This window comes from Salmo salar, chromosome ssa02 (assembly GCF_905237065.1).
Source record: "Salmo salar chromosome ssa02, Ssal_v3.1, whole genome shotgun sequence".
Lineage (NCBI taxonomy): Eukaryota > Metazoa > Chordata > Actinopteri > Salmoniformes > Salmonidae > Salmo > Salmo salar.
This window is the reverse complement of record NC_059443.1, coordinates 95,392,852-95,464,940: the sequence shown is the minus strand read 5'-3', so window position 1 is coordinate 95,464,940 and position 72,089 is coordinate 95,392,852. Positions and strand designations below refer to the sequence as shown.

At 41.1% G+C, this 72,089-nt stretch overlaps 1 protein-coding gene across 1 annotated transcript; it reads left to right on the top strand.

Moving 5' to 3' along the window:
• Positions 1 to 37,026: 37,026 nt before the first annotated feature.
• LOC123733185 (E3 ubiquitin-protein ligase RNF170) lies at positions 37,027 to 46,695 on the top strand. Its single transcript, XM_045712603.1, has 3 exons — positions 37,027 to 37,076; positions 44,885 to 45,120; positions 45,272 to 46,695. The coding sequence occupies exons 1-3, from the start codon at positions 37,039 to 37,041 to the stop codon at positions 45,421 to 45,423; spliced, it is 426 nt and encodes a 141-aa protein (XP_045568559.1). The 5' UTR covers positions 37,027 to 37,038; the 3' UTR covers positions 45,424 to 46,695.
• Positions 46,696 to 72,089: the final 25,394 nt, after the last annotated feature.

Below are 72,089 nucleotides of genomic sequence, written 5' to 3'. Positions count from 1 at the left end.
ACAACACAACTACATAACACCATTAAATACAGTTGGTTACTACAATACAACATTCACAACATGACAACACAACTACATAACACCATTAAATACAGTTGAGGGTTACTACAATACAACATTCACAACATGACAACACAACTACATAACACCATTAAATACAGTTGGAATGTAGTTAGAACTCTCAAACTGTTTCCATCAAACAGAAAACAACCAGAAAGCTGGATCAACACCTTTAGATTTCTAGATGCTGCACTTTTGCTTTTTCCTTACCCAGACAGCTGTTTAAGGTCCTACAAAGGCAGAGTGCGGTATCAGCATTTTAAGGGTCATAGGTCAGATCAGTGGTCATGGTTGATATGCATGGACTAAAAAAACAACAACTTTAAAGCCATTTTTCTCAGATTCACTGTTTGTGTAGATGCTGTTTGTCTTTGTAGGACAGTAGTTCAGGTGGCTGTTTGTGTAGATGCTGTTTGTCTTTGTAGGACAGTAGTTCAGGTGGCTGTTTGTGTAGATGCTGTTTGTCTTTGTAGGGCAGTAGTTCAGGTGGCTGTTTGTGTAGATGCTGTTTGTCTTTGTAGGACAGTAGTTCAGGTGGCTGTTTGTGTAGATGCTGTTTGTCTTTGTAGGACAGTAGTTCAGGTGGCTGTTTGTGTAGATGCTGTTTGTCTTTGTAGGACAGTAGTTCAGGTGGCTGTTTGTGTAGATGCTGTTTGTCTTTGTAGGACAGTAGTTCAGGTGGCTGTTTGTGTAGATGCTGTTTGTATTTGTAGGACAGTAGTTCAGGTGGCTGTTTGTGTAGACTGCTCCTTGTCTTTTCTAGGGCAGTAGTTCAGGTGGCTGTTTGTGTAGATGCTGTTTGTCTTTTTCTAGGGCAGTAGTTCAGGTGGCTGTTTGCGTAGATGCTGTTTGTCTTTTCTAGGGCAGTAGTTCAGGTGGCTGTTTGTGTAGATGCTGTTTGTCTTTGTAGGGCAGTAGTTCAGGTGGCTGTGTGTGTAGATGCTGTTTGTCTTTGTAGGGCAGTAGTTCAGGTGGCTGTTTGTGTGCAGATGCTTTTTGTCTTTGTAGGGCAGTAGTTCAGGTGGCTGTGTGTGTAGATGCTGTTTGTCTTTCTAGGACAGTAGTTCAGGTGGCTGTTTGTGTAGATGCTGTTTGTCTTTGTAGGACAGTAGTTCAGGTGGCTGTTTGTGTAGATGCTGTTTGTCTTTGTAGGACAGTAGTTCAGGTGGCTGTTTGTGTAGATGCTGTTTGTCTTTGTAGGGCAGTAGTTCAGGTGGCTGTTTGTGTAGATGCTGTTTGTCTTTGTAGGGCAGTAGTTCAGGTGGCTGTTTGTGTAGATGCTGTTTGTAGGACAGTAGTTCAGGTGGCTGTTTGTGTAGACTGTTGTTTGTCTTTGTAGGACAGTAGTTCGCTGTTTGTGTAGATGCTGTTTGTCTTTGTAGGACAGTAGTTCAGGTGGCTGTTTGTGTAGATGCTGTTTGTCTTTGTAGGACAGTAGTTCAGGTGGCTGTTTGTGTAGATGCTGTTTGTCTTTGTGGGGCAGTAGTTCAGGTGGCTGTTTGTGTAGATGCTGTTTGTCTTTGTAGGGCAGTAGTTGGCTTCCCTTGTACCTTAGTCTGCCTCCTGTCTCTCCTATCTCCATGGTTGCACCTTCCTCGAAAAACAATGACTCCATACTTTGCTGAAACCTGTTCTGCCAGTTCATGTCCGAATGTTCCATTGTGGTTAGCCAAAAAGATGACAAGATAGTTCACACATTCATCATTCAGGGTAACTATCAAACAGATATGTCACATTTTTCTGTTTCGTCCATAACTTGTTTCCTGCTTGTAGCAGGCCGTGTTTACAGGAATCCTTTTCTCTAACTAGAAGTGAAATGTGATTTCATGAGAATATTTTTCTGCAGTGAGAGTGTAATGCAAGTCAAACTGTCCTTGGATGAATGTCAACAATATTTATAAACAGCATTGTTAAATTTACTGTTGTAATTTAAAAATAATCAATGCTGTCATTTTCTATGTTAGCTAGCTTTTAAAATGTTTTATTGTCACAGACAGCGGATTGGTGCAGTGAAATGTGTTGTTTTCCAGGGTCAGCCATAGTAGTATGATAGATGCAGTGAAATGTGTTGTTTTACAGGGTCAACCATAGTAGTATGGCGCCCCGTGGAGCAAATTAGGTGTAAGTGCCTTCCTTAAATTAAGGGCACCGACAGATTTTACCTTGATGGCTTAAAGAACACTCTAACCACTAGTCTATCTGACCACACCCTAAAATAAGATAATGTTTAAGTGTTTAAATGTTGTCCATATTATTAGGATTATGTACACAGCTATTCTGCTGTACAGTTCCAAACTGCTGCTAAACATTTGGTCAGAGATGAGTTCAGACTGAAACCAGCCTTAGTATCTGTTATATCTGGGGACAAATTGTCCTGGTTCAATTACCTTCTGTTATACTGGGGACAAAGTGTCCTGGTTCAATTATCTTCTGTTTTATCTGGGGACAAAGTGTCCTGGTTAAATTATCTTCTGTTATATCTGGGGATAAAGTGTCCTGGTTCAATTATCTTCTGTTATATCTGGGGACAAAGTGTCCTGCTTCAATTATCTTCTGTTATATCTGGGGACAAAGTGTCCTGGTTCAATTATCTTCTGTTATATCTGGGGACAAGTGTCCTGGTTCAATTATCTTCTGTTATATCTGGGGACAAAGTGTCCTGGTTCAATTATCTTCTGTTATATCTGGGGACAAAGTGTCCTGGTTCAATTATCTTCTGTTATATCTGGGGACAAAGTGTCCTGGTTCAATTATCTTCTGTTATATCTGGGGACAAAGTGTCCTGGTTCAATTATCTTCTGTTATATCTGGGGACAAAGTGTCCTGGTTCAATTATCTTCTGTTATATCTGGGGACAAAGTGTCCTGGTTAATTACCTTCTGTTTCAGGGAAAATGGAGGGTCAAATTTGCTGTAAGTTACTGGTGTTTTCCTTGGTATTCTATCAGGCTCTGAGTTCAGGCCATCCCGACCATGACACCCTCACACACTCCATGAGACAGCCAGCGATCCCAGTTATCACCAGAATAAACATGGTACAATCCCACAGAAAAATGATGGGTTAACTAGCATTGAAATGCAAGTACCCAGATAATGGTAAGAAAGATTGAAAATAAATTATTTAAAAGCTAGAGAGAGAATATAATAGACGCTATGTGTCCAGAAAGTGATTGATGATCTATTTATGTGTCTTATGTTTATGCCCTTTCAAGGCCATCCTGTCCAGATGTCCTCATGCTATTTAGGGTGTGCTTATGTAACACGATAGTGCAGCAGTAAAGCAAATGTTTGCAATAAAAAGTAATGGCCTGATAATTGATGTGTGGTGATCTTGGGAACAGTTGGGAATTTTGTAGTGAATGGGGAGGCCTGCATTTGAACTGTTTGAATAATGTGTGTAGTGAACTTATGGAGCTGCTGTGTAGTGAGCTTGTGACCATCTGCAGAATGAAAAATACGTTTCCGGGGTAGGTCTGCCTGAGTATAAGTAAGTGTTAGACTTGTCCTGTCAACACTACAAGCGACAAGAAACCTCAAGAGAGATAAACCCCAGAAAACTCTAAAGAAGAAAGAAATAAAACATGGATTTGTTCAGTACTGACACCCCCGTGACGACCTTTACATCAGAAGTAGGACCCCGGCTAAAACATAGAGAAAGGGAGTATAAAGAGTTTAAATCATCAATATATGATGCTCCAAAAAATGGTTTTCTAAATTTGAATAGAACCCAAATATCGCCTGTAACTATGTACAAATCACAGGGCTAGCTATACAGACCAGCGGTAATTTATCCTACATGTTGGGGGGTGATTAGCTAGCTATACAGACCAGTGGTAATTTATCCTACATGTTGGGGGTGATGAGCTAGCTATACAGACCAGTGGTAATGTATCCTGCATGTTTGGGGGGTGATGAGCGAGCTATACAGACCAGTGGTAATGTATCCTGCATGTTGGGGGTGATGAGCTAGCTATACAGACCAGTGGTAATGTATCCTGCATGTTGGGGATGATGAGCTAGCTATACAGACCAGTGGTAATGTATCCTACATGTTGGGGGTGATTAGCTAGCTATACAGACCAGTGGTAATGTATCCTGCATGTTGGGGATGATGAGCTAGCTATACAGACCAGTGGTAATTTATCCTACATGTTGGGGATGATTAGCTAGCTATACAGACCAGTGGTAATGTATCCTGCATGTTGGGGTGATGAGCTAGCTATACAGACCAGTGGTAATGTATCCTACATGTTGGGGATGATTAGCTAGCTATACAGACCAGTGGTAATTTATCCTACATGTTGGGGATGATTAGCTAGCTATACAGACCAGTGGTAATTTATCCTACATGTTGGGGATGATGAGCTAGCTATACAGACCAGTGGTAATTTATTATATATATATTATTATATTATATGTATATATTTATTTATATTCATTTTTTGATATACATGCAGGGTTCAACAACATACCCTGTGGATATACATGCAGGGTTTAACAACATACCCTGTGGATATACATGCAGGGTTTAACAACATACCCTGTGGATATACATGCGGGGTTCAACAACATACCCTGTGGATATACATGCAGGGTTCAACAACATACCCTGTGGATATACATGCAGGGTTCAACAACATACCCTGTGGATCTACATGCAGGGTTCAACAACATGTTGGTGTATACTGACATCATATCCTATCAAAGTGTAGGAGACAGTAATGTACCAGTTCTGAGAACAGTTCATATAGATGGAAAGGATGGGGACGGAATCACTGTTAACTATGAGAAGTTACACGATGTACCTGTAAGCAAGAAATATTTTGAAAACATTCAGGATGAGATTAAAACGGATCAGAACCAAAATATTGCATTTACTTATGGTAAAATGATAGTAAAACTCCACTTTAGACTCCACTTTAGGTACACAATCACCATCTCTATCCACTATGTATTATACTATGTTGACCCGGTGGGTAATGGATTACCCAGTTATTTTAATTTAACCTGTTATGCTGGTATTTTCACGGCTGTAAACGACCCGATTTAATCTGTTACTACTCCTGCCCAGTAACTAGAATATGCATATAATTATTGGCTTTGGATAGAAAACACTCCAAAGTTTCTACAACTGTTTGAATGGTGTCTGTGAGTATAACAGAACTCAAATGGCAGGTCAAAACCTGAGAGATTCCTTTACAGGAAGTGGCCTGTCTGACCATTTCTGGAACTTCTTTGCCATCTCTATCTTTTACAAAGCATCTCTGCTCTAACGTGACACTTCCCACGTCTTCCATAGGCTCTCAGAGCCCGGGAAAAAACAGAATGTCGTCATCCCAGCCCCAGGCTGAAACACATTATCGCCTTTCTCAAGTGGCCGATCAAGGGACTGTGGGCTTAGGCCGAGGTTTTATAAATGTTTTAGACAGAGTAGAGCACAGTGTTTTAGTACTGGGGGTTTATAAATGTTTTAGACAGAGTTGAGCAGTGTTTCAGTAGCAGGGATTTATAAATGTTTTAGACCGAGTAGAGCACAGTGTTTTAGTACTGGGGGTTTATAAATGTTTTTAGACAGAGTAGTGCACAGTGTTTTAGTACTGGGGTTTTTTATAAATGTTTTAGACAGAGTAGAGCACAGTGTTTTAGTAGCAGGGGTTTATAAATGTTTTAGACAGAGTAGAGCACAGTGTTTTAGTACTGGGGTTTTATAAATGTTTTAGACAGAGTAGAGCACAGTGTTTTAGTACTGGGGGTTTATAAATGTTTTAGACAGAGTAGAGCACAGTGTTTTAGTACCGGGGTTTTATAAATGTTTTAGACAGAGTAGAGCACAGTGTTTTAGTAGCAGGGTTTATAAATGTTTTAGACAGAGTAGAGCACAGTGTTTTAGTACCGGGGGTTTATAAATGTTTTAGACAGAGTAGAGCACAGTGTTTTAGTACCGGGGTTTATAAATGTTTTAGAAAGAGTAGAGCACAGTGTTTTAGTACTGGGGGTTTATAAATGTTTTAGACAGAGTAGAGCACAGTGTTTTAGTACCGGGGTTTATAAATGTTTTAGACAGAGTAGAGCACAGTGTTTTAGTACCGGGGTTTTATAAATGTTTTAGACAGAGTAGAGCACAGTGTTTTAGTACTGGGGGTTTATAAATGTTTTAGACAGAGTAGAGCACAGTGTTTTAGTACCGAGGTTTTATAAATGTTTTAGACAGAGTAGAGCACAGTGTTTTTAGTAGCAGGGTTTTATAAATGTTTTAGACAGAGTAGAGCACAGTGTTTTAGTAGCGGGGTTTATAAATGTATTGGACAGAGTAGAGCACAGTGTTTTAGTACCGGGGGGTTTATAAATGTTTTAGAAAGAGTAGAGCACAGTGTTTAGTACTGGGGGTTTATAAATGTTTTAGACAGAGTAGAGCACAGTGTTTTAGTACTGGGGTTTTATAAATGTTTTAGACAGAGTAGAGCACAGTGTTTTAGTACTGGGGTTTATAAATGTTTTAGACAGAGTAGAGCACAGTGTTTTAGTACTGGGGTTTTATAAATGTTTTAGACAGAGTAGAGCACAGTGTTTTAGTACCGGGGTTTATAAATGTTTTAGAAAAGAGTAGAGCACAGTGTTTTAGTACTGGGGTTTATAAATGTTTTAGACAGAGTAGAGCACAGTGTTTTAGTACTGGGGTTTATAAATGTTTTTAGACAGAGTAGAGTACAGTGTTTTAGTACCGAGGTTTTATAAATGTTTTAGACAGAGTAGAGCACAGTGTTTTAGTAGCAGGGTTTTATACATGTTTTAGAAAGAGTAGAGCACAGTGTTTTAGTACTGGGGTTTTTATAAATGTTTTAGAAAGAGTAGAGCACAGTGTTTTAGTACTTGGGGTTTATAAATGTTTTAGACAGAGTAGTGCACAGTGTTTTAGTAGCAGGGTTTATAAATGTTTTAGACAGAGTAGAGCACAGTGTTTTAGTAGCAGGGGTTTATAAATGTTTTAGACAGAGTAGAGCACAGTGTTTTAGTACTGGGGTTTATAAATGTTTTAGACAGAGTAGAGCACAGTGTTTTAGTACTGGGGGTTTTTATAAATGTTTCAGACAGAGTAGAGCACAGTGTTTTATTACCGAGGTTATATAAATGTTAGCACAGTTGAGTCTGTCTGCTGACCACTTTTCACCCTTGAAAGTCATGGTGGATACAACAATTGGTAGATAAACCCCTGGTTGCTGATTACTCTCAAAGTCATAAAACACAAATGTCTCTGAATGTTCATCTTCATCCAATGGCTGAATGTAGCACTCATGTTCCACTTCCTGAACCACTTCAGTGTCTTTGCTTTTCAAAGCCCCTTTACAGACAGGGCAGTGTAGGATACCACATACCTTTACAGACAGGGCAGTGTAGGATACCACATACCTTTACAGACAGGGCAGTGTAGGATACCACATACCTTTACAGACAGGGCAGTGTAGGATACCACTTACCTTTACAGACAGGGCAGTGTAGGATACCACATACCTTTACAGACAGGGCAGTTTAGGATACCACATACCTTTACAGACAGGGCAGTGTAGGATACCACATACCTTTACAGACAGGGCAGTGTAGGATACCACATACCTTTACAGACAGGGCAGTGTAGGATACCACATACCTTTACAGACAGGGCAGTGTAGGATACCACATACCCTTTACAGACAGGGCAGTGTAGGATACCACATACCTTTACAGACAGGGCAGTGTGGGATACCACTACCTTTACAGACAGGGCAGTGTAGGATACCATACCTTTACAAACAGGGCAGTGTAGGATACCACATACCTTTACAAACAGGGCAGTGTGGGATACCACATACCTTTACAGACAGGGCAGTGTAGGATACCACATACCTTTACAGACAGGGCCGTGTAGGATACCACATACCTTTACAGACAGGGCAGTGTAGGATACCACATACCTTTACAGACAGGGCAGTGTAGGATACCACATACCTTTTACAGACAGGGCAGTTTAGGATACCCCATACGTGAGGTTGGGGTTGTCTATTTTAACGTTGTAATTGCGATGATATTTTGGACATTTCTTGTTAATGTCAAAACTGCTGACAGATTTACATGCCCTTGGGATGCCATGTTTCAAGTTTGTGTTTTTCGTAGCAGTAGCAGGAACGACATGTCAGATGAGAATCCTCACAAGGTGTTAGTTGTCGGTTTGCATCAGACATGTTTCATCCTGACAAACTGAACAGTTATACTGACTAGAGTGCCCCCCGTCTGGTGTAGCCTGAATGACATGTTGGACAAACACAGGGAGCTCCTTAGAAAGCTCTGATGTTGGTAATACCATACAACAAATGGTTGTTTTTTCACATAAAAGTACAGAATATGAGGATGAGGGTTGTTCTGGGATTTCAAGCGAGCTGAATTAACTCTACTATGGTATAAAACCACAATCTGGATGTTCATCAAATGTTCTAATGTGACTATGTCAGAGAAGCCACAGGCTCCTGTATACATAGACCTACAGCCTTTTGGAGGTCACTAGCCTTTTGTAAAGCTTCTAGAGCAGTACATCCAGGAAGGAGTAAATGTGATAGACCTACAGCCTTTTGGAGGTCACTAGCCTTTTGTAAAGCTTCTAGAGCAGTACATCCAGGAAGGAGTAAATGTGATAGACCTACAGCCTTTTGGAGGTCACTAGCCTTTTGTAAAGCTTCTAGAGCAGTACATCCAGGAAGGAGTAAATGTGATAGACCTACAGCCTTTTGGAGGTCACTAGCCTTTTGTAAAGCTTCTAGAGCAGTACATCCAGGAAGGAGTAAATGTGATAGACCTACAGCCTTTTGGAGGTCACTAGCCTTTGTAAAGCTTCTAGAGCAGTACATCCAGGAAGGAGTAAATGTGATAGACCTACAGCCTTTTGGAGGTCACTAGCCTTTTGTAAAGCTTCTAGAGCAGTACATCCAGGAAGGAGTAAATGTGATAGACCTACAGCCTTTTGGAGATCACTAGCCTTTTGTAAAGCTTCTAGAGCAGTACATCCAGGAAGGAGTAAATGTGGATAGACCTACAGCCTTTTGTAAAGCTTCTAGATCAGTACATCCAGGAAGGAGTAAATGTGATAGACCTACAGCCTTTTGGAGATCACTAGCCTTTTGTAAAGCTTCTAGATCAGTACATCCAGGAAGGAGTAAATGTGATAGACCTACAGCCTTTTGGAGGTCACTAGCCTTTTGTAAAGCTTCTAGATCAGTACATCCAGGAAGGAGTAAATGTGATAGACCTACAGCCTTTTGGAGGTCACTAGCCTTTGTAAAGCTTCTAGAGCAGTACATCCAGGAAGGAGTAAATGTGATAGACCTACAGCCTTTTGGAGATCACTAGCCTTTTGTAAAGCTTCTAGATCAGTACATCCAGGAAGGAGTAAATGTGATAGACATATTGCAAAACATAACTGATTACCAGGATTGTTAACGTTTATGAGATATGTCTTCATATTTTTATGATTTCTGATTGCGTGAGACTATCTAGTTTCCTTCTCTGACCCCCTCCTCCTAGGGGTCGGCAGATTATTTGTATAACAAGTTCTAAGGTCCTATCAGCTATGATGGATAAATTAGATTGAACAAGACGTGAGGTAAAACAAGTGATACTGTGTTCTGCAGACTATCACCACATATTTCAAGCTGTAAGACATCCTGAGGTTCAGCTAAATCTGTAGTCCTTTCTAAAAAGTTATCCTAGACTATCCAAAATCATCACATAAAAAACTGCAAAATCATGGCTCTGATTCATACATGTGAAATTAGAAAACTGACGAATCTCTGTATTGTTAAATTTATTGCGATGCAAAACATGGACACTTCTATCAAGACCGTCCCCCATCTGATTGATTACACAATTACCAATTCATCAAAATCAACGTGAGGTTGCTCATTGTCATCATGTATAGGAGTTATAGGTGTGTGGTTGCTCATTGTCCTCATGTATAGGAGTTATAGGAGGTGTGTGGTTGCTCATTGTCCTCATGTATAGGAGTTATAGGAGGTGTGTGGTTGCTCATTGTCCTCATGTATAGGAGGTGTGTGGTTGCTCATTGTCCTCATGTATAGGAGTTATAGGAGGTGTGTGGTTGCTCATTGTCCTCATGTATAGGAGTTATAGGAGGTGTGTGGTTGCTCATTGTCCTCATGTATAGGAGTTATAGGAGGTGTGTGGTTGCTCATTGTCTTCATGTATAGGAGTTATAGGAGGTGTGTGGTTGCTCATTGTCCTCATGTATAGGAGGTGTGTGGTTGCTCATTGTCCTCATGTATAGGAGGTGTGTGGTTGCTCATTGTCCTCATGTATAGGAGTTATAGGTATAGGTATAGGAGTGTGGGGGGGGGCTGAAGACAGTGTGCTCTCAATCATTTGGTTAATTAAGGATATAAGTTCATTGGGGATCTGTGATAATGTGTGATCATGTGTACGGGTTATTGGAGTTGGGTGTGTGTGTGTGTGTGTGTGGCTGCTGAAGGCGGGGTGCTCTCATTAATTTGGGGTTGTAGGGGCCATGTGGATGTGTGTGGGGGTGGTGTTGAAGGAGGGGTGAGCTCATTCATTTGGTTAAATAATTTGGTTAATTAAGGAGATCAGTTGTGGGGGACCTGTGATAATGTGTGTGATCATGTGTATGAGTTATAGGATGGGGGTGTTGTGTGTGGGGGGTGGTGTTGAAGGAGGGGTGAGCTCATTAATTTGGTTAATTAAGGAGATCAGTTCTGGCGTTATTCTAGAAGTATCCATGTTACATATGGCTTTTATCGTTTGTTTGGGTGTTTTTTAATCAGATTGATGCTTATCAAGCATGGTATGTTTTTATGCCAGATGGATAGGTCTTGACTGTACTGACGTCTTAGTAAAGCAACCGTTTGTTTGTGTAGCTGGACCTCTCTGTCTTTTAGAGTCCTGTAAAAGGCTGTGAGAAACCTATCTAGTAACTGGACCTCTGTCTTTAGGGAGTCCTGTAAAATGCTGTGAGAAACCGATCTAGTAACTGGACCTCTGTCTTTTAGAGTCCTGTAAAAGGCTGTGAGAAACCTATCTAGTAACTGGACCTCTCTGTCTTTTAGAGTCCTGTAAAAGGCTGTGAGAAACCTATCTAGTAACTGGACCTCTCTGTCTTTTAGAGCCCTGTGAGAATCTGTGAGAAACCTATCTTGAAGATCTGTATCCTGATCAGTGTCCTCATTGATGATATCTTCAATCAGTAGAGGCTCTACCTCAGAAATGATTGTATCAAGCTGTTTAGCTGCATCATACATCAACACGTCATCCTCATCAACACATCATCCACATCATCCTCATCATCCTCATCAACACATCATCCTCATCAACACATCATCCACATCAACATGTCATCCTCATCAACACGTCATCCTCATCAACACATCATCCACATCATCCTCATCATCCTCATCAACACATCATCCTCATCAACACATCATCCACATCATCCTCATCATCCTCATCAACACATCATCCTCATCAACACATCATCCACATCATCCTCATTATCCTCATCAACACATCATCCTCATCAACACATCATCCTCATCAACACATCATCCTCATCCTCATCAACACATCATCCTCATCAACACATCATCCTCATCATCCTCATCAACACATCATCCTCATCAACACATCATCCTCATCAACACATCATCCTCATCATACTCATCAATACATCATACTCATCAACACATCATCCTCACATCATCCTCATCAACACTTCAACCTCATCAACACATCATCCTCTATCAACACATCGTCCTCATCAACACATCGTCCTCATCAACACATCGTCCTCATCAACACATCGTCCTCATCAACACATCATCCTCATCATCCTCATATCATCCTCATCAACATATCGTCCTCATCAACACATCGCCCCTCATCAACACATCATCCTCATCATCCTCATATCATCCTCATCAACACATCGTCCTCATCAACACATCGTCCTCATCAACGCATCATCCTCATCAACACATCATCCTCATCAACACATCGTCCTCATCACGCATCATCCTCATCAACACATCATCCTCATCAACACATCGTCCTCATCAACACATCGTCCTCATCAACACATCGTCCTCATCAACACATCGTCCCTCATCAACGCATCATCATCATCAACACATCGTCCTCATCAACAGATCATCCTCATCATAGCTCAACCCTTCATCAGAACCATCATTGACCTCATCATCCTTGACATTAACACCATTGAATGTATCAACCGGTTTAGGTGTTTAACTCAGTATGTCATCAGTGTCCTCTTCCTCCTCTTCCTCTTGTTGTATTGGGTCTTCTGTGTTTGTATAGGGCTTGGAGGAGTCTGAAAGAAAAATACATACAAAATAGTGTATTAAAAATAAAATATCTATAATAATATTAAATAACCAATAATAGTGATAAACGAGAAAATGCTTTTAATTTTTTTTTTAAATTATTATATATTTTTTTTAAACAGTACGTTTTAAAATAAATTAACATTTCAATATATCCTAACTCCCTGTTTCTGTTTCTCACTGTTAGACCTTTTTAGTTAAATTACCTTTGGTTGTTTGATGCCTGTTTTTCAGAGGAGTCGATGTTGTTTCCTACCCCGTTGTCCTCTTGATGTCTAGACTCGGCAAGATTGGAGTCTGAAAGAAATAACAATATTTGAAAAATGTTATAAGATAATCTTTCAAAAAATTATAACTATAATAAAACAGGGCGTATCCATAAAGAGCTCATCAATCCAAAGGTTTTCAGACCAGTCGTACTTCTCGGTCAGAGGTGACGCCGCTCGATTTGTACTTCAACTACGGTTCTGGGAGCCTTGTAGGACTATGATATGGTGTAGGCACCTGATTAAATACTGAATGCCTAGGGTTCTGGGGAGCCTTGCAGGACTATGATATGGTGTAGGTACCTGATTAAATACTGAATGTCTAGGGTTCTGGGGAGCCTTGCAGGACTATGATATGGTGTAGGGCCTGATTAAATACTGAATGTCTAGGGTTCTGGGGAGCCTTGCAGGACTATGATATGGTGTAGGTACCTGATTAAATACTGAATGTCTAGGGTTCTGGGGAGCCTTGCAGGACTATGATATGGTGTAGGTACCTGATTAAATACTGAATGTCTAGGGTTCTGGGGAGCCTTGTAGGACTATGATATGGTGTAGGGCCTGATTAAATACTGAATGTCTAGGGTTCTGGGGAGCCTTGTAGGACTATGATATGGTGTAGGTACCTGATTAAATACTGAATGTCTAGGGTTCTGGGGGAGCTTTGCAGGACTACGATATGGTGTAGGGCCTGATTAAATACTTAATGCCTAGAGCTGATTGGAGGTGTGTATATGTGTGATAAATCTTCTATTCTTGGGCTGTTTTGAGTTTTGTCAAAGCCGGCGTACAAAACGGTAGAATATCGTCATTTTCAATACCCTCGAAGTCATTCACGGTTAGAGCCCATAATGTCTCGGGTGCTCTTGTCTGGGGCTGTCAGCTGTAAACACCAGATTAGCTTTTTATAGTGTACACAATGTGTTTAATGCTTAACGGATGAAGGTTATTAGTCATTTTATTATTGACTCACGTCTATAGTATCTTGATGGCGTGGGACTGAGTAAAGATACACCTGCAGTCTGTTATTAGTCATTATATTATTAACTCACGTCTATAGTATCTTGATGGCGTGGGACTGAGTAAAGATACACCTGCAGTCTGTTATTAGTCATTATATTATTGACTCACGTCTATAGTATCTTGATGGTGTGGGACTGAGTAAAGATACACCTGCAGTCTGTTATTAGTCATTTTATTATTGACTCACGTCTATAGTATCTTGATGGCGTGGGACTGAGTAAAGATACACCTGCAGTCTGTTATTAGTCATTATATTATTGACTCACGTCTATAGTATCTTGATGGCGTGGGACTGAGTAAAGATACACCTGCAGTCTGTTATTAGTCATTATATTATTGACTCACGTCTATAGTATCTTGATGGCGTGGGACTGAGTAAAGATACACCTGCAGTCTGTTATTAGTCATTATATTATTGACTCACGTCTATAGTATCTTGATGGCGTGGGACTGAGTAAAGATACACCTGCAGTCTGTTATTAGTCATTATATTATTGACTCACGTCTATAGTATCTTGATGGCGTGGGACTGAGTAAAGATACACCTGCAGTCTGTTATTAGTCATTTTATTATTGACTCACGTCTATAGTATCTTGATGGTGTGGGACTGAGTAAAGATACACCACTGCAGTCTGTTATTAGTCATTTTATTTTTGACTCACGTCTATAGTATCTTGATGGTGTGGGACTGAGTAAAGATACACCTGCAGTCTGTTGGTCCTCAAAATCATCGACTTCTATAATGATCACTTGATGGTTGATGATCCAAATCAATTATTGCTGGTAACACCTGGGTAAATGTAGGGTATCCTATAGATGTTTTAAATAATATTAAAATATATGTATCTATTTACAAAAATATATACCTTTTTTACTTAAAAACACATACATTTGACGTAAAACACCAAATAGTAACAATATTAATGACCTGAACATGGGATGTCATTAACTCTTAAAATGTCTTCAGAACACCAGATATAAAACGAGAGCGAGAGATTATTATGCTGACATTGTATCTACATTCAACACGCACACATCTAAAATGAAAAGTAATGTAATGTTTGGTTATGTAACTGAACATCCACTAGGAGGTACCAGTGGTGTTTGGTTATGTAACTGAACATCCACTAGCAGGTACCAGTGGTGTTTGGTTATGTAACTGAACATCCACTAGGAGGTACCAGTGGTGTTTGGTTATGTAACTGAACATCCACTAGGAGGTACCAGTGGTGTTTGGTTATGTAACTGAACATCCACTAGCAGGTACCAGTGGTGTTTGGTTATGTAACTGAACATCCACTAGGAGGTACCAGTGGTGTTTGGTTATGTAACTGAACATCCACTAGGTGGCGCCATTGGTCCACTAGGTGGCACCAGCCTCCCTGAGTTAGTGATTGCTATTTAACTGCCTGATAAATATGTTTTATCCAAAATATTTTGGGATTAACCCCTGTGTAGGCCCTAGTCCATTCTGGTTTAACACATAAATAAATCATGTATCAATAACCCCTCCTCTCATTTAATATAAATATATATGGTTATATAATACCTTATTGAAAAACATTCCTTATATAATATACAATATATACGTATTTATAAACAGACATATTTAAATATAAAAAAGCATTCATTATATTGTAATTTCAACTCACCTTCAGAACTCTCCATGGGGGGATAAAGGATTCCCTGATCATCTTTTAGCTGTTCTGTCTTCAGAGCTGCAAAGCTCCAGTGTCCTCAATGAGACAATGTAGGGACTCTCTGCTTATAGGGGAGTAAGGGGACAGGTATCATCTTTGTTTAAGAGGATGATCTGATTGATTGTAACAACCACATCATGACACTTCCTGAGAACCAATTCTGACATTTTTTTTTTTATTAGAATTTTTTCTGACCCCCATTTGTTTTGCTGAGAAGTCTTTCGGAGGTTCAGAGGTCATGAGGTCCTTGGCCGCAACAGCCTACTGCTTTCAGACAGTTGTTTCAAAGGCCTCCCCCCCCCCACACAAACACACAGAGAGAGAGAGAGAGAAAGTGACATAGGGCAACAGGAAGAGCGGTCATTCATTGAAGGGTCATTCATTGAAGATAAATACACTTGTGTTTTTTAAAACCCTTTATTATAACCCTGAAATGTTAATACATATATGCCATTTATATCCTTTAAATGTTTACATATTCTTTAATTCCTTTCTTAGAAAATAATGTTATCAGCATGTTTCTCTGTTTGTAACCGAACGACCTCCCAACACACAACCACATGTTGGGGGGTAACAGGTCATTATAACACAACCACATGTTGGGGGGTGACAGGTCATTATAACACAACCACATGTTGGGGGGTGACAGGGGTCATTATAACACAACCACATGTTGGGGGGTAACAGGTCATTATAACACAACCACATGTTGGGGGGTAACAGGTCATTATAACACAACCACATGTTGGGGGTAACAGGTCATTACAACACAACCACATGTTGGGGGTAACAGGTCATTATAACACAACCACATGTTGGGGGTAACAGGTCATTATAACACAACCACATGTTGGGGGTAACAGGTCATTATAACACAACCACATGTTGGGGGTAACAGGTCATTATAACACAACCACATGTTGGGGGGGTAACAGGTCATTACAACACAACCACATGTTGGGGGTGACAGGTCATTATAACACAACCACATGTTGGGGGTGACAGGTCATTATAACACAACCACATGTTGGGGGTAACAGGTCATTATAACACAACCACATGTTGGGGGTAACAGGTCATTACAACACAACCACATGTTGGGGGGTGACAGAGGTCATTAGCTCCCCTGACGCTACAGATCCTTGTCAACCACACAGAAAGAGAGAGACACAGAGATTGAATGAAATATCAGGCTATGTACATTACATTCTTTTCAAAGTTCTTTAAGCTCTGCTCATATTGCGTTATTGACATTGAGACAACCCATATTCATGTTTTTATAAGTAGATTCTTAGCCTCTTAGGGCTAGGGGGCAGTATTTACACGGCTGGATAAAAACGTACCCGATTTAATCTGGTTACTACTCCTACCCAGTAACTAGAATATGCATATACTTATTAGATATGGATAGAAAACACCCTAAAGTTTCTAAAACTGTTTGAATGGTGTCTGTGAGTATAACAGAACTCATATGGCTGGCAAAAACCTGAGAGATTCCTTTACAGGAAGTGGCCTGTCTGACCATTTATTGGCTTTCTTTGACATCTCTTTCCAAAACAAAGGATCTCTGCAGTAACGTGACACTTCCCACGGCTCCCATGGCTCTCAGAGCCCGGGAAAAAGCTGAATGTCGTCATTCCAGCCCCAGGCTGAAACACATTATCGCCTTTGTCAAGTGGCCGATCAGGGGACAGTGGGCTTAGGCGCGTGCACTGGTCGCCCCCGTCTTTCTTTTTTTCCCTCTATTTACCGAAACGCAGATTCCCGGTCGGAATATTATCGCTTTTTACGAGATAAATTGCATAAAATTGATTTTAAACAGCGGTTGACATGCTTCGAAGTACGGTAATGGAATATTTAGAATTTTTTTGTCACGAAATGCGCCATGCTCGTAACCCTGATTTACCATTTCGGATAGTGTCTAGAACGCACGAACAAAACGCCGCTGTTTGGATATAACGATGGATTATTTGGGAACAAACCAACATTTGTTATTGAAGTAGAAGTCCTGGGAGTGCATTCTGACGAAGAACACCAAAGGTAATAACATTTTTGTTATAGTAAATCTGATTTTGGTGAAGGCTAAACTTGCTGGGTGTCTAAATAGCTAGCCCGTGATGGCTGGGCTATGTACTTAGAATATTGCAAAATGTGCTTTCACCAAAAAGCTATTTTAAAATCGGACATATCGAGTGCATAGAGGAGTTCTGTATCTATAATTCTTAAAATAACTGTTATGCTTTTGTGAACGTTTATTGTGAGTAATTTAGTAAATTGTTAGTAAATTCCCCGGAAGTTTGCGGGGTATGCTAGTTCTGAACGTCACATGCTAATGTAAAAGCTGTTTTTTGATATAAATATGAACTTGATTGAACAAAACATGCATTTATTGTATAACATAATGTCCTAGGTGTGTCATCTGATGAAGATCATCAAAGGTTAGTGCTGCATTTAGCTGTGGTTTGGGTTTATGTGACATTATAAGCTAGCTTGAAAAATGGGTGTCTGATTATTTCTGGCTGGGTACTCTGCTGACATAATCTAATGTTTTGCTTTCGTTGTAAAGCCTTTTTGAAATCGGACAGTGTGGTTAGATTAACGAAAGTCTTGTCTTTAAATAGCTGTAAAATAGTCATATGTTTGAGAAATTGAAGGAATAGCATTTCTAAGGTATTTGAAAATCGCGCCACAGCTGGCTGTTACGTAGGTGGGACGATTTGGTGCCACCTAGCCCAGAACTCTGCAACTCAGGAACATTCACTGTCTTCTTGGTAATCAACTCCAGTGTAGATTTGGCCTTGTGTTTTAGATTATTGTCTGCTGATAGGTGAATTCATCTCCCAGCGTCTGGTAGAACGCTGGATTTTTCCTTTGCTTAGCTTTATTCCATTTCTTTTTATCCTGGAAAACTCCCCAATCATTAAGGATTATAAGCATACCCATAACATGATCCACCCACCACTATGCTTGAAAATATGGAGAGCGGTACCCGTTAAGGTTTTGTGTTGAATTTGCCCCAAACATATTTTGAATTCAGGACAATTTGAATTGCTTTGCCACAGTTTTGCAGTATTACTTCAGTGCCTTGTTGAAAACAGGATGCATGTTTTGGAATATTTGTATTATGTACAGGCTTCCTTCTTTTCACTCTGTGGAGTTACTGCAATGATGTTGATTCATCCTCAGCTTTCTCCTATCACAGCCATTACACTTTGTAACTGCTTTAATGTCACCATTGGCCTCATGGTGAAATCCCTGAGCGGTTTCCTTCCTTTCCGGCAACTGAGTTAGGAAGGACGCCTGTATCTTTGTAGTGACTGTGTGTATTGATAGAGCATCCAAAGTGTAATAACTCAACCATGCTCAAAGGGATATTCAATGTCTTTTTTCACCCTTTTTTTCATCTACCAGTAGGTGCCCTTTTATGCGAGGCATTGGAAAACCTCCCTGGTCTTTGTGATTGCATCTGTGTTCACTGCTCGACTGAGGGACCTTACAGATAATTGTATGTGTGGAGTACAGAGATGAGACAGTCATTAAAGAAGCCCCCCAATTCATGCACCAGACCCATTGAATCTCTTCCTAGTGGAGAGGCTACACAGGCAGCATGCGTAACTAAGTTAACTCAGTGTGGACCACAGTGACAATACATAGCCAGCGGTTGTTCTTTCCTTTAAATGTCTTGCACCCCCTGCAATCATCCAGCTATGTTTGTGTCACCCTCATAGGTTTGTCCTGGAAGTTGGGACAGAGGAAGGCCTAGACGCATCATCACATCACATGCCATCTGGGCTATATTTTGCCCTGTCGTTGATGACACTTCGTAGAGTCCCAGGAATTCTTCCTTTGGTTGTAGATCTGCATCTACAAAGAGTCAAAACATATTGACTCCAGATCAACTCCTGATGTATCCTGGGTGGATTCAAACATATTGACTCCAGATCAACTCCTGACATATCCTGGGTGGATTCAAACATATTGACTCCTGTTCAACTCCTGATGTATCCTGGGTGGATTCAAACATATTGATTCCTGATCAACTCCTGATGTATCCTGGGTGGATTCAAACATATTGACTCCTGATCAACTCCTGATATATCCTGTGTGGATTCAAACATATTGACTCCTGATCAACTCCTGGTATATCCTGGGTTCCATCAATGATACGTGCGAACTGGAACACTGGCATTGATGTTGTTTCCGACACAATTTCTTTGACGATTGTATTGCCCACCAGCTTCAAAATGTAGTTTTGCCTTTGGGGACTGGTGAAATCAAAGTGACCTTTCAGCCAGGTGGTCAGCTCTGCATCGCCCTCTGCCTTGTACTTTAGAAGCTGGCTGAAATTCCCACTCTCCTTATCAACGCCCGAAAAGCCTGACTTCACACCCCCAACAATCTTCATCAGATTTCTCCTCGCTTGTTGCTGCTGTCTTTCCAGCTCATGTGAAAGTTGCACATTAACAGGCTTTGGCTCCTGAATCTAAGTCATCACAGCTAGTTTGTGACACAGAGGAGCCCCTTTAAGGAGGGGTTGTAATGGAGCCCAGTATAATCTTAATACCATTACTCCTGAAAGTAGAGTCCTATTTGACAGGGTTGGACTAGGTATGACATTCACATCTCTCTCTCTCTCTCTCTCTCTCTCTCTCTCTCTCTCTCTCTCTCGTCACCATCCTCATGCTCTCTCTCTCTGCCCTGTCACCATCCTCATGCTCTCTCTCTCCCTGCCCTGTCACCATCCTCATGCTCTCTCTCTCCCTGCCCTGTCACCATCCTCATGCTCTCTCTCTCCCTGTCCTGTCACCATCCTCATGCTCTCTCTCTCCCTGTTCTGTCACCATCCTCATGCTCTCTCTCTCCCTGTCCTGTCACCATCCTCATGCTCTCTCTCTGCCCTGTCCTGTCACCATCCTCATGCTCTCTCTCCCTGTCCTGTCACCATCCTCATGCTCTCTCTCTCTCCCTGTCCTGTCACCATCCTCATGCTCTCTCTCTCCCTGTCCTGTCACCATCCTCATGCTCTCTCTCTCCCTGTCCTGTCACCATCCTCATGCTCTCTCTCTCCCTGTCCTGTCACCATCCTCATGCTCTCTCTCTCTCTCTCCCTGTCCTGTCACCATCCTCATGCTCTCTCTCTCTCCCTGTCCTGTCACCATCCTCATGCTCTCTCTCTCCCTGTCCTGTCACCATCCTCATGCTCTCTCTCTCTCCCTGTCCTGTCACCATCCTCATGCTCTCTCTCTCCCTGTCCTGTCACCATCCTCATGCTCTCTCTCTCTCCCTGTCCTGTCACCATCCTCATGCTCTCTCTCCCTGTCCTGTCACCATCATCATGCTCTCTCTATCCCTGTCCTGTCACCATCCTCATGCTCTCTCTCTCCCTGTCCTGTCACCATCCTCATGCTCTCTCTCTCCCTGCCCTGTCACCATCCTCATGCTCTCTCTCTCCCTGCCCTGTCACCATCCTCATGCTCTCTCTCTCTCTATCCCTGTCCTGTCACCATCCTCATGCTCTCTCTATCCCTGTCCTGTCACCATCCTCATGCTCTCTCTCTCCCTGCCCCGTCACCATCCTCATGCTCTCTCTCTCCCTGTCCTGTCACCATCCTCATGCTCTCTCTCTCTCTCTCCCTGCCCCGTCACCATCCTCATGCTCTCTCTCTCCCTGTCCTGTCACCATCCTCATGCTCTCTCTCTCCCTGCCCTGTCACCATCCTCATGCTCTCTCTCTCTCCTGTCCTGTCACCATCCTCGTGCTCTCTCTCTCCCTGTCCTGTCACCATCCTCATGCTCTCTCTCTTCCTGTCCTGTCACCATCCTCATGCTCTCTCTCTCCCTCTCTCTCTTTACTCTGAACGCACCAGAGTGAAAATGAAATAAATATTATCAGTAAACAAGTGGTGTTTCTTGCCCTGACGTTCAGGAATGGATTACTAACCATTTCTAATCTGAACGGCAATGATTATTATTATAGAAACATTGACTCATCTCTTGTTCTACTGTGGACTTCTATCATCTGTCCCTTGTTGCTCAGTTGGTAGAGCATGGTGTTTGCAACGCCAGGGTTGTGGGTTCGATTCCCACGGGGACCAGTACAGAGAAAAAAATTATGAAATATATGCATTCACTACTATAAGTCGCTCTGGATAAGAGCGTCTGCTAAATGACGTGAATCTGACTGGTGATTATTATAGAAACATTGACTCATCTCTTGTTCTACTGTAGACTTCTATCATCTGATTGGTTCTCATTTTCTCTCAACTGACTTTTCTTATTTTCTGAGGCTCAAAAATCTGATGAATGTCACTGCCACCCTTCCTCTTCCTCATGATGACATCACTGTAAATTAAAGCTGACTGTAATAAAACTGATGAAGGTCACTGCCACCCTTCCTCTTCCTCATGATGACATCACTGTGAATGAAAGCTGACTGTAATAAAACTGTTTTCACTTTAATCAAACAAACACTAATAATGCTATTTATCATAAGGAAGTACAGCTATACAGTATACTATACAGTACAGTTATACAGTATACTATAGAGTACAGTTATACAGTACACTATACAGTATACTATACAGTACAGTTATACAGAACAGCTATACAGTATACTATAGAGTACAGTTATACAGTACAGCTATACAGTATCCTATACAGTACAGTTATACAGAACAGCTATACAGTATACTATAGGAATATGTAATAAATTAAAGCTACTACTGTCTACATAAATTACAGATGCAGCACAACATAAATGATTGACACTTTACTCAGACTTCACCTGGGCTTTCTGACCAATAGAACGTAATAAAGACATTAACGTTAGTTGAATACGTCCGTGAGCACCATTGTTGGTCGCTGGGTGAATGTGTGGCTAATTAACGTTCCAGGTAACTTTAGTGATGGTTGATTGATTAGCACTTCGCAAATCGGTCCATTTTCACCAAAAAACTTTTGTTTCCACTCCATGCAATTACTGACACTTTTTAGCAAAATATTATTTATTTCCACAATTACAGTTCCAGCGCAAAATGACGTATTGACGTTGACGTTAAAACATCACAATCGACAGTGATATAGCCTACGTAACACTCATATTACATTCTAGTTTTACACTTTTAATACATTTGAAAGTAATGAAATAGCACAGCAAATCTTTTATTTATTTATATTATTTATATCAATATATTTGGGGATATTTTGAGCATATTTCAATATTGGATGTGTCCCCCAATATATGTTATAATTCCGGCACTGGGATACACTCTTTGTGTAGAAAGTGGATTTTATGGCATTTAAAGCCACAGTGATACATTGTACAGCACACGTGTCTCAGAAGTCCAAGAAGCTGGACATTATATCTGCAGCAGAGAAGAAGAACAACAAGACAGGCTTTATAATTTAGAGTAATATACAAGTGGCCAACCAAGATCACCTGTTCATAGCTGTTTCAACATGAATCCAGCGAGGAGATTCACCTGGTGGAGATCTATGTATTACCTGGAAGTCTAGAGAATGAAGGGCAATGGTTAAAGGCTGAAAATGGATCCATCATAATGATTCTACATGTTATAGTATGAACCTGGATCCATCATAATGATTCTACATGTTATAGTATGAACCTGGATCCATCATAATGATTCTACATGTTATAGTATGAACCTGGATCCATCATAATGATTCTACATGTTATAGTATGAACCTGGATCCATCATAATGATTCTACATGTTATAGTATGAACCTGGATCCATCATAATGATTCTACATGTTATAGTATGAACCTGGATCCATCATAATGATTCTACATGTTATAGTATGAACCTGGATCCATCATAATGATTCTACATGTTATAGTATGAACCTGGATCCATCATAATGATTCTACATGTTATAGTATGAACCTGGATCCATCATAATGATTCTCCATGTTATAGTATGAACCTGGATCCATCATAATGATTCTACATGTTATAGTATAAACCTGGATCCATCATAATGATTCTACATGTTATAGTATGAACCTGGATCCATCATAATGATTCTACATGTTATAGTATGAACCTGGATCCATCATAATGATTCTACATGTTATAGTATGAACCTGGATCCATCATAATGATTCTACATGTTATAGTATGAACCTGGATCCATCATAATGATTCTACATGTTATAGTATGAATCTGGATCCATCATAATGATTCTACATGTTATAGTATGAACCTGGATCCATCATAATGATTCTACATGTTATAGTATGAACCTGGATCCATCATAATGATTCTACATGTTATAGTATGAACCTGGATCCATCATAATGATTCTACATGTTATAGTATGAACCTGGATCCATAATAATGATTCTACATGTTATAGTATGAACCTGGATCCATCATAATGATTCTACATGTTATAGTATGAACCTGGATCCATCATAATGATTCTACATGTTATAGTATGAACCTGGATCCATCATAATGATTCTACATGTTATAGTATGAACCTGGATCCATCATAATGATTCTACATGTTATAGTATAAACCTGGATCCATCATAATGATTCTACATGTTATAGTATGAACCTGGATCCATCATAATGATTCTACATGTTATAGTATAAACCTGGATCCATCATAATGATTCTACATGTTATAGTATGAACCTGGATCCATCATAATGATTCTCCATGTTATAGTATGAACCTGGATCCATCATAATGATTCTACATGTTATAGTATGAACCTGGATCCATCATAATGATTCTCCATGTTATAGTATGAAACTGGATCCATCATAATGATTCTAAATGTTATAGTATGAACCTGGATCCATCATAATGAATCTACATGTTATAGTATGAAACTGGATCCATCATAATCATTCTACATGTTATAGTATGAAACTGGATCCATCATAATGATTCTACATGTTATAGTATGAACCTGGATCCATCATAATGATTCTACATGTTATAGTATGAAACTGGATCCATCATAATGATTCTAAATGTTATAGTATGAACCTGGATCCATCATAATGATTCTACATGTTATAGTATGAACCTGGATCCATCATAATGATTCTACATGTTATAGTATGAACCTGGATCCATCATAATGATTCTCCATGTTATAGTATGAACCTGGATCCATCATAATGATTCTACATGTTATAGTATGAACCTGGATCCATCATAATGATTCTACATGTTATAGTATGAACCTGGATCCATCATAATGATTCTACATGTTATAGTATGAACCTGGATCCATCATAATGATTCTACATGTTATAGTATGAACCTGGATCCATCATAATGATTCTACATGTTATAGTATGAACCTGGATCCATCATAATGATTCTACATGTTATAATATGAACCTGGATCCATCATAATGATTCTACATGTTATAGTATGAACCTGGATCCATCATAATGATTCTACATGTTATAGTATGAACCTGGATCCATCATAATGATTCTACATTTTATAGTATGAACCTGGATCCATAATAATGATTCTACATGTTATAGTATGAACCTGGATCCATCATAATGATTCTACATGTTATAGTATGAACCTGGATCCATCATAATGATTCTACATGTTATAGTATGCCATGGCCTTTACTGGCCAAAGGTTAAACTACTGTTATGTTTATGATATACTATGGTGTTGTGTCACTAGACTTTGACCAGATATTATTGCATCCAAAGATCAACTGTACCTAGAACATAGATACAGAGCCACTTGTTATCAGGAAGCTGCTCTCTCAGCACAACGGAAAATATCTCAATGACTTGACATGTTCTGGTTGTGAATTCAGGCTACAAGGTAAGAATCTTCCCAGTGATTATTGTAAAGTGTGTAGAGAAATTAAATGTATTGTGTTATTTTAGTATAGTGACTGACAGTAAAACACTCAGATCTAAAAGTCCATTTCACCCGGGACAGCTACGTGACAGTTCAATCATACAAAATGGCGCTAACTGGGCGTAGGCAAGTCAAATTCAATAACATAATGTTCATATATCGTATTATATGATTCATATATCGGGATTATTTTACCATTTGTAAAATTTTTTCAAGTATCATAGTTGTAAATCATCTTTCAGAATATCAGAACATTTGTTGTTTTCTAAACTACAATGAGCTCCTCTTTCCTGTGTAATTTGGTATGAAACCACTGAACATACTTTTCTTAACATTGATATTATGAACTGAATTCAGTAACAGCATAATAATATCATACCTGTTGAACAAAACAACACACTAGAATGAGAGAAATTATTAAAAGAGAAAGTTAGACATTATTATTATTATTATTAGTTCCACTACATGGAGAAAAGGTGAAAATATCAGTCACGACTACATGTTCATGTGATGCATTAAATCACCTGACTGTTTGTGTAACCGATGTGAAATGGCTAGTTAGTTAGCGGTGGTGCGCGCAAATAGCGTTTCAATCGGGTGACGTCACTCGCTCTGAGACCACAACCAACATGCTGGATCTCTGTTTAGGGGTCACTGTGTTAACCACAACCAACATGCTGGATCTCTGTTTAGTTGTCACTGTGTTAACCACAACCAACATGCTGGATCTCTGTTTAGTTGTCACTGTGTTAACCACAACCAACATGCTGGATCTCTGTTTAGTTGTTACTGTGTTAACCACAACCAACATGCTGGATCTCTGTTTAGTTGTTACTGTGTTGACCACAACCAACATGCTGGATCTCTGTTTAGTTGTCACTGTGTTAACCACAACCAACATGCTGGATCTCTGTTTAGTTGTTACTGTGTTGACCACAACCAACATGCTGGATCTCTGTTTAGTTGTCACTGTGTTGACCACAACCAACATGCTGGATCTCTGTTTAGTTGTCACTGTGTTAACCACAACCAATATGCTGGATCTCTGTTTAGTTGTCACTGTGTTAACCAACATGCTGGATCTCTGTTTAGGGGTCAGTGCTCTAAAATGAGTCTCTCTGGGAAGAGAGAGGAGGGGGGGCCCCGCCTCTAAAATGCATCTCTCTGGGGAGAGAGAGGAGGGGGACCCTACCTCTAAAATGCATCTCTCTGGGGGACATGACACCAATGCTAAGAGGTAAGATGACAATTTTATGAATAATTTATTAAGTTTATTTTGAAAATAAATAGCTATTTTAGATGAATGCACTTACTGTAAATCTCTCTGGATAAGAGCATCTGCTAAATCAGGGGTTCTCAATCCGGGGTCTGTGGAGGTACTGCAGGGGCTCCACGGCACCCTGACTGTACTCGTTGCAATGTAAGACATTTGATAGAATTTTCACATGACACGACCACTTTGCCTACTCTTAATTATTGCCTAATATAATGGAATGCATAGTTTTTTTTTTACCAATTCTGATCGTTGTTACAAGCAGAATTTTGACAATATAACCATTATATCAACACACTCTTCACACAACGTTTAACAACTACAAATATATTTGGCGTAGTAGGCATCAAGTCCCTTGTTAATAATGTTGCCTACAACGTTGCATACAATGTTCATTTTCATCGAACACAGATTACGCCCGAGATGCCTTCAATTTGCCTAATTTATAGCCATGCCCAATTTAAGATTGTTTTTTAACAACGTGATGTTGCGCTCCAAAGGGATAACTTGAAATAACATGATGTAGATAATTAAATAATCAAAAGATAAACGTGTTAATTTTACACTCTTAGAAAAGAAGGTTCCTTATAGAACCAAAAAGGCTTCTCTCACTTCCTTAATATATGGAACCACTAAAAGTTATATATATTTGGGTTCAGTGAAGAAGAACCTCTAGAGTTCTGATCATCGAAAGGTGAACGTTTTGAGGATGTGAACCCAGCAGACCTCCAGGGGTCAGATCAATTCCTCACGTTTTTTTCCAGTGCCCGGCCCGGGATATAAACCAGCCACCTTTGGACCACAGGTCCAACTCCTGCCACAGCTCCAACTCCTTAGCCGCTGGACGAAAACCTGAGTTAATCTTGGGAAATTAGCATAAATTAATCTGCCAAAATGAAGACAAAATGCTTTGGAGACATACATGGTATCACTTGTTATACATAAGTATTATACATAAATCATTGCCAAAAGCACAAGACATATATTATTTATGGTTTGACCATATAGAGATATAAAACATTATTTTTTAACTACTGCAAAGCAATTACATGTGGCTCAGGAACCACTGACTCGCTGCATTATTCTATTGTATTATCAAGACACCTGCTGTTAACTCTTAACTACTTAGGACAGCTCACGAGGTGTTCTAAATATCTGCCGACTAGGTGGGACTAGAGACTTCATGCATAGCTTTAATTTATACCCATAAGTGTAAAATGTCTTTATTCTCAGTACTTATACGACCAATTTTCTACTCTGAGACGCTTTGTGGACATGGGCCTAGATCTGAAAATATTGTTATAAAAAACGTAGAATGTTTGTTTAACATAATAATAAAAAATGAATATTACTAATTTAACCCACTGTAAACATTGGGTTTAGTTGATTGTGTTGCACTGCTCATGTCCACGTTCTGAAACTGCCCGCATCCCTGTACAGAAACAGATCTGTCCGCGTCCACGTACGGTGTGGCGCCAAGCATATTGTCCGGTTACGCGCAGAGTGGGCTGAGGTGATCTTGGGGAATAACGACAGAGTTTGTTACAGTGTTGAAACGCCGAAGTTTTATTGTTCAATTTCCTTTTTTGCTTTACGGTCAGGGACCGTATGAGTGTAGCCAGATCCTTTTCACTTGCTATCCTTGTTTCATTTTGTGGTTCACTGGATTCGTCGTCATCATCGAGATGAGGGACAGACGAACGTCCTGCTAGCTAGCCAAGCTAGTCGGTACAGCTAGGTAAGCTAGCTAGCTACTCTACCAGCAGGATCCTAGTTATCCTAGCTTGTTGGTACAGTTAGGTACAGCTAGCTAGCTACTCTACCAGCAGCATCCTAGTTATCCTAGCTAGTCGGTACAGCTAGGTAAGCTAGCTAGATACTCTACCAGCAGCATCCTAGTTATCCTATCTAGTCGGTACAGCTAGGTAAGCTAGCTAGCTACTCTACCAGCAGCATCCTAGTTATCCTAGCTAGGTAAGCTAGCTAGCTACTCTACCAGCAGCATCCTAGTTATCCTAGCTAGTCGGTACAGCTAGGTAAGCTAGCTAGCTACTCTACCAGTAGCATCCTAGTTATCCTAGCTAGTCGGGTACAGCTAGGTAAGCTAGCTAGCTACTCTACCAGCAGCATCCTAGTTATCCTAGCTAGTCGGTACAGCTTGGTAAGCTAGCTAGATACTCTACCAGCAGCATCCTAGCTAGTCGGTACAGCTAGGTAAGCTAGCTAGCTACTCTACCAGCAGCATCCTAGTTATCCTAGCTAGTCGGTACAGCTAGGTAAGCTAGCTAGATACTCTACCAGCAGCATCCTAGTTATCCTATCTAGTCGGTACAGCTAGGTAAGCTAGCTAGCTACTCTACCAGCAGCATCCTAGTTATCCTAGCTAGGTAAGCTAGCTAGCTACTCTACCAGCAGCATCCTAGTTATCCTAGCTAGTCGGTACAGCTAGGTAAGCTAGCTAGCTACTCTACCAGTAGCATCCTAGTTATCCTAGCTAGTCGGTACAGCTAGGTAAGCTAGCTAGCTACTCTACCAGCAGCATCCTAGTTATCCTAGCTAGGTAAGCTAGCTAGCTACTCTACCAGCAGCATCCTAGTTATCCTAGCTAGTCGGTACAGCTAGGTAAGCTAGCTAGCTACTCTACCAGTAGCATCCTAGTTATCCTAGCTAGTCGGTACAGCTAGGTAAGCTAGCTAGCTACTCTACCAGCAGCATCCTAGTTATCCTAGCTAGTCGGTACAGCTTGGTAAGCTAGCTAGATACTCTACCAGCAGCATCCTAGCTAGTCGGTACAGCTAGGTAAGCTAGCTAGCTACTCTACCAGCAGCATCCTAGTTATCCTAGCTAGTCGGTACAGCTAGGTAAGCTAGCTAGATACTCTACCTGCAGCATCCTAGTTATCGTAGCTAGTCTTTACAGCTAGGTAAGTTAGCTAGCTACTCTACCAGCAGCATCCTAGTTATCCAAGCTAGTCGGTACAGCTCGGTAAGCTAGCTAGCTATTCTACCAGCAGCATCCTAGTTATCCTAGCTAGTCGGTACAGCTCGGTAAGCTAGCTAGCTAGCTACTCTACCAGCAGCATCCCAGTTATCCTATCCTCCCTCTCTCGTTGACTGATGCTGGCTACCTCTGTCCGGTTCTCCTCTCTTCACTAGATGGATGGTAACTTTAATGTTTAACCCCTCTGTGTCCAGGACCAAACTTTTGAATATTATTTTCAGGGCGCCTCAAGTAGGCTGGACATATTCCATTTTTAACAATGTTTTTTTTCTGATGAAAACTAGTTAATTACATGGAGCCCAATTTCATAACATTACCTTATGTCCCTAGTAAGTAGTTCATTCCATCCACAAGAAGGCGTAGTGCTGACACAAGCTTTTTGGCGGGGCTGAGAATCTCTACTTTTCTAGGCTACCGCAGGTTAGAGCGCTGGACTTGTAACCGAAAGGAAAGGTTGGTAGATTGAATCCCTGAGCTGACAAGGAAAAAAAAATCTGTCTTTCTGCCACTGAACAAGGCAGTTAACCCACTGTTCCTAGGCCATCATTGTAAATAAGAATTTGTTCTTAACTGACTTGCCTAGTTAAATAAAGGTAAAATTATCTAATGTAAAAAACACTATTTCAAATGTTGCTACATACGACCGAATTGAGACGGTCGGTCACATTTGACTGTAAAACCTAGCAGTACTACTGATTTCTCTGACAGTGAGGCAGAGATATATTATTACTGTGTATGTAGCATTTAGAAAAAAAACATGATTATTTGTCTCTGAAATGAAACCATCAAGTGATAGATTTTAAACAAATACATGTCTGTCATTGAACAACCCCATGCCATGATTAGATTGTCATAATTACAGCCGTGTTGAAGAGACCAAACTGCAGCAGGTGAAATGTAGATACTCATCTTTTTAATATATAAGAGCAAAGTATCCACGGGAAAAAACAATAAACAACAACAAAAACAAACGACTAACAGGCTACGTACCAAAAGACTATCACTATCTAACAGTAGCCTATCACTATCTAGCAGTAGCCTATCACTATCTAACAGGAGCCTATCACTATCTAACAGGAGCCTATCACTATCTAACAGTAGCCTATCACTATCTAACAGGAGCCTATCACTATCTAACAGGAGCCTATCACTATCTAACAGGAGCCTATCACTATCTAGCAGTAGCCTATCACTATCTAGCAGTAGCCTATCACTATCTAGCAGTAGCCTATCACTATCTAGCAGTAGCCTATCACTATCTAACAGGAGCCTATCACTATCTAACAGGAGCCTATCACTATCTAACAGGAGCCTATCACTATCTAGCAGTAGCCTATCACTATCTAACAGGAGCCTATCACTATCTAACAGGAGCCTATCACTATCTAGCAGTAGCCTATCACTATCTAACAGGAGCCTATCACTATCTAGCAGTAGCCTATCACTATCTAACAGGAGCCTATCACTATCTAACAGGAGCCTATCACTATCTAGCAGTAGCCTATCACTATCTAACAGGAGCCTATCACTATCTAGCAGTAGCCTAGCACTATCTAACAGGAGCCTATCACTATCTAACAGTAACCTATCACTCGTTTTTATGTTTAACTTTAAATCAGTTAACGGTGTATCAATGAAAATCTGATACAGAGTGGAATGTACTGTTGACCAACCCATATATTTCAGCAGGGAAGTGTTCCTCACACCATCATTTCAAATGGTAGGACATGTGTCCTGTTGAAGCTAACTGGCTGATGGTAGGACATGTGTCCTGTTGAAGCTAACTGGCTGATGGTAGGACATGTGTCCTGTTGAAGCTTACTGGCTGATGGTAGGACATGTGTCCTGTTGAAGTAAACTGGCTGATGGTAGGACATGTGTCCTGTTAAAGCTAACTGGCTGATGGTAGGACATGTGTCCTGTTGAACCTTACTGGCTGATGGTAGGACATGTGTCCTGTTGAAGCTTACTGGCTGATGGTAGGACATGTGTCCTGTTGAAGCTTACTGGCTGATGGTAGGACATGTGTCCTGTTGAAGCTAACTGGCTGATGAAGTACAATAACCTAGTATGCCTATTTACAGCAGCATATTAGTAACGGTTGTTGCTGTGTTGAATGGACCAAACTGCAGACGGAATGTGGATACTCATCTTTTTAATATATACGAGCAAAGCATCCACAGGAAAAACAATAACTACTAACTACAGGCTAACAGGCTACATACAAACAAAAGACTAGCGGTGTTAGCACAACCACCCACAAACCCAAGTGACAAACATACTCCTAATTATATGACTCCCAATCAGGAACAATGATCACCAGCTGTCCCTGTTCGGGAGCCACACAGACCCACATAGAAATACAACACCCAGAACACACATACAGACATACTCTGCCACGTCCTGACCAAAACTACACAACACCCTCTGCTGGTCAGGACGTGACAGTACCCCCTAAAGGTGCATACCCCGAATGCACCTAAAAAAAGAAACCACAAAATCCCCCAAAACCACAAGAAAAACAAATACAAATACCCCCTAAACAATAAGGGAGGGAAGGGAGGGTGGCTGCCGTCAACAACGGCACTGTGCTACACCCTCCCTCCCCAACTATCCTGGAGGTGGCTCTGGTTCCGGCCTCCTGCCCTCCAGGTTGTAGGCAGACTCATTGGGGTCCGGGTTGTAGACAGGCTCAATCCGTTGTGGATCGTGGGCAGGTTCCTTCATTTCCACGCTGTAGGCAGACTCATTCAATACACAGTTAGTCACATTCAGTTCTGAGTCGCAGGTAGACTCCTTCAGTTCCGGGTCGCAGGCAGACTCCCCTCGGTTCCGGGTCGCAGGCAGACTCCCTCGGTTCCGGGTCGCAGGCAGACTCCCTCGGTTCCGGGTCGCAGGCAGACTCCCTCGGTTCCGGGTCGCAGGCAGTCTCCCTCGGTTCCGGACTAGACACTGGTGCCGGATACTCTGGACTGCACACTGGTGCCGGATACTCTGGACTGCACACTGGTGCCGGATACTCTGGACTGCACACTGGTGCCGGATACTCTGGACTGCACACTGGTGCCGGATACTCTGGACTGCACACTGGTGCCGGGCTCTTGAGGCTGGGCCGACGCACTGGAAGCCTGGTGCGTGGGGCTGGTAGAGGTGGTACCAGGCTGAAGACACGCACCCTAGGGCTAGTGCGAGGAGCGGGAACAGGCTGAATAGGACTAGGCCAACTCATGGGAAGCTTGGTCCGGGTTGCTGGTACTGGTCGTGCCAGACTGGAGGAACTCACTTCTGAGATAGCACGAGAGGCAGGAACCGGATAGACTGGGCCATGGAGGCGCACAGGTGGCCGTGACCGCACCACCTGCACAACCCATCCTGGCTGGATGGAACTAACAGCCCTGTACGAGCGGGGTGCTGGTACAGGGCGAACTGGGCTGTGCAGGGGCCTGATGGTTGCCGTGCATAGAGCGGGAGTAGGGTAGCCTGGTCCTAGGAGGCGTACCGGCGACCAGACGCGCTGCGCAGGCATCCTCCTACCAGGCTGGATGCCCACTCTAGCACGGCATCTGCGAGGGGCTGGAATGGCGCGCACCGGACTGTGCGTGCGTATGGGCGAGAGAGTGCGCACCTCAGCGAAACACGGCGCCCTCCACTCCATACGCTCCTCCATGTACTCACGGGTAGCTGGCTTATGGCTCTTCCTAGGCCTAGCCAAACTACCCGTGTGCCCCCCCCAAAAAAATTATTGGGGGTGCATCTCCGGCTTCCTCGCCAGTCATGTACCCCGGTAGCGTTCCCGGTCCTCACCAGCCTTTCGCCACGGGCCCTCTCCGGCCAGAATCTGTTCCCAAGTCCATTTCTCACAAGTGTCCATGTCGAAGTCTATTTCCTCAGAATAGTCCATATATTCAGCGTCCTGCTCCCTTTTCCGCTGCTTGGTCTTGTTGTGGTGGGTGGTTCTGTCATAATTACAGCCATGTTGAAGAGACCAAACTGCAGTAAGTGAAATGTAGATACTCATCTTTTTAATATATAAGAGCAAAGTATCCACGGGGAAAAAACAATAAACAGAATGACTAATAACATGCTACGTACATCCCAAAAGACTAGCAGTGTCAGCACAACCACCCACAAACCCAAGTGACAAACATACTCCTAATTATATGACTCCCAATCAGGAACAACGATCACCAGCTGTCCCTGATCGGGAGCCATACAGACCCACATAGAAATACAACACCCAGAACACACATACACAGACATACTCTGCCACGTCCTAACCAAAACTACACAACACCCTCTGCTGGTCAGGACGTGACATAGATAGTGAAAAAACACACCAATCTCTTTTCATAATTTCTTTAAACAATAAAAGCTAATTAAAGAACATTTCTGAAAATGGATATATAGCGTTTTGGAATGAACCTCTTCTTATGTTTCCCCATCTGAGCTCAGAGTAGATGAGAGATGTGATGTTTGTCTCTGTTGTGTTGAAGCCCAATCAAGCAGGAGAGACCAGCCTCCCCTGTACCCAGCTGTGTGTCCATGAAGAGTGACCGGTCTATGCTGCAACCTATAGCGTTTAGAGAGGGAGACTTTTCTACTGAACAAAGGTAAGAAGAACTCATGGGTCATGGTCAGTGAGTTAAACAACACTGTCTCTAGTCATTTCTCCCATTTCTCCCATTATTTTTGTTGTTTTCATAATCCATAGGCTAATCCTTTTGTCCATTTTCATAGTCCTAAAACAATATTAAACAAACACAACATTCCCTCCCTGTGTGTGTGTGTGTGTGTGTGAGACAAACAGTGACACATTTTATTATTATTATTATTGACAGTTAACATAGAGATGAAATGTCACAACTACATGTTCATGTGATGCATTAAATCACCTGACAGTTTCTATGTCTGTTAGTAAATATTTTATTTCTCAAAGAGATAATGAACACATGAGAACAATTGACATTAAAGAATTACTGTGTTAACCACAACCAACATGCTGGATCTCTGTTTAGTTGTCACTGTGTTAACCACAACCAACATGCTGGATCTCTGTTTAGTTGTTACTGTGTTAACCACAACCAATATGCTGGATCTCTGTTTAGTTGTCACTGTGTTGACCACAACCAACATGCTGGATCTCTGTTTAGTTGTCACTGTGTTAACCACAACCAACATGCTGGATCTCTGTTTAGTTGTCACTGTGTTAACCCCAACCAACATGCTGGATCTCTGTTTAGTTGTCACTGTGTTAACCACAACCAACATGCTGGATCTCTGTTTAGTTGTCACTGTGTTGACCACAACCAACATGCTGGATCTCTGTTTAGTTGTCACTGTGTTGACCACAACCAACATGCTGGATCTCTGTTTAGTTGTCACTGTGTTAACCACAACCAACATGCTGGATCTCTGTTTAGTTGTCACTGTGTTGACCACAACCAACATGCTGGATCTCTGTTTAGTTGTCACTGTGTTGACCACAACCAACATGCTGGATCTCTGTTTAGTTGTCACTGTGTTGACCACAACCAACATGCTGGATCTCTGTTTAGTTGTCACTGTGTTAACCACAACCAACATGCTGGATCTCTGTTTAGTTGTCACTGTGTTAACCACAACCAACATGCTGGATCTCTGTTTAGTTGTCACTGTGTTGACCACAACCAACATGCTGGATCTCTGTTTAGTTGTCACTGTGTTGACCACAACCAACATGCTGGATCTCTGTTTAGTTGTCACTGTGTTAACCACAACCAACATGCTGGATCTCTGTTTAGTTGTCACTGTGTTGACCACAACCAACATGCTGGATCTCTGTTTAGTTGTCACTGTGTTAACCACAACCAACATGCTGGATCGCTGTTTAGTTGTCACTGTGTTAACCACAACCAACATGCTGGATCTCTGTTTAGTTGTCACTGTGTTAACCACAACCAACATGCTGGATCTCTGTTTAGTTGTTACTGTGTTAACCACAACCAACATGTTAGATCAATGTTTAGTTGTCACTGTGTTAACCACAACCAACATGTTAGATCTCTGTTTAGTTGTCACTGTGTTAACCACAACCAACATGCTGGATCTCTGTTTAGTTGTCACTGTGTAAACCACAACCAACATGCTGGATCTCTGTTTAGTTGTCACTGTGTTAACCACAACCAACATGCTGGATCTCTGTTTAGTTGTCACTGTGTTAACCACAACCAACATGCTGGATCTCTGTTTAGTTGTCACTGTGTTAACCACAACCAACATGCTGGATCTCTGTTTAGTTGTCACTGTGTTAACCACAACCAACATGCTGGATCTCTGTTTAGTTGTCACTGTGTTAACCACAACCAACATGCTGGATCTCTGTTTAGTTGTCACTGTGTTAACCACAACCAACATGCTGGATCGCTGTTTAGTTGTCACTGTGTTAACCACAACCAACATGCTGGATCTCTGTTTAGTTGTCACTGTGTTAACCACAACCAACATGCTGGATCTCTGTTTAGTTGTTACTGTGTTAACCACAACCAACATGTTAGATCAATGTTTAGTTGTCACTGTGTTAACCACAACCAACATGTTAGATCTCTGTTTAGTTGTCACTGTGTTAACCACAACCAACATGCTGGATCTCTGTTTAGTTGTCACTGTGTAAACCACAACCAACATGCTGGATCTCTGTTTAGTTGTCACTGTGTTAACCACAACCAACATGCTGGATCTCTGTTTAGTTGTCACTGTGTTAACCACAACCAACATGCTGGATCTCTGTTTAGTTGTCACTGTGTTAACCACAACCAACATGCTGGATCTCTGTTTAGTTGTCACTGTGTTAACCACAACCAACATGCTGGATCTCTGTTTAGTTGTCACTGTGTTAACCACAACCAACATGCTGGATCTCTGTTTAGTTGTCACTGTGTTAACCACTACCAACATGCTGGATCTCTGTTTAGTTGTCACTGTGTTAACCACAACCAACATGCTGGATCTCTGTTTAGTTGTCACTGTGTTAACCACAACCAACATGCTGGATCTCTGTTTAGTTGTCACTGTGTTAACCAACATGCTGGATCTCTGTTTAGTTGTCACTGTGTTAACCAACATGCTGGATCTCTGTTTAGTTGTCACTGTGTTAACCACAACCAACATGCTGGATCTCTGTTTAGTTGTCACTGTGTTGACCACAACCAACATGTTGGATCTCTGTTTAGTTGTCACTGTGTTAACCACAACCAACATGCTGGATCTCTGTTTAGTTGTCACTGTGTTAACCAACATGCTGGATCTCTGTTTAGTTGTCACTGTGTTAACCACAACCAACATGCTGGATCTCTGTTTAGTTGTTACTGTGTTAACCACAACCAACATGCTGGATCTCTGTTTAGTTGTCACTGTGTTAACCACAACCAACATGCTGGATCTCTGTTTAGGGGTCAGTGTTCTAAAATGAGTCTCTCTGGGGAACATGAGACCAAAGCTAAGAGGTGAGACAACAATACTGTTTCAGAATGTATTACGTTTATTTCCAATATTTCCACAATTTTTATCACATTTGTGTTTTTTCAATATCAAGTGTGACATTTTAACCTGGAAATTACAAACTTTAGAAGCCTTTTTTAAACCTCAAATACACTACCATTTTGCATTTTCTGCTGTGCAGGAACATTTCTGACACAATAGATTATCAAATTAATATACGGCAACTTTACTGTAAGTCTCTCTGGGGACGGTTTCCTGAAAGTGATGGCATTTAGGCTTACAGGTGTTTTAAAGATGTATCTTTCCTACAATGGCCGAAGAAATAACATGAGTTTCCTAAAACAGAGAATGGTCGCTATGTGCGTCGTTGGAGCATGTGTCGATACTGATAACCTCAGTCAGAGATCATATCCTCAGTCAGACCAGTAGAAACTGGATCAGCAGCACAACAAGGTATCACGTCTGGTGAACAGGTCAGAGTTCATATCCTCAGTCAGACCAGTAGAAACTGGATCAGCAGCACTACAAGGTATCACATCTGGTGAACAGGTCAGAGTTCATATCCTCAGTCAGACCAGTAGAAACTGGATCAGCAGCACTACAAGTTATCATGTCTGGTGGACAGGTCAGAGTTCATATCCTCAGTCAGACCAGTAGAAACTGGATCAGCAGCACTACAAGGTATCACGTCTGGTGGAGCATGTATCAATTCTGATAGGATGGAAAGAAAGGGAGCGCTGCTCTCAGATCAGTTTTCTCCATTCAAATCTTTACTTAACATTATAATTATTTCACAATACTGATGAAGGATCAGCTTCTAGACAATAAAAGTACTTACAGCAATTACACAGTACAAGTAATTACAGCAGTTACACAAAAGTAATTACAGCAATCACACAATAAAATGAATACAGCAATTACACAATAAATGTAATTACTGCAATCACACAATTAAAGTTACAACCCTTTTTGTGGCTATAAACATCCCTTTGTTATGGTTTTTTATAGAACCTTTATGGAGGATAGTTCTATAAACAACCCTTTGTTATGGTTCTTTATAGAACCTTTATGGAGGATAGTTCTATAAACATCCCTTTGTTATGGTTCTTTATAGAACCTTTATGGAGGATAGTTCTATAAACATCCCTTTGTTATGGTTCTTTATAGAACCTTTATGGAGGATAGTTCTATAAACATCCCTTTGTTATGGTTCTTTATAGAACCTTTATGGAGGATAGTTCTATAAACATCCCTTTGTTATGGTTCTTTATAGAACCTTTATGGAGGTCAATCTCAAAGGTTCTTTATAGATTATTTTGAAGAACCTGACATTTGTTTTGCATTCTGGTTAGCCATAATATATTGTTAACATTCCATAGGTGTTATTATCGTGTTTAAATGTAACATTTTAGTCATTTAGCAGACACTCTGATCCATAGCAACTAGGGTTAAGTGCATTGCTCAAGGGCACATCAAAAGATTTGTCATCTAGTCAGCTCGGGGATTTAAACCAGCGACCTTTCAGTTACTGCCCCAATGCTCTTAACTCTAGGCTACCTGCCGTGACGAGATGAATCAGATGTGCTAGCTCTCAAACTGCTGGGGGTCACTGCAGTGATGTTGAAACAAAGCTTCCTGTCAAGGTATGCGTGAAGGGCTGTAGGAAGTCAGGCGCAGGAGAGCAGATAGTTGGTGGCAAAACGGAGCCTTTTATTTGGCGAACCAAAAGCACACGGCACAAACGAGCAGGAAAATACAAATATGGGTTGAACATAACCCAGCGCAACCAGCCTAACGTGCACGTACATGAACAGATAAACAATACCACACAAAGACATGGGGGAAACAGAGGGTTAAATACACAACACATAATGAGGGAAATGAGAACCAGGTGTGTGGGAAAACGAGACAAAACAAATGAAAAATGGATCGGCGATGGCTAGAAGACCGGCGACGTCGACCGCCGAACAAGGAGAGGCATCGACTTCGGCAGAAGTCGTGACACTTCCTGAAGCATTGAGGCTTTCCAGCCAACTGTGTCAAATAGGTTTATTACTCAGAGCTTCATTATTCGTACACAATGCACATTAGTTATATCTTCTGGGCAGCAATAAATAGCAGAGTGTGATTATCAGATAGAGGTATTTTTTTGTCCATAGATTTCATCAAAACTCTGTCTGTGAACAGAGTATGCTGTTCCCAGCTGTCTGTCTATGAACACAGTATACTGTTCCCAGCTGTCTGTCTGTCTATGAACACAGTATACTGTTCCCAGCTGTCTGTCTATGAACAGAGTATACTGTTCCCAGCTGTCTGTCTATGAACACAGTATACTGTTCCCATCTGTCTGTCTGTCTATGAACACAGTATACTGTTCCCAGCTGTCTGTCTATGAACACAGTATACTGTTCCCAGCTGTCTGTCTATGAACAGAGTATACTGTTCCCAGCTGTCTGTCTGTCTATGAACACAGTATACTGTTCCCAGCTGTCTGTCTATGAACACATTATACTGTTCCCAGCTGTCTGTCTATGAACACAGTATACTGTTCCCAGCTGTCTGTCTGTCTATGAACACATTATACTGTTCCCAGCTGTCTGTCTGTCTATGAACACAGTATACTGTTCCCAGCTGTCTGTCTATGAACAGAGTATACTGTTCCCAGCTGTCTGTCTATGAACACAGTATACTGTTTCCATCTGTCTGTCTGTCTATGAACACAGTATACTGTTCCCAGCTGTCTGTCTGTCTATGAACACAGTATACTGTTCCCAGCTGTCTGTCTGTCTATGAACACAGTATACTGTTCCCAGCTGTCTGTCTATGAACAGAGTATACTGTTCCCAGCTGTCTGTCTATGAACACAGTATACTGTTCCCATCTGTCTGTCTGTCTATGAACACAGTATACTGTTCCCAGCTGTCTGTCTATGAACACAGTATACTGTTCCCAGCTGTCTGTCTATGAACAGAGTATACTGTTCCCAGCTGTCTGTCTGTCTATGAACACAGTATACTGTTCCCAGCTGTCTGTCTATGAACACATTATACTGTTCCCAGCTGTCTGTCTATGAACACAGTATACTGTTCCCAGCTGTCTGTCTGTCTATGAACACATTATACTGTTCCCAGCTGTCTGTCTGTCTATGAACACAGTATACTGTTCCCAGCTGTCTGTCTATGAACAGAGTATACTGTTCCCAGCTGTCTGTCTATGAACACAGTATACTGTTTCCATCTGTCTGTCTGTCTATGAACACAGTATACTGTTCCCAGCTGTCTGTCTGTCTATGAACACAGTATACTGTTCCCAGCTGTCTGTCTGTCTATGAACACAGTATACTGTTCCCAGCTGTCTGTCTATGAACAGAGTATACTGTTCCCAGCTGTCTGTCTATGAACACAGTATACTGTTCCCATCTGTCTGTCTGTCTATGAACACAGTATACTGTTCCCAGCTGTCTGTCTATGAACACAGTATACTGTTCCCAGCTGTCTGTCTATGAACAGAGTATACTGTTCCCAGCTGTCTGTCTGTCTATGAACACAGTATACTGTTCCCAGCTGTCTGTCTATGAACACATTATACTGTTCCCAGCTGTCTGTCTATGAACACAGTATACTGTTCCCAGCTGTCTGTCTGTCTATGAACACATTATACTGTTCCCAGCTGTCTGTCTGTCTATGAACACAGTATACTGTTCCCAGCTGTCTGTCTGTCTATGAACACATTATACTGTTCCCAGCTGTCTGTCTGTCTATGAACACATTATACTGTTCCCAGCTGTCTGTCTGTCTATGAACACAGTATACTGTTCCCAGCTGTCTGTCTATGAACACAGTATACTGTTCCCAGCTGTCTGTCTATGAACACAGTATACTGTTCCCAGCTGTCTGTCTATGAACAGAGTATACTGTTCCCAGCTGTCTGTCTGTCTATGAACACAGTATACTGTTCCCAGCTGTCTGTCTATGAACACATTATACTGTTCCCAGCTGTCTGTCTATGAACACAGTATACTGTTCCCAGCTGTCTGTCTGTCTATGAACACATTATACTGTTCCCAGCTGTCTGTCTGTCTATGAACACAGTATACTGTTCCCAGCTGTCTGTCTGTCTATGAACACATTATACTGTTCCCAGCTGTCTGTCTGTCTATGAACACATTATACTGTTCCCAGCTGTCTGTCTGTCTATGAACACAGTATACTGTTCCCAGCTGTCTGTCTATGAACAGAGTATACTGTTCCCAGCTGTCTGTCTGTCTATAAACACATTATACTGTTCCCAGCTGTCTGTCTATGAACACAGTATACTGCTCCCAGCTGTCTGTCTGTCTATGAACACATTATACTGTTCCCAGCTGTCTGTCTATGAACACAGTATACTGTTCCCAGCTGTCTGTCTATGAACACAGTATTCTGTTCCCAGCTGTCTGTCTGTCTATGAACAGAGTATACTGTTCCAAGCTGTCTGTCTATGAACACAGTATACTGTTCCCAGCTGTCTGTCTGTCTATGAACACAGTATACTGTTCCCAGCTGTCTGTCTATGAACACAGTATACTGTTCCCAGCTGTCTGTCTGTCTATGAACAGAGTATACTGTTCCCAGCTGTCTGTCTATGAACACAGTATACTGTTCCCAGCTGTCTGTCTGTCTATGAACACAGTATACTGTTCCCAGCTGTCTGTCTATGAACACAGTATACTGTTCCCAGCTGTCTGTCTATGAACACAGTATACTGTTCCCAGCTGTCTGTCTGTCTATGAACACAGTATACTGTTCCCAGCTGTCTGTCTGTCTATGAACACAGTATACTGTTCCCAGCTGTCTGTCTATGAACACAGTATTCTGTTCCCAGCTGTCTGTCTATGAACACAGTATACTGTTCCCAGCTGTCTGTCTATGAACAGAGTATACTGTTCCCAGCTGTCTGTCTGTCTATGAACACAGTATACTGTTCCCAGCTGTCTGTCTATGAACAGAGTATACTGTTCCCAGCTGTCTGTCTGTCTATGAACACAGTATACTGTTCCCAGCTGTCTGTCTGTCTATGAACAGAGTATACTGTTCCCAGCTGTCTGTCTATGAACACAGTATACTGTTCCCAGCTGTCTGTCTATGAACACAGTATACTGTTCCCAGCTGTCTGTCTGTCTATGAACACAGTATACTGTTCCCAGCTGTCTGTCTGTCTATGAACACAGTATACTGTTCCCAGCTGTCTGTCTATGAACACAGTATTCTGTTCCCAGCTGTCTGTCTATGAACACAGTATACTGTTCCCAGCTGTCTGTCTGTCTATGAACACAGTATACTGTTCCCAGCTGTCTGTCTATGAACACAGTATTCTGTTCCCAGCTGTCTGTCTGTCTATGAACAGAGTATACTGTTCCCAGCTGTCTGTCTATGAACACAGTATTCTGTTCCCAGCTGTCTGTCTGTCTATGAACAGAGTATACTGTTCCCAGCTGTCTGTCTGTCTATGAACACAGTATACTGTTCCCAGCTGTCTGTCTATGAACACAGTATTCTGTTCCCAGCTGTCTGTCTGTCTATGAACAGAGTATACTGTTCCCAGCTGTCTGTCTATGAACACAGTATACTGTTCCCAGCTGTCTGTCTATGAACAGAGTATATTGTTCCCAGCTGTCTGTCTATGAACACAGTATACTGTTCCCAGCTGTCTGTCTGTCTATGAACACAGTATACTGTTCCCAGCTGTCTGTCTGTCTATGAACAGAGTATACTGTTCCCAGCTGTCTGTCTGTCTATGAACAGAGTATACTGTTCCCAGCTGTCTGTCTATGAACACAGTATACTGTTCCCAGCTGTCTGTCTATGAACACAGTATACTGTTCCCAGCTGTCTGTCTATGAACAGAGTATACTGTTCCCAGCTGTCTGTCTGTCTATGAACACAGTATACTGTTCCCAGCTGTCTGTCTATGAACAGAGTATACTGTTCCCAGCTGTCTGTCTGTCTATGAACAGAGTATACTGTTCCCAGCTGTCTGTCTATGAACACAGTATACTGTTCCCAGCTGTCTGTCTGTCTATGAACACATTATACTGTTCCCAGCTGTCTGTCTATGAACACAGTATACTGTTCCCAGCTGTCTGTCTGTCTATGAACAGAGTATGCTGTTCCCAGCTGTCTGTCTGTCTATGAACACAGTATACTGTTCCCAGCTGTCTGTCTATGAACACAGTATACTGTTCCCAGCTGTCTGTCTATGAACACAGTATACTGTTCCCAGCTGTCTGTCTATGAACACAGTATACTGTTCCCAGCTGTCTGTCTATGAACAGAGTATACTGTTCCCAGCTGTCTGTCTATGAACACAGTATACTGTTCCCAGCTGTCTGTCTGTCTATGAACACAGTATACTGTTCCCAGCTGTCTGTCTGTCTATGAACACAGTATACTGTTCCCAGCTGTCTGTCTATGAACAGAGTATACTGTTCCCAGCTGTCTGTCTATGAACACAGTATAATGTTCCCAGCTGTCTGTCTATGAACAGAGTATACTGTTCCCAGCTGTCTGTCTATGAACACAGTATACTGTTCCCAGCTGTCTGTCTGTCTATGAACACATTATACTGTTCCCAGCTGTCTGTCTATGAACACAGTATACTGTTCCCAGCTGTCTGTCTGTCTATGAACACAGTATACTGTTCCCAGCTGTCTGTCTATGAACACAGTATTCTGTTCCCAGCTGTCTGTCTGTCTATGAACAGAGTATACTGTTCCCAGCTGTCTGTCTATGAACACAGTATAATGTTCCCAGCTGTCTGTCTATGAACACAGTATACTGTTCCCAGCTGTCTGTCTATGAACACAGTATACTGTTCCCAGCTGCCTGTCTGTCTATGAACAGAGTATATTGTTCCCAGCTGTCTGTCTATGAACACAGTATACTGTTCCCAGCTGTCTGTCTATGAACAGAGTATACTGTTCCCAGCTGTCTGTCTGTCTATGAACAGAGTATACTGTTCCCAGCTGTCTGTCTATGAACACAGTATACTGTTCCCAGCTGTCTGTCTGTCTATGAACACAGTATACTGTTCCCAGCTGTCTGTCTATGAACACAGTATACTGTTCCCAGCTGTCTGTCTGTCTATGAACACAGTATAATGTTCCCAGCTGTCTGTCTATGAACACAGTATACTGTTCCCAGCTGTCTGTCTATGAACACAGTATACTGTTCCCAGCTGTCTGTCTATGAACACAGTATACTGTTCCCAGCTGTCTGTCTGTCTATGAACACAGTATACTGTTCCCAGCTGTCTGTCTGTCTATGAACAGTGATTTCTCCATGGATCATCCTGTCAACTCCAATGGTGGTGGATCAGTTACCTTTGACCTGTCACTAGTCAGAATAATATTAATAGTGAAGAGGAGAATCTTCAAGATGTCATATAGATATGTTTTGTAATGTGTAGTTTGTTTGAACTAAGTTTATTAGAGGAATTACTGCCCCCTCTTTTTATCTCTGTAGGGGATGGTCTACTCTGTTAGAGGATCAGTATCTCTCTCTCCTTTATCTCTGTAGGGGATGGTCTACTCTGTTAGAGGATCAGTAGTAACATCTAGAAGTCTCTCTCTCTCTTTTATCTCTGTAGGGGATGGTCTACTCTGTTAGAGGATCAGTATCTCTCTCTCCTTTATCTCTGTAGGGGATGGTCTACTCTGTTAGAGGATCAGTAGTAACATCTAGAAGTCTCTCTCTCTCCTTTATCTCTGTAGGGGATGGTCTACTCTGTTAGAGGATGAGTAGTAACATCTACACTCTCTCCTTTATCTCTGTAGTGGATGGTCTACTATGTTAGAGGATCAGTCCAGGTGTGCAGTGTGTCAGCAGGTTCTGAGGGATCCAGTCTCTACCACCTGTGGACACAGGTTCTGCAGACAGTGCATCACCAGATACTGGGAGAAACCTGCTCCTTCAGGAGACTATGACTGTCCTCAGTGTAGAAAGAGATCCAGAACACTTCCTGTACTACAGCACCTGAGGGAACCCAATGATGCAAGAGGCTTTGAAAAAAGTAAGACCACTTGCAGACCTGTGCTAAGTCAATACCTCAATTTGATTAAGTGTTAACTACAATAATATAAGTTACTGTAGTTGTGGAAGGCCCACATTTCATCCTGTCAATGAATGTGTCTGATAACACCCTATTTCCTCTTCCCTTGTAGTGGATGACAGCCTGCAGAAAGCTATAGTAAATCATAAAGACAGTCTGATAAGGAGGTATGAATGTGTAATAGAAGGCATCGAAACAGCAGGGAACCAAACTCCCCCTCAACAGGATTTACACAGAGCTCTACATCACAGAAGGCGAGAGTGAAGGGGTTAACAATGAACATGAGGTGTGGCAGCTAGAGACAGCACCCAGGACACCAACCTCACATGACACAGTAATCCACTGCAATGACATCTTTAAACCCTTACCTGGCCAAGAGAGAAGCATCAGAACTGTGCTGACGAAGGGCATCGCTGGCATCGGAAAAACAGTCTCTGTGCAGAAGTTCATCCTAGACTGGGCTGAAGGGAAGGCAAACCAAGATGTGGATATCATATTTGTGCTTCCTTTCCGGGAGCTGAACTTGATCAAAGATCGTCAGTACAGTCTTCTCAGACTTTTAAATGACTTCCACACAGAACTAGACATAGGCAATGCAAAGAAACTCACTGCCTGTAAAGCTATGTTCATCTTTGATGGTTTGGATGAAAGCAGACTTCCATTGGATTTCCAGCACAATGAAAGGTGTCTGATGTCACCCAGACATCATCTGTTGATGTTCTGCTGACAAACCTCATCAAGGGGAATCTGCTTCCCTCTGCTCTCCTATGGATAACCTCCCGACCAGCAGCAACCAATCAGATCCCCCCCTCAGTGTGTTGACCAGGTGACAGAAGTACGAGGATTCAGTGACCCACAGAAGGAGGAGTACTTCAGGAAGAGATTCAGTGATGAGGACCTGGCCAACAGAATCATCTCACACATAAAGACATCAAGGAGCCTCCACATCATGTGCCACATGCCGGTGTTCTGTTGGATTTCTGCAATAGTCCTTGAACACATGTTGAGTACAGACAAAAGAATAGAGATGCCCACGACTCTGACTGAGATGTTCACACACTTCGTGCTCATTCAGACCAGCCTGAAGAACCAGAAGCATCATGGAAGAGATGAGATGGAACAAGAGGAGCTCATGGAGTCAGATAAGGAAATTCTTCTGAAGCTGGGGAGGCTGGCGTTTGAAAATCTGGAGAAGGGTAATCTCATGTTCTATGAAGAAGACCTGAACATTTGCGGCATTGATGTCAAAGAAGCATCACTGTACTCAGGAGTGTGCACACACATCTTTAAAGAAGAGTCTGTGTTATTTCAGAGAGTGGTGTACTGCTTTGTACATCTAAGCATTCAGGAGTTTCTCTCAGCTGTCTACATGTACCATTGTTACACAAGCAAGAACATGGATGCACTGAAGCCCTTCTTCAAGAGAAAGTCTGAAGAGCTAACCTTGCATGAGCTGCTGAAGAGTACCGTGGATAAAGCCTTGGAGAGTAAGAATGGACACCTGGACCTTTTTGTTCGCTTCCTTCATGGCATGTCAGTGAGTCCAATCAGAAACTCCTACAAGGTCTGGTAACACAGACAGAAAGCAGTCCAGAGAGCGTCCAGAAAACAATCCGATCCCTTAAGGTGATGCAGAGGAAGAACATCTCCCCTGAGAGGTGGATTAATCTCTTCCACTGTCTGATAGAGATGAAAGACCATTCAGTACAGGGAGGAAATCCAAGAGTACTTGAGGTCAGAGAAAAGATCGATAAACCTCACACTTGCTCAGTGTTCAGCGCTGGCCTACATGCTGCAGATATCAGAGGAGGTTATGGATGTGTTTGACCTAAAAGAATACAAGACAACACAGGAGGGTCGTAGGAGACTGCTCCCAGCTGTGAGGTGCCGCAGAAAGGCTCTGTAAGTACTCAAACTTACTGTATGTGGGAAGAGCAGTATTTTTATTAGCTGAAACTCTTGAACATAATATAATACAAACTGATCAGAAAGCAATGCACTGGGGACATATTAGTCGGGCAGGTGTAACAGTGTAAGCAGGGGAAGCTAAGCATAACATTTTATTACAACCTGTCTCTCATGGTATTTATTCTATGTTGACAGACTCAATGGCTGTAAACTCACAGACACAACCTGTGAAGTTTTGGCCATAGTTCTCAGCTCAAACTCCTCATATCTGAGAGAGCTGGATCTGAGTAACAATGACCTGAAGGATTCAGGAGTGAAGCTGCTCTCTGCTGGACTGGGGAATCCCCACTGTAAACTGGAGACTCTGAGGTCAGTATTCCTGTAGTTGGTCAACAAGTGATAACTGTTCACCAGATCCACATGTGTTTACCAGGCACACATAGTCCACACCATATGTGTTTAGACAGTGAAGCTTACGGTTTTTAATTTGGTGAGCAAATCCATGTGTTTCTAATAAGAGTTTGTCACCTTAATTTAATGACTAGCGGATAGCGGGTGCTGTGGCTTTGGGTTTAAACAGCAGGGGTTGCTGGGATAGCTCTTTAGTTTAGAGTTTGGTACTATTGGGAATAATATTTTCTTCACAATCTAGTCGACCAATTTGCTTTCCCTAGAAAAATGCACCTATAATTTTTCATTTACCAAATAAAAACAGAAGTTATTTGAGTTTCTATGAAATGTTTTATTCTGTCGATGGTTTTGCCACAAAGTCTAGCGATATCAGAACATTTTCCCACTTGTCTGGTCACATGCACTCTAGCCAACGACTGGCAGATACAGTGCAGAGGGTTCATGAGATTATTTTTTAAGATCAAGTTCATCACTGTGCACTTTCACAAACCTGTGAAGTTAATCATAATTTATTAAATCTGTAGCCTAATAAACTGCATGATTTTCCAAGTCCTAGTGTGAGTTAATGTGGCTGCAGTTTATTTCGACATGATGGTTATTCTAGCCAGGGGCGCAACTTTGGTTTTGGAAGTGGTGGGGGGAGGGGTATAATCCAGTTGGATAAACACTCCAAACAGCCTACCCGACAACTCGGAGGCGTCCACATGGTCCTAAAGCACACTGTTGCCTCGTTTTTAACCCCATTCCAATGATAAAACTGGGGGGGTACAAAAATGCAATTTCAGAATGTGGGTGGGACATGTCCCCCGTCCCCAGTGAAAATTGCACCCCTGATTCTAGCAACATTTGCGCAACAAAGCGTGTCCACTGCCATTGGTCCCATGTGCTATTTTACTGGCAAACATTATCCACCCCTGTCTAGAGTAAATTATTTTGTCGACATTTAGGAAAATTTACGACAAATATCCCACTGGGCATTGGCGCCAGTTCAATGTCTAGTTTTGATTTACATTTAGCTGAATTCTCAACTAACCGTAAATTCAACATGAAATGAATAGCAAATGTCACCATGTCATTGGATTTAGGTTAAACGTTGGGTTAAAAAAAATACAAAATGCCCTTACTTTGATGACTTTTTGCGAATCCATTCAGTTTTCCACGTTGATTCAATGTCATCCCATTGATCAATCAGTTTTTACCCAGTGGGATGCTATTTCCATCTAGCATTTCATTACTGTTTTATCAGAAATGTACTTTACTTGAATACAAATGGTTGGATAGAAACAAGGTTATTGGCTGACTTGATTTTCTATCAGCTGAAAACTCTTGAAGAAATGTTTATATAAAAAACAATTAGAGAAAACAATGAGCCATGTATGCACAGTGTACACATTAGTTGTGTCTGGGTAATAGTGTAAGCTAAGCATAGCATTATAATCAGTGGAGGGTAAACGCAAGTAAATGCAGTTTACACATCTTTTCATTTTGCATGAGCATTTATGCATCTTTTGTGGGAAAATGTATTGAAGTATATGGGCAGCTTTACTTTATTCTCTGTTAACAGCAATCAGCGTTTACACAACACCCACCACTTTTTACAACTACATCATGGATTATAACACAACCTGTCTCTCATGGTATTAACTCTGTGTTGGCAGACTCACTGGTTGTAAACTCACAGACACATCCTGTGAAGTTTTGGCCTCAGTTCTCAGCTCAAACTCCTCATATCTGAGAGAGCTGGATCTGAGTAACAATGACCTGAAGGATTCAGGAGTGGAGCTGCTCTCTGCAGGACTAGGGAATCCCCACTGTAAACTGGAGACTCTCAGGTCAGTGTCGTGTCTTTGGCTATGCCGGATTAAGTGATATGACATGCTACTCTATAAAATCCTTTCTCTGCAATTAATATTACCTGATTGAGCTAATCATGTAAATGTAATTAACTAGAAAGTTGGGGCACCACGAAAGAGTGTTTATAGAGCTGTTATCTTCCGAATAAACTCTTAAAGACCTAGTAATATTTTACATCAATAGCAGTCAATATTAATCGTCACCTTATTTCAGTCTCATCTGAAAGTTGTAAATTCTTGGTTATCTTCACGAACCCTGGCTAACAAGTTGAATCAGCAATACAAAATTGGGTTTAATTATTTATTTACTAAATACCTAACTAATCACACAGAATTACATATACACAGAATGCATATTATGTCATACAGAGAACTTCCCTGGGGGACGGAACCTGTATGACGGCTGGTTACACAAAGAGATGGGATTGGGCTTGAATGAAAGAGCGGGAAGACTGAGGAACAAAGGGAGAAGCTATGCTATCGTAAATACAGTATCTTATGCATTCTAAATTACCGCCCATTTGGAAAAGGAAAATGCAATAAACATTTACTCTGAGCTGCGCTTCGGTAGGTTGGTCGTAGATGCTGGCCGTGTTGGCCAACAGAGATCTTCCTGTCCTCAGAGGAATGTCTCTTGGTAAATTGGATACGTTGTAGTATCTTCGTTGTGTGTTAGAATGGATACGTCGTCCGTCCTTTCCTAGCCCACGTTTACAGCTGCTGTTGCTGACTCAACGGCTAGGATGTCTCACTTATTTAGTGAATAAGAGTTCAAAGTTCATACCATTCACAACCAAAGCTCATGCTGAGGTTGGCTTGGTTCTGTAGTTGACATGTTAGTCCTTTTTAACGTATGGACCGTCGTCCTATCGTCCTCGGAACAGGAGGTTACATTTTCGTCAAGGGCTTATATAGTGGAGGGGGAGAAGGGTGTGTTTCATAGTTTATAATCCATGTCTCTTCACAGGGGCGGGCCACTGATTGAGCAGGGCTCTAACCTTATGAAAACCCAATTCTCTCATTTGGAAGCTATAATTACATTTAATCTTTTCACAAATAGTTTCATTTAAAATGAATTTAAATTGCACAACAATTCCATGTGAATCTATAATGTGTAGACTTTCCCAGATACAGTTTATCCTGTTAGGGCTAGGGGGCAGTATTTACACCGCCGGATAAAAAACGTACCCGATTGAATCTGGTTACTAATCCTACCAAGTAACTAGAATATGCATATACTTATTAGATATGGATAGAAAACACCCTAAAACTTCTAAAACTGTTTGAATGGTGTCTGTGAGTATAACAGAACTCATATGGCAGGCAAAAACCTGAGAGATTCCTTTACAGGAAGTGGCCTGTCTGACCATTTATTGGCTTTCTTTGACATCTCTTTCCAAAACAAAGGATCTCTGCGGTAACGTGACACTTCCCACGGCTCCCATAGGCTCTCAGAGCCCGGGAAAACCTGAATGTCGTCATTCCAGGCCCAGGCTGAAACACATTATCGCCTTTGTCAAGCGGCCGATCAGGGGACAGTGGGCTTAGGCGCGTGCACTGGCCGCCCCCGTCTTTCTTTTTTCCCTCTATTTACCGAAACGCAGATTCCCGGTCGGAATATTATCGCTTTTACGTGATAAATTGCATAAAAAATTGATTTTAAATAGCGGTTGACATGCTTCGAAAGTACGGTAATGGAATATTTAGACATTTTTTGTCACGAAATGCACCATGCGCACGACCCTGATTTACCATTTCGGATAGTGTCTAGAACGCATCGAACAAACGCCGCTGTGTGGATATAACGATGGATTATTTGGGACCAAACCAACATTTGTTATTGAAGTAGAAGTCCTGGGAGTGCATTCTGACGAAGAACAGCAAAGGTAATAACATTTTTGTTATAGTAAATCTGATTTTGGTGAAGGCTAAACTTGCTGGGTGTCTAAATAGCTAGCCCGTGATGGCTGGGCTATGTACTTAGAATATCTGACTATTTTACACCATTTTAAAGACAAGACTCTCCTTTATCTAACCACATTGTCCGATTTCAAAAGGCTTTACAACAAAAGCAAAACATTAGATTATGTCAGGGGAGTACCCAGCCAGAAATAATCACACACCCATTTTTCAAGCTAGCATATAATGTCACAAAAACCAAAACCACAGCTAAATGCAGCACTAACCTTTGATGATCTTCATCAGATGACACTCCTAGGACATTATGTTATACAATACATGCATGTTTTGTTCAATCAAGTTCATATTTATATCAAAAACCAGCTTTTTTACATTAGCATGTGACGTTCAGAACTAGCATACCCACCGAAACTTCCGGTGAATTTACTAAATTACTCACGATAAACGTTCACAAAAAACATAACAATTATTTAAAGAATTATATATACAGAACTCCTTTATGCAATCGCTATGTCACATTTTAAAATAGCTTTTCGGTGAAAGCACATTTTGCAATATTCTGAGTAGATAGCCAGGCCATCACAGGCTAGCTATTTTGAGACCCACCAAGTTTGACACTCACCAAACTCAGATTTACTATAAGAAAAATTGGATTACCTTTGCTGTTCTTTGTCAGAACGAACTCCCAGGACTTCTACTTCAACAACAAATGTTGTTTTGGTTGCAAATAATCCATAGTTATATCCAAATAGCTGCGTTTTGTTCTTGCGTTCAAGACACTATCTGAAGGGTGACGCGCCGTCGCGTATCGTGACAAATTTTTTTAAAATATTCCATTACCGTACTTCGAAGCATGTCAAACGCTGTTTAAAATACATTTTTATGCGATTTTTCTAGTAAAATAGTGATAATTTTCCAACCGTGAGACGTTGTTTTCGTTCAAACACTGAAAATGTAAAATGGACTCTTCACATGCACGCGCACCCGTCTCATTGTTCTCAGATCGACCACTATCCAAATGCGCTACTGTTTTCGCCCAGGGACTGCAGAGTCATCATTCCCCGTTCTGGTGCCTTCTGAGAGCCTATGGGAGCCTTAGAAAGTGTCACGTTACAGCAGAGATCCTCTATTTTCGATAGAGATGACAAAGAAGGCCAAGAAATGGTCAGACAGGGTACTTCCTGTATAGAATCTTCTCAGGTTTTGGCCTGCCATTTGAGTTCTGTTATACTCAAAGACACCATTCAAACAGTTTTAGAAACTTTGGAGTGTTTTCTATCCAAAGCTACTAATTATATGCATATTCTAGTTTCTGGGCAGGAGAAATAACCAGATTAAATCGGGTACGTTTTTTTTTATCCGGCCGTGAAAATACTGCCCCCCTATCCATAACAAGTTAAGTACCAACGCATATTTTCAACTGGTTCTATTGTCGAAATATGGTTCCTTTCTCCCCACTTGTTTGATGTTCCCAGACTCTCTATGTTTAACAAAGGCTATTCAAGAGTCCTTCAGTAGAGTCAGAGAGAGAGGGAAGGGAGAAAGGTATTTATGGGGGGTCATAAACCTTACCCACAGGCCAACGTCATGACATCAGTGTTCCTGTGTTTGGTCATTAAGAGATAACTGTTCACCTGATCTGAGTGTTAACAAACTCAGTATTATACTCAATACAATGTAAATCTGACACCTCAGTATATGTAGACTGTGCTTAAACTCTACCGTTTTAAAGGTCCAATGCAGCCATTTTTATCTCAATAGATCGAATCGCTGAGCTGACAAGGTAAAAATCTGCCGTTCTGCCCTGAACAAGGCAGTTAACCCACTGTTCCTATGCCGTCATTGTAAATAAGAATTTGTTCTTAACTAACTTACCTAGTTAAACACAGGTTAAATAAAAAATAAATAAATACAAATCTCTGGGTAAGAAGTACCTTACTGTGATTGTTTTCAATTTAAATTGTAAAAAATAAACAAAAAATTGTTTGTTCGCAAAGAGCAATTTCTCAAGGAATAATTTAGCTAGGACTGTCTGGGAGTGGTCTGAGTGGGGAGGAAAAACTGAAAACTAGCTGTTATTGGCAGAGACGTTTGGAAGAAAAACTCCATCACACCAAATTGTATTAGTATGAAGTAACATATATTTTTAAAAAGCTCAGTATTTGTATCATTTATTTGTAAAAATTTTTGCTCGTCTTTATCAAGGGATCCAATAATTCAGGGCTCCACTGTACATGTATTCATTATCATTACTCTGGTGTTATTTGTTATTTGCATAACATTATCTGATTGGCCATATGCTAATGAGGGCCAGTGGGCACCTCTCTGATATGTTTCTTGTAATATGAAACCATGTCAAGTTAGCAGTAAACATGCCTTTATTAAGTTAAACCGTTCATTGTGATTGTTCTTACATATAGACAAACTAGATTACATGACAATTACAATATTTTATATGAATGAGAGATTGCTTGTAGAGAGAATGCATTTTAAAGGCCCAATGCAGTCAAAAACATGATTTACCTGTATTTCCTATATATTTCCACACTATGAGGTTGGAATGAAATGATGAAATTGTTAAAATTATGATAACGCCCTTTTAGTGTAAGAGTTGTTTTGGTGGGATGAAAACAGGGGATCCAAAAACGTTCACCTCTATCTTTTTTTGTTACTTGTTAAATTAAATATATTTCTCGGAGCAACTGTATTAGTATAAAATAATCTCATTTGTAAAACAAATATGTAGCATACAATATACACTATATATACAAAAGTATATGGACACCACTTCAAATTAGTGGATTTGGCTTTTACAGCCACACCCGTTGCTGACAGGTGTATAAAATCGAACACACAGCCATGCAATCTCCACAAACAAACATTGGCAGTAGAATGGCCTTACTGAAGAGCTCAGTGATTTTCAACATGGCACCGTCGTAGGATGCCACCTTTCCAACAAGTCAGTTCGTCAAATTTCTACCCTGCGAAAGCTGCCCCGGTCAACTGTAAGTGCTGTTGTTGTGAAGTGGAAACGTCTAGATGCAACAATGACTCAGCCGCAAAGTGGTAGGCCACACAAGCTCACAGAACGTAACTGCCGAATGCTGAAGCGCATAGCATGTTAAAAAACGTCTGTCCTCGGTTGCAACACTCACTACCGAGTTCCAAACTTCCTCTGGAAGGAACGTCAGCACAAGAACTGTTTGTCAGGAGCTTTATGAAATGGGTTTCCATGGCCAAGCAGCCGCACACAAGCCTAAGATCATCATGCACAATGCCACGTGTTGGCTGGAGTGGTGTAAAGCTCGCCAGCATTGGACTCTGGAGCAGTGGAAACGCATTCTCTGGAGTGATGAATCACGCTTCACCATCTGGCAGTCTGACTGACAAATCTGGTTTTGGTGGTTGCCAGGAGAATGCTACCCGCCCTGAATGGACAATGACATCTGTAAAGTTTGGTGGAAGAGGAACAATGGTCTGGGACTGTTTTTCATGTTTGAGGCTAGACCCTTAGTTCCAGTGAAGGGAAATCTTAATGCTGAAGTATACAATGACATTCTAGACGATTCTGTGCTTCCCACTTTGTGGCAACAGTTTGGGGAAGGCCCTTTCCTGTTTCAGTACGACAATGACCCCGTGCACACAGAAATTGTTTGTCGAGATTGGTGTGGAAGAAATTGACTGTCCTTCACAGAGCCCTGACCTCAACCCCGTTGAACACCTTTGGGATGAATTGGAACGTCAACTGCGAGCCAGGCCTAATCACCCAACATCAGTGCCCGACCTCCCTAATGCTCTTGTGGCTGAATGGAAGCAAGTCCTCGCAGCCATGTTCCAACATCTAGTGGAAAGCCTTCCCAGAAGAGTGGAGGCTGTTATAGCAGCAGGGGGGGGCACTCCATATTATTGCCCATGCTTTAGAATGAGATGTTTGACGAGCAGGTGTCCACATACTTTTGGTCAAGTAGTTTATGTAGTTCAGTATTTGTATGTTTTTTATTTTATAGTATTTTTTACTCATCTTTATTAGTAATTCACGACCCCACTGAATATAAATATATATAGCTACCAATCTCTCTATTCACTGCCAAATAGTTGCAGTGTGATTAATATCATGTTAAACTCTTTACAGGTTGTCACTCTGTGGAGTCACAGAGGAAGGCTGTGCTTCTCTGGTCTCAGCTCTGAGTTCAAACCCCTCACACCTGAGAGGCTGGACCTGAGTAACAATGACCTGAAGGATTCAGGAGTGAAGCTGATCTCTGCTGGACTGGGGAATCCCCACTGTAAACTGAAGACTCTGAGGTCAGTATTCCTGTAGTTGGTCAACAAGTGATAACTGTTCACCAGATCCACGTTAAGAAAGGGCCTAAATACACAATACAATGACAATTTGATACCTCACCATCTGACCTTTGACTGACAGTATATGGAGCCATACAGTATGCAGTAAAGTATATGGAGCCATACATTATGCAGTATAGTATATGGAGCCATACATTATGCAGTATAGTATATGGAGCCATACATTATGCAGTATAGTATATGGAGCCATACATTATGCAGTATAGTATATGGAGCCATACATTATACAGTATAGTATATGAAGCCATACATTATATAGTATATGGAGCCATACATTATACAGTAGAGTATATGAAGCCATACATTATATAGTATATGGAGCCATACATTATTCAGTAGAGTATATGAAGCCATACATTATATAGTATATGGAGCCATACATTATGCAGTATAGTATATGGAGCCATACATTATACAGTATATTATATGGAGCCATACATTATATAGTATAGTATATGGAGCCATACATTATACAGTATAGTGTATGGAGCCATACACTATATAGTATATGAAGCCATACATTATATAGTATATGGAGCCATACATAATACAGTATAGTATATGGAGCCATACATTATACAGTATATTATATGGAGCCATACATTATATAGTATATGGAGCCATACATTATACAGTATAGTGTATGGAACCATACATTATATAGTGTATGGAGCCAGACATTATACAGTATAGTATATGGAGCCATACATTATATAGTATATGGAGACATACATTATACAGTATAGTATATGGAGCCATACATTAAGCGGTATAGTATATGGAGCCATACGTTATACAGTGTATGGAGCCATACATTATACAGTGTAGTATATGAAGCCATTTACTTTTTTGAAAATGTGTAAAATGTTCTCAAGCTCTACATAAGATATTGTGAAGATCAATCCATGTACGGATGGATTTGGCAGGGGACAGGAAACTATTTCTGAAAGTTGCAAAATATACAGTATACAGCTGCCACTCTTTCTTTTCAAAATAATTGTACTCTTTGCAGGCTGTCAGGCTGTTTAGTTACAGAGGAAGGCTGTGCTTCTCTGGTCTCAGCTCTGAGGTCAAACCCCTCACACCTGAGAGAGCTGGACCTGAGCTACAATCACCCAGGAGACTCAGGAGTCAGACTGCTCTCTGCTGGACTGGAGGATCCACACTGCAGACTGGAGAAACTCAAGTATGTACATGTGTCGATCTGTTGATGAGTGACATACTGTAAGACATTTTTCTGCGTTTGGGTTTGTTATGATCATTTATAGTTAACAGGTTAGGTATCATAATTGATAGTTATCAGGTTAGGTACTGTATGTTCATTTAAATGTACTGTAAACCAGACATTTTACTTACCACCACATGGAAAATGTGATATGCTGACTGTGTGTGTGTGTGTGTGAGAGAGAGAGAGAGAGAGAGAGAGAGAGAGAGAGAGAGAGAGAGAGAGAGAGAACCAGTGTGTACATTTACTGTCTGTTCTCCTGCTCCCCTTACAGTGTGAAACCTGATGGAGTGTTAACAATCAAACCATGGCTTAGAAAATGTGAGTGTTGACTAATGTTCAGAATTATCCTGTTATTACTCAGTCTAATTTCAAGTTGATTCAAAGAAAGATCATTTTTCAGAGCTTGTTAAGTGATCTATGTATGTGTGGTTACACTAATTAGACTTCGCTCTGTTGTGGTTATATTTTGCTGTGTGTTTGTGTTTTATCCAAGACAACAGTCATTAACCCCCTATTATATACTGTATAATATATGGCTCCATTTACTATATAATGTATGGCTCCATATACTATACTGTATAATATATGGCTTCATCTAGATAACCATCTTAGATAACCTTTCCTTTGTCTTTTAATACCTAGAAACATTAACATTCTGATGTAGTATGACGATGATTTGTGATATACCTGGTTTCATCCATCAGATGTCTGTGATCTCACACTGGACCCAAACACAGTAAACAGACTCCTCTTTCTGTCTGAGGAGAACAGAAAGGTGACATGTAGGAGAGAGGAGCAGCCGTATCCTGATCACCCAGAGAGATTTGAGGACTGTGAACAGGTGCTGTGTAGAGAGGGTCTGACTGGGCGCTGTTACTGGGAGGTAGAGTGGAGTGGGAGAGGGGCTTACATAGGAGTGACATATAAAGGAATCAGCAGGAGAGGAGGGGTTAATGACTGTTGTCTTGGATACAATGACAAGTCCTGGAGTCTGGACTGCTCTGACAACAGTTACACGGTTTGGCACAATAATAATCCCACTACCATAGACGTCCCTCCTCCAGCTCCCACAGAGTAGGAGTGTATCTGGACTGGCCAGCCGGCACTCTGTCCTTCTATAGAGCCTCCTCTGACACACTGACCCATCTATACACATTCACCTCCACATTCACTGAGCCCCCTCTATCCAGGGTTTAGGCTTTGGTATGACACCTCAGTGTCTCTGTGTCAAACACAACATGATGTTTCACTCTAATCAGGGTCATGTTCAGTAAGACACACTGGAGCAACAATGTAGAATATTTCTCTAGTCATGTTCAATAAGACACACTGGAGTAACAATGTAGAATATCTCTCTAGTCATGAGATATAATATTATTATTATATCTAAATATTCATCGACAATACACCACCTAAGTGAATAGTCATTAATAGAATGAATTACCCCACTGTGTTGTTAAACTGGTTTCATTTACACATCACTGATCTGGTTGTTATTGGGTTTGTAAATATTGTAGCGTCCCAGGTTCCCAGACAGGTTAATATAATCAATCACCCCACTGTGTTGTTAAACTGGTTTCAATTACACATCACTGATCTGGTTGTTATTTTGCTTCTTAGTGTTTGTAAATATTGTAGAATGTTTATTTGTCAAATTCTTGACACAACAATCTGGGTTGTGTATAAACTTAATTCAACTGAATGAAATGATGTGACAGATGTGACTAATAAAGGGTCATCAACCAGATGGAAGAAGAGAGGTGGACATGTTTTAATATTGATCACAATATGACAGTACAGTAATAGATGGAAGAAGAGAGGTGTAAATGTTTTAATATTGATCACAATATGACAGTACAGTAATAGATGGAAGAAGAGAGGTGGACATGTTTTAATACTGATCACAATATGACAGTACAGTAATAGATGGAAGAAGAGAGGTGGACATGTTTTAATACTGATCACAATATGACAGTACAGTAATAGATGGAAGAAGAGAGGTGGACATGTTTTAATACTGATCACAATATGACAGTACAGTAATAGATGGAAGAAGAGAGGTGGAAATGTTTTAATACTGATCACAATATGACAGTACAGTAATAGATGGAAGAAGAGAGGTGGACATGTTTTAATACTGATCACAATATGACAGTACAGTAATAGATGGAAGAAGAGAGGTGGAAATGTTTTAATACTGATCACAATATGACAGTACAGTAATAGATGGAAGAAGAGAGGTGGAAATGTTTTAATATTGATCACAATATGACAGTACAGTAATAGATGGAAGAAGAGAGGTGGACATGTTTTAATACTGACTCCCAATATGACAGTACAGTAATAGATGGAAGAAGAGAGGTGTAAATGTTTTAATACTGATCACAATATGACAGTACAGTAATAGATGGAAGAAGAGAGGTGGACATGTTTTAATACTGATCACAATATGACAGTACAGTAATAGATGGAAGAAGAGAGGTGGAAATGTTTTAATATTGATCACAATATGACAGTACAGTAATAGATGGAAGAAGAGAGGTGGACATGTTTTAATACTGATCACAATATGACAGTACAGTAATAGATGGAAGAAGAGAGGTGGACATGTTTTAATACTGATCACAATATGACAGTACAGTAATAGATGGAAGAAGAGAGGTGGAAATGTTTTAATACTGATCACAATATGACAGTACAGTAATAGATGGAAGAAGAGAGGTGGACATGTTTTAATACTGATCACAATATGACAGTACAGTAATAGATGGAAGAAGAGGTGGACATGTTTTAATACTGATCACAATATGACAGTACAGTAATAGGGGTTGTGTTCAGTACATAGAAATGGGTCGTATTCAGTTAAGGAGGAAGCTTTTATCTCACACACACTCACTAATAATTCTGTTTCTACTACTGTATGATGCTGTAAACACACTCACTAATCATTCTGTTACTACTACTGTATGATGCTGTACACACACTCACTAATTATTCTGTTTCTACTACTGTATGATGCTGTAAACACACTCACTAATCATTCTGTTACTACTACTGTATGATGCTGTACACACACTCACTAATTATTCTGTTTCTACTACTGTATGATGCTGTACACACACACGTACCCATGGATTTAGTGTTGTAGATACAGTTGAAGTCGAAGTTTACATACACCTTAGCCAAATACATTTAAACTCAGCTTTTCACAATTCCTCACATTTAATCCTAGTCTTAGGTCAGTTAGGATCACCACTTTATTTTATGAATGTGAAATGTCAGAATAATAGTAGAGAGAATGATTTATTTCAGCTTTTATTTCTTTCATCACATTCCCAGTGGGTCAGAAGTTTACATACACTCAATTAGTATTTGGTAGAATTGCCTTTAAATTTTTAACTTGGGTCAAACATTTTGGGTAGCCTTCATCAAGCTTCCCACAATAAGTTGGGTGAATTTTGGCCCATTCCTCCTGACAGAGCTGGTGTAACTGAGTCAGGTTTGTAGGCCTCCTTGCTCGCACACACTTTTTCAGTTCTGACCACAAATTTTCTATAGAATTGAGGTCAGTGCTTTGTGATGGTCGCTCCAATACCTTGACTTTGTTGTCAAACTTTGGAAGTATGCTTGGGGTCATTGTCCATTTGGAAGACCCATTTGCGACCAAGCTTTAACTTCCTGACTGATGTCTTGAGATGTTGCTTCAATATATCCACATAATTTTCCTGCCTCATGATGCCATCTATTTTGTGAAGTGCACCAGTCCCTCCTGCAAAGCACCCCACAACATGATGCTGCCACCCCCGTGCTTCACGGTTGGGATGGTGTTTGGCTTGCAAGCCTTGCCCTTTTTCCTCCAAACATAATGATGGTCCTTTGTTTCATCAAACCAGAGGACATTTTTCCAAAAAGTATGATCTTTGTCCCCATGTGCAGTTGCAATCCGTACTCGGGCTTTTTTATGGTAATTTTAGAGCTTCTTCCTTGCTGAGTGGCTTCTTCCTTGCTGAGCGGCCTTTCAGGTTATGTCGATATTAGACTCATTTTACTGTGGATATAGATACTTTTGTACCTGTTTCCTCCAGCATCTTCACAATGTCCTTTGCTGTTGTTCTGGGATTGATTTGCACTTTTTGCACCAAAGTACATTCATCTCTAGGAGACAGAACGTGTCTCCTTCCTGAGTGGTATGATGGCTGCGTGGTCCCATGGTGTTTATACTTGCATACTATTGTTTGTACAGATGAACGTGGTACCTTCAGGTGTTTGGAAATTGCTCCCAAGGATGAACCAGACTTGTGGAGGTCTACAATTTTTTTCTGAGGTCTTGGCTGATTTCTTTTGATTTTCCCATGATGTCAAGCAAAGAGGCACTGAGTTTGAAGGTAGGCCTTGAAATATATCCACAGATACACCTCCATTTGACTCAAATTATGTCAATTAGCCTATCAGAAGCTTCTATAGCCATGACATCATTTTCTGGAGTTTTCCAAGCTGTTTAAAGGCACAGTCAACTTCGTGTATGTAAACTTCTGACCCACTGGAATTGTGATACAATGAATTATAAGTGAAATAATCTGTCTGTAAACAATTGTTGGAAAAAATGACTTGTGTCATGTACAAAGTAGATGTCCTAACCGACTTGCCAAAACTATAGTTTGTTAACAAGAAATTTGTGGAGTGGTTGAAAACGAGTTTTAATGACTCCAACCGAAGTGTATGCAAACTTCCGACTTCAACTGTATGTGGTAGTGGAGTAGAGGCCTGAGGGCACACATTGTGTGTTGTGAAATATGTTGTGAAGGTATTGTAATGTTTTAAAATGTTGCCAAACCCTAGGAAGAGTAGCTCCTGCAGTAGCTAATGGGGATCCATAAATAAATATATCATAAATACAGTTACTTCTAATACCTCTGGGATGTTGTCCTCTCTTTATCTCTGATCACAGACTTCTAATACCTCTTGGATGATGTCCTCTTTGCAGGCTAGGACCATGTACTTCTTCATGTGACCTCATCAAAAACCTGAAAGAGTGGAGGTATTGGTTTCCATCCTGGCCAGTGGACCAGACCCATAGACTGGAGGTATTAGTTTCCATTCTGGCCAGGGGACCAGACCCATAGACTGGAGGTATTAGTTTCCATCCTGGCCAGGGGACCAGACCCATAGACTGGAGGTATTGGTTTACATCCTGGCCAGGGGACCAGACCCATAGACTGGAGGTATTAGTTTACATCCTGGCCAGGGGACCAGACCCATAGACTGGAGGTATTAGTTTACATCCTGGCCAGGGGACCAGACCCATAGACTGGAGGTATTAGTTTACATCCTGGCCAGGGGACCAGACCCATAGAGTGGAGGTATTGGTTTCCATCCTGGCCAGTGGACCAGACCCATAGACTGGAGGTATTAGTTTCCATCCTAGCCAGGGGACCAGACCCATAGACTGGAGGTATTGGTTTACATCCTGGCCAGGGGACCAGACCCATAGACTGGAGGTATTGGTTTACATCCTGGCCAGGGGACCAGACCCATAGACTGGAGGTATTGGTTTACATCCTGGCCAGAGGACCAGACCCATAGACTGGAGGTATTAGTTTCCATCCTGGCCAGGGGACCAGACCCATAGACTGGAGGTATTAGTTTCCATCCTGGCCAGGGGACCAGACCCATAGACTGGAGGTATTAGTTTACATCCTGTCCAGGGACCAGACCCATAGACTGGAGGTATTAGTTTTACATCCTGGCCAGGGGACCAGACCCATAGACTGGAGGTATTAGTTTCCATCCTGGCCAGGGGACCAGACCCATAGACTGGAGGAATTAGTTTCATACAGGAGAATGATCAGAGTCATGTCTCCACTATTACAGGTGTCACGGTTGTCGTTGGGAAAGGAGGACAAAAATGCAGCAGGTATGTGGTTGCTCATCTTGAACTTTTATTAGACTCAAAATGAACACCAAAATAACAAAACGAACTCACGATCAACGAACAGTCTTCTCAGGCTCACACACGTTAGACAAGAAACAATCTCCCACAAAACCTACACCAAACAATTACCCATTTAACCTCTCTGGGCTAGGCGGGACGAATTCGTCCCACCTACGTAACAGCCACTGGCAGCCTGTGGCGCCGATTTTCAAAACGTTAAAAATCCTATTACTTCAATTTCTCAAACATATGACTATTTTACAGCTATTTAAAGACAAGACTCTCGTTAATCTAACCACACTGTCCGATTTCAAAAAGGCTTTACAACGAAAGCAAAACATTAGATTATGTCAGCAGAGTACCAAGCCAGAAATAATCAGACACCCATTTTTCAAGCCAGCATATAATGTCACCAAAACCCAGAAGACAGCTAAATGCAGCACTCACCTTTGATGATCTTCATCGGATGACAACCCTAGGACATTATGTTATACAATACATGCATGTTTTGTTCAATCAAGTTCATATTTATATCAAACACCAGCTTTTTACATTAGCATGTGACGTTCAGAACTAGCATACCCCCGCAAACTTCCGGGAATTCGCTAACATTTTACTAAATTACTCACGATAAACGTTCACAAAAAGCATAACAATTATTTTAAGAATTATAGATACAGACCTCCTCTATGCACTCGATATGTCCGATTTTAAAATAGCTTTTGGTGAAAGCACATTTTGCAATATTCTAAGTACATAGCCCAGGCATCACGGGCTCGCTATTTAGACACCCGGCAAGTTTAGCACTCACCATAATCATATTTACTATTATAAAAGTTTGATTACCTTTTGTTGTCTTCGTCAGAATGCACACCCAGGACTGCTACTTCAATAACAAATGTTGGTTTGGTCCAAAATAATCCATCGTTATATCCGAATAGCGGCGTTTTGTTCGTGCGTTCCAGACACTATCCGAAATAGTAAAGAAGTGTCGCGCGCATGGCGCAATTCGTGACAATAAAATTCTAAATATTCCATTACCGTACTTCGAAGCATGTCAACCGCTGTTTAAAATCAATTTTTACGACATTTTTCTCGTAGAAAAGCGATAATATTCCAGTGTAATATAAGCCCAGTGTCCCTTGATCGGCCACTTGAGAAAGGCGATAATGTGTTTCAGCCTGGGGCTGGAATGACGACATTCTGTTTTTTCCCGGGCTCTGAGCGCCTATGGACGACGTGGGAAGTGTCACGTTAGAGCAGAGATCCTTAGTAAATGATAGAGATGGAAAAGAAGTTCAAGAAATGGTCAGACAGGCCACTTCCTGTAAAGGAATCTCTCAGGTTTTGACCTGCCATTTGAGTTCTGTTATACTCACAGACACCATTCAAACAGTTTTAGAAAATTTAGGGTGTTTTCTATCCATATGTAATAAGTATATGCATATTCTAGTTACTGGGTAGGAGTGGTAACCAGACAAAGACAGGTGACCCTGTCTTTGACTTGACAAAACATTACACACAACTCTTGTAAATGTACTGTCCTAACATACTCTAAATTTATGCTTTCGCCGTAAAACCTTTTTGAAATCGTAAACGTGGTTAGATTAACCTCTATGGGCTAGGTGGGACGCTAGCGTGCCACCCGTGGTGCACTCCATCAACAGCAGGTGCATTTCAAGAGCGGCAAATTTGAATCCAAATAAATGTCAAAATTCTAATTTTTCAAAAATACAACTATTTTACACCATTTGAAAGATAAACATCTCCTTAATCTAACCACGTTTTACGATTTCAAAAAGGTTTACGGCAAAGCATAAATTTAGAGTATGTTAGGACAGTACATTTACAAGAGTTGTGTGTAATGTTTTGTCAAGTCAAAGACAGGGTCACCAAAACCATAAAACCAGCTAAAATGATGCACTAACCTTTTACAATCTCCATCAGAGGACACTCCTAGGACATTATGTTAGACAATGCATGCATTTTTAGTTCTATCAAGTTCATATTTATATCCAAAAACAGCGTTTTACTATGGCATTGATGTTGAGGAAATCGTTTCCCTCCAATAACCGGCAGTCAAGTCAGCTCACAAATTAAATAATTAAAATTAGAAAACATTGGTAAAATATTATATTGTCATTTAAAGAATTATAGATTTACATCTCTTGAACGCAATCAACTTGCCAGATTTAAAAATAACCTTACTGGGAAATCACACTTTGCAATAATCTGAGCACTGCGCCCCAGAAAAATACGCGTTGCGATACAGACTAGACGTCATGTTGGGGAGATCTAAAATCGAAAATACTATGTAAATAATCCATTACCTTTGATTCTCTTCATCAGATGTCACTTCCAGGTATCACAGGTCCATAACGAATGTAGTTTTGTTCAAAAAAGCTCATCATTTATGTCCAAAAATCTCCGTCTTGTTAGCACATGATCTAAGCCAGCCGGACTTCTCGTCATGAACGAGGGAAAAAAATATATTTACGTTCGTTCAAACATGTCAAAGCGTTGTATAGCATAAATCATTAGGGCCTTTTTTAACCAGAACATGAATAATATTCAAGGTGGACGAATGCATACTCTTTTATAACGTATTGGAACGAGGGTACCTCAACATGAACTCGCGCGCCAGGTGTCTAATGGGACATCATCGTTCCATGGCTCTTGTTCGGTCAGATCTCCCTCCAGAAGACTCAAAACACTTTGTAAAGGCTGGTGACATCTAGTGGAAGCAATAGGAAGTGCCAAAATATTCCTCAGCCCCTGTGTTTTCAATGGGATAGGTTTAAAGTCAATACAACACATCAGGTCTCCACTTCCTGTCAGAAAATGTCTCAGGGTTTTGCCTGCCAAATGAGTTCTGTTATACTCACAGACACCATTCAAACAGTTTTAGAAACTTTAGAGTGTTTTCTATCCATATATAATAAGTATATGCATATTCTAGTTACTGGGTAGGATTAGTAACCAGATTAAATCGGGTACATTTTTTTTATCCAGACGTGCAAATGCTGCCCCCTAGCCCTAACAAAACAATCTCCCACAAAACCTACACCAAACAATTACCCATATATAGGACTCTCAATCAGAGGCAACGAGGAAGCACCTGCCTCCAATTGAGAGTCCCAAACCCCCATTAACCTAACATAGAAATACACTCACTAGACTAAACATAGAAATACATAAACATAGAACATAAACCAAAACCCGGAAATAATAAGTCAAACGCCCTTCTACAAAAACACCACCCCGAACCACATAAAACAAATACCCTCTGCCACGTCCCTGACCAAACTACCATAACAATTAACCCTTATACTGGTCGGGACGTGACAACAGGAACAGTATCTATACAGGAGAATGATCAGAGTCATGTCTCCACTATTACAGTAACAGTATCTATACAGTAGAATGATCAGAGTTATGTCTCCACTATTACAGGAACAGTATCTATACAGCAGAATGATCAGAGTCATGTCTCCACTATTACAGGAACAGTATCTATACAGGAGAATGATCAGGTCGTGTCTCCACTATAACAGGAACAGTATCTATACAGGAGAATGATCAGAGGCATGTCTCCAATGTCCACATTAGGGAAAGAAGTCACACTTCCTGTTTCCACTCATCTTTATTTGACTTGCTGTAATACAGAGATACAGGCCGTCTTAAATCGTACATTAACTCTCTTAACTTTTCTTCATTTTGTCTTCATTGAAAATGTGTCACGTCCTGACCATAGTAAGTTGTTATTTTCTATGGTAGAGTAGGTCAGGACATGACAGGGGGTGTTTGTCTGTTTTTGTATTTCTATGTTCAGTTTCTAGTTTTGTATTTCTATGTTGGTGTTGTTTGAGTTGATCTCCAATTGGAGACAGCTGATCCTCGCTACCTCTAATTGGAGGTCATATTTAAGTTGATGTTTGTCCCACCTGTTTTTGTGGGTGATTCATTTTGAGTAGTGTGTTTTCCTCTCTGCGTCAAGTTTTTTTTGTTTGTTGTATTTCTAGTATTTAGTGTATAGCATTTAGTTATACGGAATAAATAAATATGTGGAACTTCGAACACGCTGCATTTTGGTCCAATCCTTCAGACAGCCGTGACAAAATGAAAGCTGTGTGTTTCTTTATTCACCATTTCAATAAGGGAAGAACCAGTTTTAATGTCCAGCAGGCTCTGACAAGACCCAGAAAGTATTAACACTTCAAGACTCTATGGTCAGATGACTTTTCATAGAGACGTCATGGTAAATAATGGTAATGAGGGGACTAAGACCACAGTACACCACTACACTGGGAGTAGAGAATCATCAATAGTGTTGCTGTGGACACTGGGTAATCTGACTAACACACACACCTGTTTGACCTCTCTGTGACCTCACTGTAGGACTACACTTATGTTACTATTCTGAGTCAATTCAGGTAGCACTTAATGTCCTGTGTTTGTGTTAACCATGGCAACCAGCGTTGTAAATAAAGAGATGTGCAGAAAGATAATCAGCCTCTGTGTCTGTGGATCCTTTCCCCTTGTATGTATGTTTCATATCAGCCTCTGTGTCTGTGGATCCTTTCCCCTTGTATGTATGTTTCATATCAGCCTCTGTGTCTGTGGATCCTTTACCCTTGTATGTATGTTTCATATCAGACTCTGTGTCTGTGGATCCTTTCCCCTTGTATGTTTCATATCAGCCTCTGTGGATCCTTTCCCCTTGTATGTATGTTTCATATCAGACTCTGTGTCTGTGGATCCTTTCCCCTTGTATGTTTCATATCAGACTCTGTGTCTGTGGATCCTTTCCCCTTGTATGTATGTTTCATATCAGCCTCTGTGTCTGTGGATCCTTTACCCTTGTATGTATGTTTCATATCAGACTCTGTGTCTGTGGATTCTTTCCCCTTGTATGTATGTTTCATATCAGACTCTGTGTCTGTGGATTCTTTCCCCTTGTATGTATGTTTCATATCAGACTCTGTGTCTGTGGATTCTTTCCCCTTGTATGTATGTTTCATATCAGACACGCCCATCTTTTCAAAGAAACACCATTTTTATTCAGTCGCTAGTTGACTAAAATAAGGAGTGCTTCAGTCCTTGTTTCATTTTCACTTGTTGTTACCTGGTAAATAACCAACAACCATGGATAACCACAAGGAGAATAAGGTGAGGAAACAGTCCATGTCCAAGTAAGTTTTCAGGTTTAGCATCAGGTTTAGTTTTCCTGAACAACTTTTTATGGAAGTTGAGTCGCTGTGTAAGTTAACGTTAGACCTTAGGCTTCATTAACAGACAGTTAATCAGATCAGAGAGATCTGGTTCCCAGTTCATCAGGTTTATAATTTAACGTTAGACCTTTGGCTCCATTAACCTCTATGGGCTGGTGGGACGCTAGCGTGCCACCCGTGGTGCACTCCATCAACAGCAGGTGCATTTCAAGAGCGGCAAATTTGAATCCAAATAAATGTCAAAATTCAAATTTTTCAAACATACAACTATTTTACACCCTTTGAAAGATAAACATCTCCTTAATCTAACCACGTTTTACGATTTCAAAAAGGTTTTACGGCGAAAGCATAAATTTAGAGTATGTTAGGACAGTACATTTACAAGAGTTGTGTGTAATGTTGTGCCAATTCAAAGACAGGCGTCACCAAAACCATAAATCAGCTAAAATTATGCACTAACCTTTTACAATCTCCAACAGATGACACTCCTAGGACATTGTGTTAGACAATGCATGCATTTTTAGTTCTATCAAGTTCATATTTATATCCAAAAACAGCGTTTTACTGTGGCGTTGATGTTCAGGAAATCGTTTCCCTCCAATAACCGGCATTCAAGTCAGCACCACAAATTAAATAATTAAAATTAGAAAACATTGGTAAAATATTATATTGTCATTTAAAGAATTATAGATTTACATCTCTTGAACGCAATCAACTCTCCAGATTTAAAAATAACCTTACTGGGAAATCACACTTTGCAATAATCTGAGCACTGCGCCCAGAAAAATATGCGTTGCGATACAGACTAGACGTCATGTTGGGGAGATCTAAAATCGAAAATACTATGTAAATAATCCATTACCTTTGATTCTCTTCATCAGATGTCACTTCCAGGTATCACAGGTCCATAACGAATGTAGTTTTGTTCAAAAAAGCTCATCATTTATGTCCAAAAATCTCCGTCTTGTTAGCACATGATCTAAGCCCGCCGGACTTCACTTCATGAACGAGGGGGGAAAAATATATTTAAGTTCGTTCAAACATGTCAAACGTTGTATAGCATAAATCATTAGGGCCTTTTTAACCAGAACATGAATAATATTCAAGGTGGACGAATGCATTCTCTTTTATAACGTATTGGACGAGGGTACCCAACATGAACTTCGCACGCCAGGTGTCTAATGGGCCATCATCGTTCCATGGCTCTTGTTCGGTCAGATCTCCCCTCCAGAAGACTCAAAACACTTTGTAAAGGCTGGTGACATCTAGTGGAAGCAATAGGAAGTGCCAAAATATTCCTCAGCCCCTGTGTTTTTCAATGGCATAGGTTTAAAGGTAATACAACACATCAGGTATCCACTTCCTGTCAGAAAATGTCTCAGGGTTTTGCCTGCCAAATGAGTTATGTTATACTCACAGACACCATTCAAACAGTTTTAGAAACTTTAGGGTGTTTTCTATCCATATATAATAAGTATATGCATATTCTAGTTACTGGGTAGGATTAGTAACCAGATTAAATCGGTACATTTTTTTATCCAGCCTGCAAATACTGCCCCCTAGCCCCAACAGGTTAACACAGCTGTGAGTTGTTATTTTTTTCGTTTTTTCATTTTTGACAAAATGAGCACTCCTGGAAGTGACAGATTTTGACTCATATTGAGTGATAAGACTGAGCTATTTAGAGAATCCCTTAGCCTTTTGACTAATTTTGGGTTAATTGGACTAATTTTGGGTTAGTTCTCTCAAGAAGAACTAACCCATCTCAACATGACAGAAAGTAAGACAGGGAAACCAATCTCAACATGACAGAAAGTAAGACAGGTGTCGTGACGTTGTATTAGTTAATGTGACGACTGTTGCTCATCGAATGATTAACGGTTTATAATTGCGTGATTAAATGAATTAAGCAATGAATCAAGCAAATATTAACTCATCAACCTGGGGCACCATGGGAAAATTATTTTGATTGAGTTTCTATTTCCCAAATTAACTCAAAGGATATCAGAATATCGATTTTACAACAGTCGCTAAATTAATCAATTTCCTCTACAGTCTCATTCTGAACGTCGCATAATCCGGGAATCTGCACGGACCCGGGCTTCACCAATGAGTTTACCACACCAATCTTAGTTGATTATTTATTTACTAGCAAGCTAAAATGATGATAAAAATACACATACACAAAACACAGTCTAGCTATTGATTAGGACTTAGTATAACGGGCCCAACACACTATGGCGCGTGTTACCCAAAATGGGGATTTAAAAGAGAGAGAAACAAAGGAAGTACACGAGAGAAATATACATTTGGGTTCATTTGTCAGCTATGCTTATTTAAACCTAGCCTTGCCCCGAACTGCCGCTCTTATGGGTCAGAATATAATGATGTAATTACGTGTTGGAGGTCTCAGGTGGAAGCTCGCGTGTGTCGTTTAGGCTTCTCAATGACGCACTTCTCCGGCGCAACTCTCTGGTTGTCCTCACGATGTCAGTGTCCTTCTTGGCTAAGTGGTCTGATCCCTCGCCCTTGATCTGAAAGGGGTCTTCTGAGGACAGACAGCTCTGTAGCTCAGAGCTCACAACTTCGGACTCGAACGGTGTAGATACCACGATTCAATGGAGAGTGGAGGCTGGGTGGTTCGGCTTGAATTCACCCGCTTAGACACAGCTACTCGTCCGTAGCTCGTGTAGAAAAGATTTCTTTGTCTTCAACCTTGTGTTTCGTTTTGGGGTTCGTTGACTTTGTTAGACCTTCGCTGCAGCTTGGGGTCAATTAGTCTGATATGTTAATTCTTCACTCTCCTGTCTTATACCCTCAGGTCAGAAGTGGGCGTAACCGCCTTTAGGGCAATTCTCTGGGCGGACCAAGTTAAGGGGCAAGGCCTAGATTTGACTAAAATCCTATTTTAGACACTACCTTCACATCTCATCTTTACCAAAACATTCTCTTTGTTTTGGATATTTTCCACCACGCGTACAATGTATAAACATCAGGCATATACTGGGAAAACTCTTAAAAGGTACAATGTTTTCATAATAACGTAATCTCTTAACCTTTAATAACAATACAAAAGTTACATACATTTTCATATTGCACCTCTCGTCCTGACCACCATTGTGGCTGACGGAAACCATTGTTCCAAAGTCCCTTTATTGCATGTTTAATGTTCTGAGGCCAGTTTTCCATTGTGAGGACAAAGGAATTTCTCTGTGGCCTAAGGTTTATTATGGGCGTGAGGGGTCATAAAACCCCCCACATCTTCAGACCCCTAGATCTCTCCTCCTCTGTTGGGGGTTTGGGAGATAATCTGTAGGGTGGTGGTCTCCTGTACCCTGACCTGATCAGGACAGTCATGACAGTCCCCCTCTGGTAGGTTCAACTTGGAATGATTCTGCATGTTGCAACCCACCATAAGAATGACCATCGGATGTCCTGGTCTGTGGATCATCAGAGCAGCCCCCCCCTTTGGTGGTTCACCCTGGTAGGCTTTCCGCAAGCTGTGGATCACCACCAGAATGGACCTAGGAGGTCTGGCAGTGGCTCTGTGTTCCGCCCGTCGTCCGGTTATCCCGGCTAGTGGACCTAGGCAGTAACTTGGCAGACGTTAATAATGCACAACACTCAGGCAATACATCATTACATTTCCTCCCCAAACGAGCGGCGTCTTGGCTCTAAGGCTTCCTAAGTGTCAAAGGTAATGAAACGAAAAAATTGGAATAAAAACATAAAAGTATACAAAATATGTCTACCACACCTTAATCATCTAATATGGACTATGTTCTATATATGTCCAAGGTCTAGGCTAAATAGCTCTATCATGGCATTGTCTCTAATGTCATGTCTAGGGTGATCCTACTTGCAGGTGGGTAGTTAAGGCACTTGGAAAAACTTGGCCCCTGAAGGCCAAAGCTTACATCAGGGACATTACTGGGCTGACCTAGCGAGTTCGGGAGAGGAGGCTGGGACTGGGCCCTGTAAGAGGGTTTCCGGGTCCATTGCCAACTTTCCAAAAAATCGGGATCGCTTCCGTCCCACGGGTGATCCTAGTATAAGACCTCATTAGGTCTTCCATTGCACGT

What these genes read in the sequence shown, in the direction of transcription:
- LOC123733185 (XM_045712603.1), top strand. Translation starts at nt 37,039, where the DNA reads ATGAGTCTCTCTGGGGAACATGAGACCAAAGCTAAGAG. An exon ending in CATGAGACCAAAGCTAAGAG is followed by an intron (nt 37,077 to 44,884) that starts GTGAGACAACAA and finishes TTATCTCTGTAG; the next exon opens with TGGATGGTCTACTATGTTAG. An exon ending in TGCAAGAGGCTTTGAAAAAA is followed by an intron (nt 45,121 to 45,271) that starts GTAAGACCACTT and finishes CTTCCCTTGTAG; the next exon opens with TGGATGACAGCCTGCAGAAA.